The sequence below is a fragment of the Equus asinus genome, chromosome 23 (assembly GCF_041296235.1).
Source record: "Equus asinus isolate D_3611 breed Donkey chromosome 23, EquAss-T2T_v2, whole genome shotgun sequence".
NCBI lineage: Eukaryota > Metazoa > Chordata > Mammalia > Perissodactyla > Equidae > Equus > Equus asinus.
In genome coordinates, this window is record NC_091812.1 from 19,231,271 (window position 1) to 19,283,622 (window position 52,352).

The window sequence follows — 52,352 nt, forward strand, 5'->3', positions numbered from 1 at the left end:
GCATAGCTTAATGAGTGGTGTGTAGTCCACGCCTGTGATCCGAACCTGTGAATCCCGGACCACCAAAGTGGAGCATGTGAACTTAACCATTACACCGCTGGGCCAGCCACTCACTGGTTCTTTCTTTAACCAGCCCACGCATCTAAGCTCCTCGTCTTTGCTGTCCCACCCCTCAAAATTCTTCTAGGTATCATTCATTGAAAAAATGTTCTTTTTTTTGGTTATATTTTATTTTTGCAATCTGTACTTTTTTCTTAGAGTGAAGAAGACTTTTGCAAAAACCAGAACACATCTGGAAATGACAACTTGCTGAGGAGCAGAGCTGTGCAGAACAGAGAGCATAGAAAGGACAAACAGGTAGGGGAGGAGGGAGGAGTGAATCTGTTACCATGGGAACCGCTGTGCAACAAGCACCTGAGAGCTATGGGGACAGAAACCATAGTGCTCGGCTGGCACTCGGAGGAATGAATTAAATGGTCATTAGAGTGTGTAAGGCAGAGTCATGAATAAAACCCACAGTCGCAAACAAAGATTTTTGTGTTTATATACCTGACCTCAGAGTTCTCTGATGGGGAGAGTACCAAGGCTTCCCCTGACACCTCACTATTACCAATCTCACACTCCATCCTAAGGTCCAAGGCACTGTCTTAAACAAAGGCATCTCAATTTTAAGGTAAATAAGGCAGACGAGGAAGGTTCTAAGACATGGTTCTAAAACTGTGTTCATCATGCCCTAGGGTTCCTCAGTGACACCTAAGTTTACAGAGCAGGCTGAGGTGCTCTGTATTGTTGACAGGGGTGAACATTAAATGTTATTGCTAAGTGAAAGAAGCCATCTGAAATGACTACACACCATATGATTCCAACCATATGACATTCTGGAAAAGGCAAAACTATGGAGACCATAAAAATACCAGTGGTTACCAAGAGGGGAGGGAGGGATGAATAGGCAGAGCACAGAGGATTTTTAGGGCAGTGAAACTACTCTGTGTGACACTATAATGGTGGATACATGACATTATACATTTGTCCAAACCCATAGAATGTACGACACCAAGAGTGAACCCTAATGTAAACTATGGACTTTGAGAGATAATGACGTTAACGTAGGTTCATCAGTTGCAACAGATGTGCCACTCTAGTGGGAGACATTGATGATGGGGGGGCAATGCGTGTGTGGGGACAGCAGATATATGGGAAATCTCTATTTTCCACTCAATTTTGCTGTGAACCTGAAACTGCTCTATAAAACAAAGATTTTTGTTGTTGTTTAATATTGTTTCACAAAAAATTAAAAACAAATATTAAATACTTTACTATCATAAACAGAAGCATGAAGGCTGAGGAGTAGCTACTGGATTTGGCAACAGTGGTCCTTGTGTGACCTTGGCAGAAGCCGTGTCGGTGGAAGCCTGATCACAGGGGACTGGGGGAGCAGGATGTGACAGAACGGGTCATGAAGAGTAAAGGCAACTCTTTCAGGTGGTCTGGCTGTGACGGGAAGGAGGGGGCAGATGTCCATGACTGTGGGGTCAAGAAGGTGTTGTTGTTGTTGTTTTGTCTTAAAGATGAGACTGCTGGGAAAAAAGAAGGAAAGAAAACAACACTAATGTTAGACATTCCATGGATAGTAGGTAACTTGGCAATTTCACTGTAAGACAATAATAATTATGATCATTTAAATAAAAAATTTACCAAACTTTGACTATTGGCCAAGCTAAGTGTTCAGGGGAAAATGAATAAGTCTTGTCTCCAGCCCTTACCTTAGCAGCTGCAGCTTGGACTCAGCTGGTCTCTCTTGCAATTGTCCCCTCGCCTTCCTAGTCCCCAAGGCCCAGGGAGAAAATGAAGGCCATCTAAGTCATAAGTGTAGTGGAGTTTGGCATTGAAGGACTATGTCATCTTTGAGGATCCTTTTGGCTCAGAAACATGCTAATGACATTGCTGTGATTTTTGTTGAAGTGAAGAGAATCAAAGACCTCATGGAATATGACAGAAAACTAAAGCTGAGATTTAGCATGATACCTCCTGGAGCATGTTCAAAACTGCTCCACATGTGCACACTTCCTCCCAACCTCCCCTCACCATTGCTTACAATAGCTGGACCTATGGGAGACATTATTGCAGAATGGAGGGAAGTGGGAAATCCTCTGGCCATCCCGAGATTAGGATGGATCATGGATATTTAAGAGCTCAAACAGTATCTAGAAAGATTGTCCATGAAAGATGGCCCAGGTATCCACTTCACTCAGTTAATTAGAGCAAGGGCTAGCTGAGTAAGGGAAATATTAAATTGGCATGAGACAGATTAACAGGAGGAAGTCAATCAAAGTTTAATAACATGCATACATGGGAGAAACCCAGGAAAACAGAGTAACCATCTTCAGGTGAATCCTCAGCTAAAGATAAAAGACAATGTTGGGGGTGGAAGAGTCAGGGACTTCAACGGGAAGGAAGGCAATTCACAGGTAGGTAAAAAAGAAGCAAATGTTTGGAAAACAAGTGTCTATTTGGCCACACAGAAACAGAAAAACACAGAGAGAGCCCAACAAATAGGCTTTTCTAGGTTCCTCCCTGTGTACCACCTAGTTCATGTTATGCTAAGGCAATAGGTGCTTCCTGAGACAGGTTTTTTATCTGAATTCTTTCAGGCAGTTAAGGGGGAGGTAATAAGAAAAACTTACTGAGTCTTTTGTTTCTTAAAAATAGTCAGCTAAAATAATTCTCTTGTTGAAGAGACGCATTTTGGGGTGGCAAATATCGTTTGCTTTCATCTCAGTCCTTTGGAAACCGGGGCTGGCAGAGTATAAAGAGAGATGTACGCAGCTCTGGTGTTAACTTCATTTTGCAATTGCCTGAAAACAGAGTGACAGTTGCATGATTACAGTAGAGGCAAGAGCGAAAAACTGAGATATGAGCCTGTTCTTAAAGAAAAGGAGATAATACCAACGGCTCCTTTGGAAGTAAAGGAAGAGATGTGTTATCTGGTTTTTTTGTGATGAGGGGAAAAAATGTCTGTGCAGTAGATAGTAGGAGCCATCTTCTTGCCTAATGATTTAAAAGGGCCTTTTAAAAATTCTTTGCCAAAATTCTGAGCAAAAGAGATCAGGGCCCATTATGCCCAGGATTCTCATTGTTGCATCTCTGCTCCACTGTTTTATTTCCAGGATGAAGCGCAGGTCACCATTGAGCCGGATTCTCCAAGAAACAAAGAAGATGAAAAGGACAATCAAGAGATGGATCCAAAAGGGTACAGGTTTCAACCAGAGAAATAACCACACCTACCTCCTAAACAGAGTGGTTGTTTTATTCTCATCTAAATTTTAATATTTATTATGATTTATCAGAGATGGTCACCACCACCAATCTCCCCTCCCCATTACCCACCCAGCACCATTTTCAGAAAATTAATGGAGCTCTAGGATAATTAGCATGGTAAATTCAAACTACTGATGTCTGTAGAAAGAGGAGGAAAATAATGCCTTTACCCTCTAGGTCCTTTTGACTGCCCTATGTATTAAATTGACATGAGACAGAATAACAGGAGAAAATCAAACAGAGCTTATAACATGAATACATGGGAGAAACCCAGAAAAACTGGGTAACTCAGCCAAAATGGCTGAAGCTGCCACCCTAAATAGCAGCTAAAGACAAAGGAGGGTGTTGGGCTTAATGGTTTGGGACTTCAAAGGAGAGGAAGGCAATTCACAGGGAAATGGAAAAGCAAATGTTTGGTAAATGGAACTTTGTTAAGAATGGGCTTAGCAAGGCCCTTCACAGTCTACTGATACCCAGAGTTATCTATGGTGACAGTCTGTCCTGGGGACAGGTCTTTTATCTTAAATTTCTTTTAGGCAGTTAGGGGGCAAGTCAAAATTTCTTTCAGAGTGTTTTGTTCTTCAAAATAATCAAGCCAAAAAGATACATTTGGGAGTGGCCAATTCTGATCCCCTACCTGGAACCCAATATCCAGACAGTCTTCTAATTAAAGGTGTAAATTACTGACTAATTGCTCCAGTCCATACTAAGTAGTTAATTCATCTTCTCAATGTCAATCAACAAGCAATTGATTTCTCAAAGCCCAAACCATTTCAAATCCCAAGAAACTTGCTCTTACCTTGTAGTGCCCTGAAGGTATTCCAGGTCTTTATCATCCATTAGGTGGGAGAGGCACATTATTGTCTTTAGTTTTTGGAGGAGGAAAATGAAACTCAGAGAAGTGACTTACCAAGGTTAGTCAGCTAGAGTGGAACAAAGCTAACTTACAACTTCAGCTTCTGATTCCTAGTCCAAGATTGTCTGGTACTCTATCATAACACCAAAGTATTTGCCAATATTCTAAATTCCTATTTAAATTTGATTTAATTCCTAAGTCTCTGAGGAACTTTGCTTTTTACGTATCAGAAGATATCTCTGGAGTTGGTCAGAATTAGGATTGAAATCCCTTATCACGTATACACCATCAAGAATATTTACCACATCAGAAAGCTGAGCTTAGTTTCATCCATTAGTTTACTTTCTGAGTCTCTGATGCTGGGGGCTGAGAGATTCTCTTGGGTGTCCAGAGGCACTCAGGTTTCACCAATGTGAACGAGATGGACACAACCCCCAGGGGATTGGGAGGTGTTCAGCCTAGAAAACCAAATGGCCAAGCGTCTATTTCTGGCTACTTTATTTTATTCAGTGTCAGCTTGCTGTAATGTACACACATTCTCTGCAATTAAGAAATCCGATACACCCACCCTAAAGCAGGTGGACGCGCCCTATTAAATGCTGCCCTTCACCATTGCTACTTCTTAACACTATGTCCACGACTGAGGATAATGCATCACCAGCCTTTCCTAAATTAGATCATGAAAAACTTAGTCTTTATACACTATGTTCCTTCAATATCTTCTAGAATAGTGTTTTTAATTCTCAGTACACATATTCACATGTGATAATGACAAAAGTTTCATGAAGTGTACTTTCTGTCACTCTGTGTGATAAACTCTGAGATGTCCTCTTCTCCCTTTTAATGAAGGTTATCATGCCCTGTGTAACTTCCCAACCCTCTAATGGGTCCCAACCTACAGCTGTCAAATACTGTTCCAGAAAAGCAATGTACACTCCCATTGCAATTATCCAGTAATTCGACAAATGCCTGTCAAGCATCCTCAGTGTCCCAGGTGCTGGTGCTGTAGGGCTCACAGACATCCATTTTCCAGGAAGTTGTAGTCAGTCAAGGCTCCATAAGAAAACACAATCAGAGAAGACAGTAGGAAGGAAGTGCAGAGGATGCCTCTGCCTGAGCAGATGCAAAAAGGCTTTGTAGAAGCAAAGGATTGAGCTGCGCCCTGAAACCTGAAGGGAGCTAAGAACTGGACATGTGGGCATGACTGTGGGAAGGAGGGGACTAGAGGTATTAACCAAGGGGAGGGGTGGTCCCAGCTAGAGCCAGGGTCCTGTGGGGTCCTGGAGATTGAGAATCTTCTATATGGGATGAGAAGTGGTTGTTTAAAAATGCTGTCCAGTGGCATGGAAGTTGCAATGGTTAAATGTGCAAGTAAATTCCCTCCACCCAGCCTCAAGCAGGAGAAGGAGAGGCCTCTGTTAGATGTGTCATTGAGGAAAGAGGCACCTGCAGGAAAGCCAGGTCTCAGAGCAGGTGTGGAGGGGACCAGGAGCATCCCAGGAAAAGTAAAGGACAATCGTTGTAGGTACAGCCCTGTGGCCTCTCCGCACTCGCTCACTGGTGGACACCTTCCTCCTCAGAAGAAATTATCAGATACAAACATTGTTCCCATACTACCTGGACAAGTCGGTGACCCAGATGGGCCCTCTGTCTCTCTGTTCTTCCAATGATCCGGTTTCCACTTGCCAGAGAACCTGTTCATGCTACCGGAGGTTGAGCCTGAGGGGGAGGGACTTTCCTCTTGGTGTCGGTGCTTCCAGCTTGGTGTGGCTTCCCCTTTGGGAGACCCAATAGCCACATTTTGCTCCAAGAATCTCTCGATGGAGGTCAGTGGTGCCAACACCACAGCACAATGATAAGCGTTATTTCTTTAAGTTGTCTCACAAAGTCAGCTGCCTGAACCTTGAGCTTAAGGTTGCCCCAACCTTGGGTTTGAGTCCCAAGGTTTGCTTATTGGAGCCTGGCTTTGGGGTTCAGGTCCCTGTCCAGAGGTGGCCTGGCTCAGGGAAGTGAGAGTCCCCATGTGGTTGGAAGGATTGTGCGACCTGGCCACCCCAGAAGAACCGATGCTCAGCTCTGGCCAACGGGAGCAATCCCTGCTGACTAGTCATTGGGCAGTGAGGGCTTGAAGGCCATTTCAGTTTGTCACTGCTGGGGCTTGAAGCCCGTTTGAGGGCCCTTTGGTGTTTTGTGTTGTGTCAGTGACAGAAGGAGCTGGTATCTGGACTCACAGAGTTTGAGTCTTATCTTCTAACTGTGACAAGGCGGGGTTAGTCCCTGCAGTCTGAGTCTTAACTGCTGAGCCATCTGGAACAAATTGGGTGGGCATGCCCAGCCTAGGATCCTGTGTCCCTCTCTGTTTCCTCAACAGACGGGCTTCCGGGCCTCTCGGATCTCTCTTGTCTCTGTTTCCTTACCAGCCTTCCTTGGGGAAGCTCAATGTCCCCCATTCTTCTTTCCCTTGCACTTCGTTCTGGAGATGTTCCACCGGCCTCTCCTCTCCCAGATCGGACCTTCCTGGGGTCCTTAGTCTCCTTAATGGTCCTCCTTCAAGAGGGCACCTTTGCTTTTGCTGGTGGAAGAAATGAGGCTCAGAACTTGAGAAGACATCTGAGGTGAGTCGCGGAACTCATACACGACCGGGCCAAGGTACTTGCCCTCCCAGCACTTGGTCCGGTTTTTGTCTTACTGGGTATTGGATCTGTCAGGGTTTTTTGTTGTTTTTCTCTTTGCGCTAACCTTTTCAAAAAGGACTGGCTAAAAATGATGGGCTGTATGTAAAATGATTACATCTCTTTTGCCTAATTATATTTTAAATTATACTTCGGGAATTGTGAACACATATAAATCCACTCTTCAGGCAATGTTAATTAACCATGCTAAGAGAGACCTCACCTTAAATTGGCCAAACTGAGACAAGTTCAGTTTACCCAAACTGGTGTATTTGCATTCAGAATTGGAGACAAAGCTGGCTATAAAAAATTAAAAACCAATGGGAAGCCTATTTTATTTTATTTTATTTTTTTGGTGAGGAAGATTGTTCCTGAGCCAACATCTGTGCCACTCTTCCTCTATTTCATATGTGGGATGCGGCAAAAGCATGGCTTGAGGAGCAGCGTGTAGGTTCACACCCAGGATCCACACCCTTGAACCACGGGCCACCAAAGCAGAGTGCATGAACTTCACCACTACACCACTGGGCCAGAGATGCTTATTTTGATTTTTGAGGCTTCTAAACATGTTCCAAATCCTGTACTGCCTCTTTAAGAAAAAAACACTACATAAACAAACGTGCTAGGGAAAGGACACCCAATCTGCTGCTCCTCCCTCCTCTCTTGCTGGGCTCCCCCACTTCAGCTTCTCCAAAATTCCACATCTTAAACTAAGCAAGTGAAAATAGTTAGACCTTTAAAATATTTTAAAATTGTAATGGCCATTTTGGGGAGACTTGCTTCCAGAAAAGTCCACCTTAAAAGCGAGGATTCCAAACCTCTCACAATAGCATGCATTCTTTGATTAATACACAGATGCTGCTAAAAGATAAAATGACTTTAAAACCAGCTATAAAAAGAGGATCCTTAGAGCAAAAAGAAAAGAAAAATCTTTAAGACAAATCTTTAGCCATCTGAAGGGGTCACAATTTGGATCCAGCATTCTTTTAAGTTTTGTGCCTGAGACATGGCTGAAATTTTTAAAATCTCTGTTTTTGATCATCCACAAGTCTGTGTGTGTCTCCAGATGGTGTCATTTCTAAAGGAGCTCTATTTAATTGACTGAAAATAAGTGCTTATATAAATTATTTCTAAATGTGACAAAAACTATCCCAGATTTCTCTCAAGTTGACTAAAATGATCTTTGGTAAATAAAAACTTGTTGAAGTTTGTTGGTTTAATTAAAGTAGACGTATCCTCAGAGTTATCAACATATGATGTAATGTAAACACACAGCCTTTAAGAGTCAAACAAACTCATGTTGTCTCTGTTACAGAATTTGTCAACAAAACTAACTTAAAATAATAGCTAATTTTGTCTGATAATTCATAAAGTTTTTATAGGCAATCTAAGCAATCTTTGTAAGCAGGTAAACTAAACAGATGTAAAAAGGTAAAAGTTTTGGAGAGAACTATTAACAATAATCATATGATCTAACATATGTACTTCAACAACTTAAAGTGATGGCAAACTGCTCTGGTGTCACATAAAGTCTTTGTGAATAATCTGGACATGATTCTTAAAACAAATGGCTTAAATGTAAGTGAGGTAAGACTTTATGGATAAACTTTTAACAATAATTGTATTTTATAATGTATGTTTTTAGAATAACTTTCAAAATCTTCCTAGTAAGTTAAAACTTTGAAGTTTTACTCAATTAAATTAAATGATAAAAATTCATTAAATGGGAAGATACTTTCTAAGTAAGATAAAATAGACAAAGGTTAATCTACTTCTGGCTTCTTATTACAAAAAAACTAAAAGATGCTCAAGTCTATTAGTAAACATGTCCTATATTTTATTAAAAGATTATACTATGAAGGAACATGGTTCTAAAAATTATAAAAAGTATTTATAAATATGCCAAGCTACAGAATACTAATGTAAATGTATGTAATTACTTACTTTTTTATGTAATTATTTTATTTTTTTTATTGAGTTAATGATAGGTTACACTCTTGTGAAATTTCAGTTGTACGTTAATCTTTGTCAGTTGTGTTTTAGGTGCACCACTTCACCCTTTGTGCCCACCCCCCACCCCAGCTTTCCCATGGTAGCCACTAATCTGTTCTCTTTGTCCACATTTTTAAATTCCTCATATGAGTGGAGTTATACAGAGATTACCCTTCTCTAACTGGCTTATTTCACTTAACATAATTCCCTCAAGGTCCATCCATGTTATTGCAAATGGAATGATTTTGTTCTGTTTTGCAGCTGAGTAGTATTCCATTGTATATATATACCACATCTTCTTTATCCATTCATTTGTTGATGGGCACTTAGGTTGCTTCCATGTCTTGGCTATTGTAAATACTGCTGCAATGAACATTGGGGTGCATAGGAATTGCTGACTTCAAGCTCTTTGGATAGATAGCCAGTAGTGGAATGGCTGGATCATATGGTAGTTCTATTGTTAATCTTTTGAGGAATCGCCATACTGTTTTCCATAGTGGCTGCACCAGTTTGCATTCCCACCAGCAGTGTATGAGGGTTCCTTTTTCTCCACAACCTCTCCAACTTTTCTTACTTTTTGTTTTGGTTATTTTTGCCATGCTAATGAGTGTAAGGTGATATCTTAGTGTAGTTTTGATTTGCATTTCCCTGATGATCAGTAATGATGAACATCTCTTCATGTGCCTATTGGCCATCTGTATATCTTCTTTGGAGAAATGTCTGTTCACGTCTCCAGCCCATTTTTTGATTGGGTTGTTTGATTTTTTGTTGTTGAGTTGTGAAAGTTCTTCATATATTATGGATATTAAGCCTTTGTCAGATATATGACTTGCAAATATTTTTTCCCAGTTAGTGGGTTTTTTTTTCTTTCAATCCTGTTTTCATTTGCCTTTAAGAAGCTCTTTAGTCTGATGAAGTCCCATTTGTTTATTCTTTCTATTGTTTCCCTTCTCTGAGAAAACATGGTGTCTGAAAAGATCCTTTTAATACTGATGTCAAAGAGCGTAATGCCTATGTTTTCTTCTAGAAGCCTTATGGTTTCAGGTCTCACCTTTAGGTCTTTGATCCATTTTGAGTTTATTTTGTGAATGGCGAAAAAGAATGGTCAATTTTCATTCTTTTACTTGTGGCATTCCAGTTTTCGCAGCACCATTTGTTGAAAAGACTTTCTTTTCTCCTTTGTATGCTCTCAGCTCCTTTGTTGAAGATAAGCTGTCCGTAGATGTGTGGTTTTGTTTCTGGGCTTTCAATTCTGTTCCATTGATCTGTGCACCTGTTTTTGTACCAGTACAATACTGTTTTGATTACTGTAGCTTTGTAGTACGTTTTGAAGTCAGAGATTGTGATGCCTCCCGTTTGGTTCTTTTTTCTCAGGATTCCTTTAGTAATTCGGGGTCCTTTGTTGCCCCATATAAATTTTAGGATTCTTTGTTCTAATTCTGTAAAGAATGTCATTGGGATTCTTATTTGGATAGCGTTGAATCTGTAGATTGCTTTAGGTAGAACGGACATTTTAACTATGTTTATTCTTCCAATCCATTTACGTGGAATGTCTTTCCGTCTCCTTATGTCATCATCTAATTCTCTCAGAAAGGCCTTGTAATTTTCATTATATAGGTCCTTCACTTCCTTAGTTAAATTTACCCTGAGTTATTTTATTCTTTTTGTTGCAATTGTGAATGGTATTGTGTTCTTGAGTTCTTTATCTATTAGTTTGTTATTAGAATATAGAAATGAAACTGATTTATGCAAATTGATTTTATACCCTGAAACTTTGCTGTAGTTGTTGATTACTTCTAAGAGTTTTCCAATGGATTCTTTGGGGTTTTCTATATATAAGATCATGTCATCTGCAAACAGCGAGAGTTTCACTTCTTCCCTCCCTATTTGGATTCCTTTTCTTCCTTTTTCTTGCCTGATTGCTCTGGCCAGGACCTCCAGAACTATGTTAAATAAGAGTGGTGATAGAGTGCATCCATTTCTCATTCCTGTTTTCAGGAGTATGGTACTCAGTTTTTGCCCATTGAATATGATGTTGGCTGTGGGTTTGTCATATATGGCCTTTATTATGTTGAGGTAGTTCCCTTCTATGCCCATTTTTTTCAGAGTTTTTTTTATCATAAATGGCTGTTGGATCATGTCAAATGCTTTCTCTGCATCTATTGAGATGATCATGTGGTTTTTTATTCCTCAGTTTGTTGATGTGGTGTATCACGTTGATTGATTTGTGGATGTTGAACCATCCCTGTGTCCCTGGTATGAATCCCACTTGATCATGATGTATGATCCTTTTGATGAATTGCTGAATTATGGTTGCCAAAATTTTGTTTAGAATTTTTGCATCTATGTTGATCAGTGATATTGGCCTGTAGTTCTCTTTTTTCGTGGTGTTCTTGTCAGGCTTTGGTATCAGCGTGATGTTGGCCTCATAGAATGTGTTAGGAAGTATTCCATCCTCCCTAATTTGTTGGAATAGCTTGAAAAGGATAGGTATTAAATCCTCTCTGAAAGTTTGGTAGAATTCCCAAGGGAAGCCATCTGGTCCTGGGGTTTTATTCTTTGGGATGTTTTTGATTGCTGTTTCAGTCTCTTTCCTTGTGATTGGTCTATTCAAATTGTCTGCTTCTCCTTGAGTGACCTTTGGGAGATTGTAGGAGTCCAAGAATTTATCCATTTCTTCTAGGTTATCCATTCTGTTAGCATACAGTTTTTTGTAGTATTCTCTTATAATCCGTTGTATTTCTGCAGAGTCTGTTGTTATTTCTCCTCTTTCATTTCTGATTTTGTTTATTTGAGCTTTCTCCCTGTTTTTCTTTGTAAGTCTGGCTAGAGGCTTGTCAATTTTATTTATCTTCTCAAAGAACTAGCTCTTTGTTTCATTGATCCTTTCTACCACCTTTCTCATTTCAATAGTATTTATTTCTGCTCTGATTTTTATTATTTCTCTCCTTCTGCTGACTTTGGGCTTTGTTTGTTCTTCTTTCTCCAGTTCAGTTAGGTGTAGTTTAAGATTGCTTATTTGGTATTTTTCTTGTTTGTTAAGATGTGCCTGTATTGCAATGAACTTTCCTCTTAATGCATCTTTTGCTGTATCCCATATGAGTTGGTATGGCATGTTATCATTTTCATTTGTTTCCAGGTATTTTTTGAGTTCTTCTTTAATTTCTTCAATGATCCATTGCTTGTTCAGTAGTGTATTGTTTGCTCTCCACATCTTTGTGCCTTTCTCAGCTTTTTTCTTGTAATTAATTTCTAGCCTTATAGCATTATGATCGGAGAAGATGCTTGTTATTATTTCAATTTTTTTAAATTTGTAGAGGCTTGCCTTGTTTCCCAACATATGGTCTATCCTTGAGAATGTTCCATGTGCACTTGAGAAGAATGTATATTCTGCTGTTTTAGGATGAAGTGTTCTATATATATCTACTAAGTCCAATTGTTTTAGTTTTTCGTTTAGCTCCACTATTTCCTTGTTGGTTTTCTGTCTGGATGATCTGTCCATTGATGTGAGTGGGGTGTCGAGGTCCCCTACCATTATTATGTTGTTTTTAACATCTTCCTTTAGGTCTGTTAATAGTTGCTTTATGAACCTTGGTGCTCCTATGTTGGGTGCATAGACATTTATAAGCATTATTTCTTCTTGATGAAGTGTTCCTTTGATCATTATATATTGTCGCTCTGTGTCTCTCTTTACCTGTCTTATTTTGAAATCCGCTTTGTCTGATATAAGAATTGCAACACCTGTTTTTTTTTCCCTTGCTTTTAACTTGAAGTATTGCCCTCCACCCCTTCACTCTGAGCCTGTGTTTGTCCTTGGGACTGAGGTGTGTTTCCTGGAGTCAACAAATTGTTGGATCTTGTTCTTTAATCCATTTTGCCACTTTGTGTATTTTTATTGGAGAATTCAATCCGTTTACATTGAGAATGATTATTGATTCATGTGGACTTAATGCTGTCAATCTGTTGCTTGTTATCAGGCTTTCCTGCTTTTCTCTTCCTATGTGCTTTAGCCTAACCATTTGATACTGCAATTTCTTATGCTGGGTTTCCTAGATTTTTCCTTATTTATGTTTTGTGGCTCTGTTCTGTTTTTTAGTTTAGTGGCTACCCTGAAGTTTGTATTTAGAATCTCATGTATAATATAGTCTATTCTCTGGTGGTCTCTTACTTAGTTGGCCTAAACTGATTTAGTCCCTTTGCTGTTCCCCTCCTAAATTATTTTTTTCATTTCTTATTCCAACTCATGTTATGAGTTTGTAGTTAGAGTTATAAGATCGTCTTTGCTTTGGTAGTTTCCTTACCTTTATCCTAATGCTATAGTTGAATATTTGCTATCCTATTCTGGTTCTATTTATCTGTCTCCCTACTCTGTGGTTTGTGACCATTTCCTCCCTTTTTTCTTTTTTCAGGTATGAGAGCCTTCTTGAGGATTTCTTGTAGTGGAGGACTTTTGGTTACAAATTCCCTTAACTTTTGTTTGTCTGGAAAATATTTAATTTCTCCCTCATATCTGAAGGATATTCTTGCTGGATAGAGTATTCTTGGCTGAAGATTTTTATCTTTTAAAGTTTTGAATATGTCACTCCATTCTCTCCTAGCTTGTAAGGTTTCTGTAGAGAAATCCGCTGAAACTCTGATAGGATTTCCTTTGTAGGTTATTTTCTTCTGTCTTGCTGCCCTGAGTATTCTTTCCTTGTCTTTCATTTTTGCCATTTGTACTACTATATGCCTTGCAGTAGGTCTTTTTACATTGACATATCTAGGAGATCTGAAAACTTCCTCTACACATATTTCTCCCTCAATCCCTAGATTTGGGAAGTTCTCTTCTATGATTTCATTAAGCACACTTTCTGCTCCATTATCCTTTTCCACATTCTCGGGAATTCCTATGATCCTTAAATTCTTTCTCCTCATTGAATCTTCTGTCTCTCTAATACTTTCCTCATTCCTTTTAATCCTTAGTTCTCTTTCTTCCTCTGTCTGGAGCCATTCAGCCTGTCTGTATTCGATTATGCTAATTTTCTCTTCTATGGTGTCTACCTGGGCATTCAGGGAATCCGTACTCTGTTTTATCTGGTCTATTGTGTTATTCCTCTCTAGTAATTTTGTTTGATTCTTCTTTATAATTTCAATCTCTTTTGTGAAGTAACTCCAGAATTCGTTGGCTTGTTTATCTTTCTCTCTACCTCACTGAGTTTTTTGATTATAGCTGCTCTGAACTCATTTCTTACTTAGTTTACCTATTTCCAAGTCCTCAGGACTTAATTCTGTGTTTATATTGTTTTCCTTCTGGTCCGGGGCTTTTATAAATTGCTGGATGGTAGAGGAGTGGTTTTATCCGTATGGTGGTAGAATTCGGTTGCAGTTACAGCTTGTCACCACTAGATTGGGGTTGAGAAGCACACATTCTGAGCTCTCTACCTTCAGACAAGATGGCGGCACCCAGCACTGTTTGCTGGGTGGAGGGGCGGTTTTTCTCACACACCAATCTGGATTCGGATCAGTTCTGTTCTCTGGTCACCCAGGGCCCTGGGTTTATGGGGTCCCCGCACACAGAAGCTTTCCACTGTCAGCGGGTTTCCACTGCACCTGCGATGGGAGTCCTGGACAATCCCCTGATCATGCGGCTCCTCCCCCCCTCCTTCCCGCACCTGTGGCAGCAATCCCAGACTCTAGGGGAGGGAGTGAACTTCTCTCCTACCCAGCTCCAGCTCCTCTGAGGCTGGCAGCAGGGGCTCCGTCCTCAGTCTTTTGATACTGTAGGTCTCTGAGTCCTGGCATTAGGCTTATTAGCTGAAATTTAGTTTTTTTTCCAGTCTTTTGTTGTAGTTTGGAGGGGAGAGAGTCCAGGGTCAGCTGACCCCGCCATTTTGCTCCACCTACTCTGTAATTACTTACTTTTTAGTTTTCACAAACAAAATCAAGGTCTGTAAGAGCTAAAATTCTAATTAATATATGTGATTAACGCTACTACAAGTTGGGCCTGGCCCCATGGCTGAGTGATTAAAGCTGCCCGCTCTCCGCTTCGGTGGCCCAGGTTCTCAGGTTTGGATCCTGGGCACAGACCCAGTCCACTCACCAGCCACACTGTGGAGGTGTCGCACATACAAAAAGTGGAGGAAGATTGGCACAGATGTAGCACAGGGTGAATCTTACCAGCAAAACACAGTTACCTAAGTTAATAAGGGAAACATGTTTGTATTCAAGGAAAGTAAAAGGTATGTTTTCAGAAGGAAGACATAAAGACTAGAGATATTTTTACTTGTTTCATCAAAAAGATAAGTTTGTCTTACAGTACTAGGATAAAAAGGAGGAAGACATGGAACAAATTCTAAACCTAAGAAGCAAGTGACACAAGGTTTGTGAAAGTAAAACTCCAAGACAAGAGTTTTATACATAGTTAAGTTGAGTAAGATTAAAATTAATTCAATTAAATAAATGAGGTTCTATATCAAAGGTAAGTTAAGAAATTAAAAATTTGGCTTTCTCTATCTTAAAAGGATAATCTTAAAGTTTGGCCCACTCTTGATAAATAGATTATGAAAGGTTTTTTTCCTTTACTTTTGAGTGAGTCTACTTACAACACAGACAATCTATGTTTGGTTAAAATAATTTGTTATGCTCAAGGAAGCTGAAGTCTCTCTATTAGGGTTTTCTTTTTAGACTATTTCCTCTCTCTGTTTGCCTGTGACACTTTATGTTGATTAAATGATAACTAAACATTATTTCCTATTGGACCAAGTGTTTTAAAACTTTTTGGTATTTTTTGACAAATTTCTCAAAGGTTCAAACCCTAAGTAAAGTTTTTCTTTTGAGGGGTTTCCAGTGGGGCCCTGAGGACTTCTTAAAGAATTTATTCTCTTTATTTTGTGAGGAAGGTTGGCCCTGAGCTATCCTCTTGTTGCCAATCTTCCTTTTTCTGCTTGAGGAAGATTGTTGCTGAACTAGCATCTGTGCCAATGTTCCCCTATTTTATGCAGGATGCCACCACAGCATGGCTTGATGGGCAGTGCTTGGTCCAAGCCCAGGAACTGAACCTGTGAACCCCAGGCCACCAAAGTGGAGCATGCAAATTTAACCACGATGCACTGGTCCAGCCCCTGTTCTCTCTTTCTATAAAGAGGGCAATATTAGTTAGGCTTATTTGTTGTATTCAATTACATACAAATTTTCAAATAAATAATAATAAACCTTCTTAGGTTATATCAGGTGGGTAAATGTTACTGATATAAGTGGTTCTTGATACCTGTTTCACATCTCAAAGTGCTCCAGATAGCCGTAGGAAACTCCAAAAACTGACAATAGGGCCTGATACCAGTTCTGTGCAGTTAGTGGAGGTAGCCTTCAGGTGCTCAACACCTGAGATATGACAGAAGAAGTGAAAGATGACCAAGAGATGTAGAGGCAAGCAACTCTGCTCTCAGTGATGCTCCAGTCTGCTTGAGGTGACCAAAGGGAGAAGAAGACGACGCCATGGGTGGGTGACCCCAGCCCCCACTGTGGGATAAGAAGGCCACCAATGAAGCTGAGGCGTACTCAGTGTGAAACTTTAGACAGGAAGGGCATTGAGATTGTCCAAACCAACCTGAGAGAGGGAAGGGATAGGACAAGACCAAGCCATGGCAACTTCCCTTGACTACAGATGAGATGTGATGGGGCCTTGGGGCTCCCCAATTGGCTCCAAGCCACCAGATCCTCATGTTTGGGTAACCTTAGCAGTGGGAGGAGAGCACGTTGAATTTTTGCTCCATACTGGGGCCACATTCCTGTTGTTAAATACCCAAAAAAGGAAACCTTTCAAAAAAGAAAATTTGATAGACAAAGAGTATCAGTAGAGGAGAGACCAGAAGGTTTATGGAGCCCTTGACCTGTGAAATAGGATCAAAAACATTAAGATGTTCTTTTCTATATATACCAGAATGCCCTTTTCCTCTCCTTGGGACTGACATATTATCAAAATTGGGGCCTCAATAAACTGGGAACAAGACAAAATAGAAATCCAAGTTACCAACAATTGGGAATTCAAGCTCATGGCCTTGTTACAAAATACACCAGTACCTGAAAAGGCTGAAATTTCCCAAACATTCTAAGCCAAGTCAACTCGGAGGTATGGACACAAGGACAAAGGGGACAGGCAGTCACTGCCGTACCTGTAAAGGTGGACTTAAAGCAGATAAACCACTGGCCTCTGGCATAGTCATGCCCCCTAAAGTCAGAAGCCATAAGAAAAATCCTTTCTGTAATTGACAAACTTTTAAATCAAGAAATAATCAGGCCACGTAGATCCCCATGCAACACTCCCATTTTACCCATTAAAAAGCCAGGAAAAGGTAATCAAAGATTTGTTCAAGACCTTAGGGTGGTCAAGGAAACAGTCCAAGAGCCACATCCTGTAGGACCTCATCCTTACACCTGCTGGCTAATTTCGCTGGGACAGCATGTTTCAGACAGTGCGAAATTTAAAAGATGCTTTATTTTACATCCCATTAGACCCTGAGTCCCAAGAGATTTTTGCCTTTGAATGGGAGAACCCACACTCCCACCAGAATCAACAATACTGCTGGGTTGTCTTAGCCCAAGGATTTAAAAATCCCTTTACAATTTTTGAGGAAATCCTGGGCAAAGATTAAGGGAATTAAAATTAAAACAAAGCACTGTCTTACAGTATGTGGATGGCATCCTAGCAGCCAGTCCTTCTAAGAAAATCTCTGATGAGATCACGGTGACCATGTTGAACTTATTAGCCAATAAGAGATATGAAGTGTCTAAGGGAAAAACACCGATATATGAAAAGACTGTAAAGAATTTGGGGTTTATTATTTCAAAACAGCAGCGCAGCCTTCCTCAAGAGAGGAAAATGGTAATATATCAACTTTTCCACCAAGAACACCTTGGCAGCTATGAGGATCTTGAGATGGCTGAGTTCTGCCACATGCAGATCCCTAATTTGGGGTTGATTGCTAAGCCTCTCTATGACAAATTACAGGAGCCGGAAATGGACCCTTGTGAATGGGATGAGCTATGTTACCAAGCTTTCAGTAAGCTTAGAAACTTACTAATAGAAGCACCTGCACTGGCCTTACCAGACCTGAGCAAAGCATTTGACTTGTACATTCATGAAAGACAAGGATTAACTCTGGGAGCATTAACCCAAATATTGGGACCTTTAAAGAGAGTGTTAGCCTGTTTCTCAAAGCAGCTAGACACTGTGGCAAAAAGATGGCCCCCATGCCTGAGAGCTATAACTGCCACCTCCCTGTTAATCAAGGATATGAACAACTTAGAGCCATGCCTGGTGACCCACAAACTTACCTTAGACCATTACCTTAGACCAGTGGGAAAAATTCTGCTCCTCTTCCAGCCCCTATGACAACACTCATTCTCAGGAGGAAGTAATTACAGAAGATGCACCTTTGACCCATGCCCTCAAGAATGAGGAGCAGGATGAAAGTAGAGGAGGAATTCTGTCACCAGCCATCGACTCCAACCCACTTATCTTGTCCTGCCTAAACTCTAAACTTTCGTGTTTGACCTAATTCTCTTGTCTTAAAAGGTGCAGGCATTCTTCTCTCCAACAACTTTGGGGTGTTGAGCATATGCACTTTCAGCTATGCGTGAGAAAGTTCTAAATGACAACTGCCCTGGACCCACCCGCTCTGAACCGGACCAGACTGACAAGAATGACACCTACGGAAACAGGTGGGGATTTGTACTAAAGTCATCTGCCCTCATTAACATCCCAAACTCTCCTCTGGGAGGGACAAGGCAACCACTTTTAGATCAGATGATGTATGTAAATGCATGATTTTTAACCACACATGTGCAAGCTTCTGCCCACCTCTACATGCGATGATAAAACTTCCCCTTTGAATATTCATTCCCTACCCCAAATAAAGGGACCCACCTCTCTGTGCTCAGGGAGCCATGGCTTTGTGAATTGTTTCCTTTGGGCTCCATTTTCTTTCCTGCAAGCCACAAACAAAATTTCTGCTTTGTGTGACAACTACTTCCGGTGTAGACTTATTATCTCGCCAAGACATATTTAGTCTGGAAACATACCCACCATAAACAAACCTCATACTAATAACAAAACTGTGGACAGAAGCAAAGACGTGCCAACAATTCTAGAACTTTCTGAGAAAGCTATATTACAACATACTGGTTAGTAGCTCTCAGATCCACAAAATCCTACTTTACATTTCAAGCACCCATTGAAGTCTGTCAGCTTCCCACTAAAAAGTATGGTGAGTGAGGACAGGGAACCACCAGCTTCCTCAAACTTTGTGGAACCAGAAGGGATGACAGTTCATTGAATTTTTATTTTTATTTAAATCAACATTTAATGGCAGTTGCTTAAAAGCTAATGGAGGCCCTCATAGCCCAGTGAGAAACACTCTGGTCCTATGATTCATTTTAGGCTTTTGGTTAGTTCTCCATCTCCCCTGCTCCATTTCCAGGAGCACGTTTTCTCATCTCAGTAACCCCTCAAGGGCTGGCACATTCAATTCAGCAAATCCCATCCATTCGGCAAAGGCAGATCCAAGCCACGGCTGCTTTTAGTCTAAAATGAAAAGAGTTTCCTGTTTCTATATTGTAGGACACACACTCATGAGTTTGGTCATTTGCAAGCTTGATGTACAAAGCCCCATCCAGTCTTAGCTGCCAGTTTATTTCATGATTTTGGTGTTGACTTCTGCCTGCCTTTTTGCTTTTGTCTTTTTACAGGTATATGGAAAGGAAGTATGGTACGGTTCGGGATTTTTATCAAAAACACAAAACCACCCTTCGGTACATCTTCTGGGGCATCTTATTAGCAGGTAAATAACAAAGGGGATGGAATCGAGTGTCTCTTTTCAAGGATTCCCCAAATATTAGCTTTGTGTGGAAAGAAAATAAGTCTCCTCTCTCCCCTGGACCTCATGGAATCATCCAGAGAGGGAGAGAAGTCAATCAGGAAGCCCCTGGGTGGGGTCTCAGTGTGGGACACCTGTGCAGAGCAGTTCCCTGTCCAGTTTTCGTACCAGCAGCTGACTTTTTAGGTCCCCTACTCATGAGACCTTTGTGACTGTGGTGTGGATTTGAGGGCTGGTTCATCACATCCAGGTAAGTGGAAAATATGGTGATAATCACAAGGGAGAAACCTAACTGCAGGGGAAATATAGGCAATTGATACTCTATGCAAACATAACACGAGGATGAGCCTGGGATCAGGTAGCCCACTCTTCTTGCCTGAAGGCAGGACTGTACTGTCCTCACAGATGAGCAGGTCTCCAGTTTTGCTCAATCCCAAGCAAAGGGCTCTGCAGCCCATTTTAAAGAGCACTCCTGTCTCTAAGATGGGACCCTCCCACCCAAGTCCAGAGACATTAACCCAAGACCCCTGCTCCTCAAGATCAGTGGGTCTGCTGGTGCTCACACTGCAGGAACAGGGAACAGCCATAAATTTTCTGTGTCCCAGGCCAGATGATATCTCAGTCTTTGCATGCCATATGGTGAAACCCACATAACTCTGCCTTATGGGACAAAAGCACACAGACAGTGTAGATGTGTTCCCATGAGACTTTATTTCTAGAAGACAGATACAAACATACAAATAAAGCTGTACTTGCCACCTACAAAGCACGTGGCAGCCAGCTTTAACCTCAGAGCATCTTTGCTGACCTTTAACAGGAAACCTTGTTGTTCTTATCCTACAACCTCCTCTTAAAAAGCAGCCCCCTTGGTAATTGCCCCACCCCTTCCCCTTTCCTGTAGAGATCCCGGGACACTTAGAGATTGTTGGTGGGCCTGTTTTCCTCCTCAAGTTTAGGCCACATCGGAGCTGCAAACCAACAGAATCAATACCTTTAGTCAGTGGTGGCTTCAACTCCTGGCCTTTCTCTGACGGAAGCTCACCTGCCAAGTCTGAATGCCAGAAAAAAGTGGTTAGTACTGAGTGAGAGGCCCAGTGATGAAGCATCAGGATTTGAGAATTCAGAAGGTTCTATGAGAGAAAAAGACCTAGCACGCTGTCCTCCTAGCGTTTATGGTGACATTGTTAGGGACTTGCTAGAAAAACAACAGAAGCCCCCAAGATCCTCTACTTATAATCAGAGGAGCCCAGAGCCTTATCACTAGTTCTCCCGCGTTCAATGGTCCCTTGACTGAACCCCTCCTTGGCGGAGCCGATTGGTGCTGTGGCTGGTCTCCAGCTGGTGCTGATGGTCCCCATCTGTGTCTGCTTCCTGGCAGGTTACCTGGCTATGGTGATCGCCGCATGTGCCCTCAACTTTCACCGAGCCCTTCCTCTCTTCATGATCACCGTGGCTGCCATCTTCTTTGTGGTCTGGGATCACTTTATGGCCAAATACGAGGCTCAGATCAAAGAGCTCCTGTCTCCTGGCAGAAGGCTTCTGGACAGACATTGGTCCTGGCTGAAGTGGTAAATGCAGTCGGTTCTCTTACTGCCGTTGAGAGGGAGCTTAGTCTTTTCAAACACTCTTCCAAAACTGTGTTCTGAAATTGCTTCCTCATTTATGGGATATTGAAGCTAGAGACAACTGAGGGAATAATCTGTTAACATGCCTTCCTTTTACAAATAGGAAATCAAAGCCTCAATAAGGCAATGACTCATTCGAGATGTGTTCAAATGTCCCTACAAACTGCCTTAATTTCAAGTGCCACTAAATGATAAGATGTTGTCCAAAGGATGGGATGGTTCTCCTTTGCGGAGGTGGCCCTCTGCTCTAGGCATGAAGCTGGCCTCCTTTGGAGGAAGGGTCTGTGAATTACTAAAGCCAACCCTCTCCTACAGCAGCCCGTGTCCTGAGGGTGACCACTCAGGGCTTTTCAGCAGCCTCTCTCTGTGGGACCTCCTCTCCCCCTTGTTGGCCCTGCTGGGTGGGACCCAGGACCCATTCTCCCCAGCATGGCCCACCTGGGATCTACCAGGAACCTTCACCCATCCTTGGCCTAATAAACCAGGGTTGTGCAATCCCAACACAGCACCCTTTCTGGTTCTGCCATCCAAGCCATGTGTCAGCCTTGTCATGCCCACTAGATTCCCTAGGGAGTTGAATCCACTCTAAATTCTGACTTGACTCTCTGGGGCTCAGGATAGGTCCCCCAACTGCAGAGAATGCATTTCAAATTCTCTCTTAAAGGGAAGAAGGTTACATCTCACCTATCTTCTAAAGTGGAGGTCAGGACTCCCTGTAGATCTCTCAAAGAAATCATCAGACTTCTCTCCAAACATCCTTTCTTCTCTCTGATCCTTTTACATGCCCTTGAAGGGCCCAAGGGTTGTTGAATGAAGAGGACACATTGTTTAATGTTTTTGCTATTTGCCTTTGTAGCCACAACAAAAGAGGGTCTGTTGCAATTTCTAGAAGCATAACGTCTGGTGCCAGAGTGTGTTACTCTTAATATTTTTTGTTTGTTAGTTTAAGCCTGATTAAGGTTTTCAAGTTAGCACTTGAATGCAACAAATGTTGCCACAAATACAACAAATGATGCCCCCTTTCTGGTTCTCTCAGGGTGATTTGGAGCTCTCTGATCCTGGGAGTTGTTTTATGGCTGATCTTTGACACCGCCAAATTGGGCCAACAGCAGCTGGTGTCCTTTGGTGGGCTCATAATGCTCGTTATCCTGATGTTTCTATTTTCCAAGCACCCAACCAAAGTAAGTACCAAATTGATGTTATTTGATTTTTTTCCTCCTTTTTTCTCATGTGTGAATTCCTCAAAATAATGAGTGCAAGAGAATTTAACTGTTATTCCATATTTTTCTTACCATGCTATGATATTTTAGGTGACTAGGGTGCCCTTCTTCCTGATCTTTCATAGAATTATCACTTTCTCACTGTTCATTCTCAGTAATTTTCCAGTTACACAATAAGTGAGATTTTCTGTGTTGTCAAGTCCAACTTCTACTCGTGTCCCCTTCTCTCCTCATCAAACACACATTCAAAAAAAACTCATCCATTTTCATCCAGATTTCCCCAGGCCAGTAAATAATCTAATATTCTACCATGGGATTCTGCAGTGCATCAAATTTCCATTTGCAATTTTGCCTATTTTACTCCAAAAATTTGTCCTTAAACAGTTTTGTTCACATTAAATTCCCTTCTCATCCTTGTTCTGTCAGTCAGTCACCCAATACATGGGCAGAAATTCTGAGACATCAGTTGTTCACAAGTGACTCATAATGGCAAATCCTGGAAGATTTTACTGGCTGAAAGGTTCACCCCTCCAAAAATAAGCATTAGTCAGAGACCAAGTCACCTAATGTGATCCAAATTCTTCCCCCTGGGAACATCTCTGCTGTTTTCTTTGCCTCCAATCCCCTAGTTTGTTGCAGGCTGCTCATCTCTGCACCAAAATTGAAAGCAGGTGATTGTCTAAGACTCTGTTATCCCTGGGTCTGCGTTTGAGCTAATTGGTTCCTTTTACAGCAAAAGAAAGCCCCTCAACAGGGTAGAATTTCTTTCACTTAATTCACTTACAGTTTGTCAGATCAACAAACCTAGGATGCACAGAAAAGTCATGTTCTGCCTCTCCATCTTCCAGAAAGGGAAATAATTATATGTATCGAATATTTACACCATGACCATCAAGGCTAGATCCTCGCTCCTTATGGCCCTACTAAGACTACTCTTTGGGTCTGAGTTGTTTTCTCATGACATAAATGTTACAGGCTTGAAAGTCAGGCTTAGAAAGAGGGAATACCACCCTGAGATTTCTGGGTATGAGTCTATCAAGGGACTCTCTACTCATGACAGATTGGGCCTCCCAGAGAAGGTGGGTCACAGGCCACATGTGAGAAGCTTCTGAGGAAATAGTGAGGCTCTGGGCATTTATGCTGAGGTCAGCATTCATGTTCTAATAAGATACGTCCCTCTCCATCTTTCTGCATAGGTTCACTGGAGGCCTGTCTTTGGGGGAATTGGGTTACAGTTTCTTCTTGGGCTCATAATACTAAGGACTGGCCCTGGATTTATGGTTTTTCAGTGGTTGGGCAAACAAGTTCAGGTAAGTTGGGTTCAAAAGAACATTTTACTTTTATAGTGCTTTTAACATTTGAATATGATCCTCGAGATATGTCAGACATAGGTTTATTTATCTCGTGAGTTGACCCAAACTGTAATTTCATAGCATGAGTTAGACAAATAATTTTATGTGGAAAATGTTAATCTGTCCAGTTCATTGATATTATTGTTGCCCCTCACCCATACCATCCACTACATCTCTCCCCTATCCTGGTTGCCCCCTTCATCCTGCCCAAGGGGTGTCACAATTCTAAGATGGTTCCACAAACAGTGAGACAGGCTTTCTTTTCAGCTAGTGGTCAGCAGTGCCACCCATGTGCCATCTATTGCTTCTGGAGCAAATTACCACAAGCAGCTTTTTCTTCAGCACCCTAGAGTCAGATTGAATGTTGGAAATGCCAGGAAATCTGTGCCAAGTTGTAGTTCAAAAATACACTTCCATGCCACCCACTGCGGGGAGAAAAGCTCAGAAAATTAACTCTCCAACTCTATCCAACAAGTGTGCTGGGTCCTCACCCTCTGCAGAGCCTGGTGGGTCCTGGGGACAGTAACCACCACTTTAGGGGTTATAATGATCTTCTCTTGCCATTTCTTTATCTCAGACCTTCTTGGAACACACTGATGTTGGTACTTCCTTTGTCTTTGGTGAGAACTACACAGACCACTACTTGGCATTTAAGGTAAAGCCAAACACTTTTCTATGGAGTCATGTCCTTTTCAGTAACTTCTCAGTCTTTGTAGATGTTCGGATAGAACCCAACTACCAGAAACCAGAAGTATAGCTGCTGGGCACGTCATAGGTGCACAGCACACCACTGTCCTTTCTCATTGCAATTTTATCTGAAGTCAGTGGCTTGTAAATGTTTGCTTTGTTCCTGTAGCATTATGGGAAACATCTAGAGGGCTCACAAATATTCTAACACTTTTGCAGCGCATGTAGCATTGTCTGAGATACTTATGAAAAATCGTATGAGGCAACAGTATCTGAGATTTCAGGGAAAAGATCATTAGCTACCTGGCCATGACTAGACGTAACACCACTAATGGCTTCCAGGTCCAGGATCGGTGACAGGTCTGTGCTCAGGAAACCTTTAGTCCCAGGCCAACCAGGACAGCTGGTGGCACACATCAGCCTCTGTCCTTCCAGAACCATCCTCATGCTGAACTGTTCCCAATTTCTTTCAGCACAGCCTTTGCCTAGGGAGCCCTGGGGGCTGGGCCTTCTCCCAGCCAAAGAGGGATGTTATTTTACAGTGGAAAGGCAACCTGGCCCCATGCCTGGGCCTCATCAATTACCTCCTGGGGCTCCCACAAGCCCCGGGAAGTCACTGTCCTCTGGGAAGTCCATTCAGATGCCTGTCGATGAGTCAGAAAGATGCATTTGGCTTTTTCTTCATCTTTACTTTTTTTGGTGTATTATTGTTCCTATAATTCTAAACTGTTTTCTCACCTAGGGACTTCCAATTTACCTCCAAATTACCCCAGTTTCAGTTAGGCCAACTGTTATGCTGGATATTTTTTTGAAACTGCTGATTTGATGCTTTGGTGCTGAGATAACTAAGCCATCTCTGAAAGGTCAAGTGTTTACATATTGAGATAGAATTATGCTCATATCATGATCTGAATCCAGAATTAGAAAAAATAAAGTCACAAAGAAGGCGTGACTTGCTGCCCAGACTGCACCAGTGTCTCACACCTCCCTCCCGCCCCCCCAGGGCAATAGCCTCCATCCTCTCTGCCAGCAAAGAAGGTGCACATTTGAGAGATGAGCCCCTTTGACTCCCTGATGCTTTCAGAAAGGCTCTGCCAAGAAAAGAACATTAAATTCAAGAAAAGCACATAAGTGCATGGGCTCTGAATGATGGTGCAGAATGTCTTTTAACATATGGTATTAATAGATTTTCCTAAATTGGATCCTGTACAAATCATCCTCAGTCATTCTGAGCCTCTGGTGGCAGCTTGTCCCTGGCCATTTAGCTGGGGAGCAGAGGGGAAGGGGTGTGGATGGGTAGCACTGGGGAGGGACTGAGACTGAAGCTCTGTGTGCCATCTGGAGGGGAGACACGGCTCCCTGTAGACACACAAGCTGCATTGAAAGCACCCAAGGAGCATCAGGAAAATAGGATCTAGGAAAGGAAAACCTTTGTGAACACAGAAGTAAGCTAATTTCCAAAGTTTAACCGTCCTTAGTGATTTAGAAGTCTATAAGATAATTATCATTCTAAAAGCTGAAAGAGTGGATGCTTCCTCTATAGGAGGCACTGGGTGTGAGGACCTACTATGCTCTATCTGATCTGTGCAGCCACTTTGAATAAAGATCTGAGGTTGCTTGCACCTAATCTTGACCCAGGTTACTCTGCTAATAAGTGGTGAAGCTCATGTCTGTTTAATATCAGAACAAGAACATCTGCCACTGGCTTCAGTTTGTTGAGCCTAATTATTAAAAATTCCCCCAAAACTTCATTCCTTCTCTGAGATAATAAAGTAGGAAAATATCTTTATAGCAGATGGGGGGAAAATGTTATTTCTGATGAAATATACTTCTCCAAGCTTATCCAAGAAAATTAGAATAGGAGACTGTAGATGCAGCAGCTGCCTAATAAAAGTGTTATTTAGTTCAAGAGGTGTTCCCAGTATTTTTATGATGTTTCAGAGGGGGAAAAGCAGGTAGAAAGAAGGAGACAGATCTAAAACCTACTAATACTCCTGAGGACAACATTAGCTCATGATTGCTTTCATCTCCCCCTCCAGTTCCTGCCAACGGTGTTTTTGTTGGCGCTGTCATGTCCATGCTCTACTACATTGGACTGATGCAGTGGATCATTAGAAAGCTACGGGACCAGAAGGGATGGGTGACAGGTGTAGAGCTTATTATTTCAGGGACAAAGTCCTAAATACCTTTTATTTGGGGTTTTCCAAAGTGCCTTATCTTCATACCATGATCCACCCTCCTTTCCAAATTTATTTGATTCACACCTTAAAATCCTACGTGTGTCCCTAGAGGGAGGTTTATCTCAGGGACTTCTGACAGGGCCTGAACTTGCAACCCACTGATATCTTCATGAAACCTTAGCAATTACTTCTTTAGCCAAAGAATTGACTCCCACAGGTCCCACACCTGCCAGGGAGAACAGCACTGTCCTTCACCTTCGGACTACCCTGTGCCTTATGCAGAGTCATGGCTTATCTGCAGGAGGTTCTAAAAGAGGGCACTCTGGTCTGGAAGCTGCTAGGGAATCAGAGCAAGAAGGGGAAGCTGCTTTTCGCTCCTCAAGGAGTTTTATAAGCACACAAATTTAAAAAAAATGTCTAAGAGTTAATTTCATTCCTGTTGACCCAGCAACTGTCAGTCCTAAAGTCACATGTTAGACCAGAAATCTATGAAATGTGCAAGTTAGTTTGAATGCACACAAGAGCGAGGAAGTGCACACAGGGTTTGGGAACAGCCCAGCCCTCCTTTGATCCCTGTCAATAAATAAAATGGAGAGAGAGAGAACCAGAATACTGGAAGAATTCAGAATTTCAGCAAGAGCCCCAGGGCTCACAATTTTCCATTTGTCAATTTAAACATTCAGAATTACTGTGCTCATGGCTAAGGAGAAAGAATGCTACAGGAAGTCCCCATCCTGAGATGGGCACCACAGTCTGTGGTTGGAAGTGCCACTACAAAAGTGGGACCATAAACCGTGCTTGATTGAGTGTTAAGTAGAAAAGTCCAAACATCAACTACACAGCACTACTTGTTAGCTGGGTGGTTTTATACAAAACAGCTAAACTGTTCTGTGCCTCAGTTTCCTCTTCTGTCAAATGGGCATAATTATAGGACCTCCCTCAAAGGGTTATTATGTGGATTAAAGCATTACTCAGATCAAGGGCTCAAAACTGCCTGGAATGGAGGAGTGACATCAGCGTCATGGCAGAGTGAGCTTGCCTGGGACTCTCTCCCCTCCAACATACGACAAAAAGAAGCAACCATATTCCAACAAAAACTACCCTAATAGCACAGGAATCCTCAAAGACTCACAGCAGCTAAACGACAGAGGGCGGAAAGGCTGGAGCCCCCCTCGGAGGAGCTGGAACGGGGTAAGAGAGAACTTCGCTCCCTCCCCCAAAGACTGGGATCCTTGCTGTGGGAGGATCCTCAAGGGAAGGAGTGGGGGAGGGGCCGCACATCCACAGGATCACCCAGGACTCCCTATGGCACCTGCAGCCTAGAGGGGAGCCCTCTAATGGGGCAAAAGCTTTTGCGTGGTTGGACCTCATCAAGCCAAGACCCCAGGAGACCAGATAGTGAGAGCTGATTGTGAAACCAGGGTCTGCGCCCATGAGAAAGTACCCTCCTCCCCCAACCCACGCTATGCCATGCCATCTGGGCTGAAGGAAGAGGGTTGGAATAAGCCTCTCTTGACCCCCATCTAGTGGTGACAGCCTGTAACTGCAACCAAATAATAGTAGTATGCAAAAAAATCATTCTAGCATCAAACAATTCATAAAAACTCCAGACAAGAAGGAAAACAAGAAAAACACAGAATTATGTCCTGAGGACTTGGAAATAAGTAAAGTAAACAACAATGAAGTCAGAATAGCTATCATCAAAAAACTCAGTGAGGTGGACGAAAATATAGAGAAGCAAGTCTGCAAGTTCTGGAGTTACTTCACAAAAGAGATTGAAATTATAAAGAAGAATAAATCAGAGATACCAGAGATGAAAAATACAATGGATCAGATAAAACTGAATGCAGATTCCCTAAAGGCCTGTGTGGACAGCATAGAGGAGCAAATTAGCATAAGCAAATATAGATTTGTTGAATAGCTCCAGAAAGAGGAAAAGAGAGAATTAAGACTACAAAGAAATGAAGAAAGTCTCCAAGAAATAGCTGACTCAATGAGTAAATGCAACATAGGATTTATAGGTATACCCGAAGGTGAAGAAAAGGAGAATGGAGCAGAAAGCATGCTCAAAGAAATAGTAGCAGAGAACAACCCAAATCTAGGGAATGAGAGAGGAATGTGTGTGGAGGAAGTTTTCAGATCTCTTAGATTTGTCAATGTAAAAAGACCTACTGCAAGGCATGTAGTAGTAAAAATGGCAAAAATGAATGACAAAGAAAGAATTCTCAGTGCAAGAATGTAGAAGAAAATAACCTACAAAGGAACCCCTATCACACTTTAAGATTTCTCTGCAGAGACCTTACAAGCTAGGAGAGATTGGAATGACATTTTGAAAACCTTAAAAGATAAAAATCTTCAGCCAAGAATACTCTATCCAGCAAAAATATCCTTCAGATATGAGGGAGAAATTAAATCTTTCCCAGACAAACCAAAGCTATGGGACTTCATAGCCATGAGACCACCCCTACAAGAAATCCTCAAGAAGGCCCTCATACCAGAAAAAGGAAAAAAAGGGAGAAAGAGGTCACAAAACACAGAGTAAGGAGACAGATCGAATCAGAATAGGACAGCAAATATTCAACTAAGCATTAGGATAAAGGGAAGGAAAACACCAAAGCAAAGACAATCTTGTCATTTTAACCACAAACTCACAACACAAGTTGGAATAAGAGATGAAAATAATAACTTAGGAGGGGAGGAGGACAGGGACTGAATCAGTGCAGACTAAAGAAATAAGAGGCCATCAGAAAATGAACTATGTTATGCATGAGATTCTGAATACAAACTTCAGGGTAACCACTAAACTAAAAAACAGAACAGAGACACAAAAAATAAATAAGGAAAAATCTAAGAAACCCAGCATAAGAAAGTGCAGAAGTCAATGGGTAGGCCAAAACACACAGGATGAGAAACAAAGGAAATGCAGGAAAACTGGAAAACAAGTGACAGAATGACAGAATTAAGCCCTCATGCATCAATATTCACCCTCAATGTAAACAGATTGAACTCTCAAATAAAAAGACACAGAGTCACAAGATGGATTAAAGAACAAGATCCAATAATTTGTTACCTCCAGGAAACACACCTCAGCTCCAAGGACAAACACATGCTCAGAGTAAAAGGGTGGAAGACGATACTTTAAGCTAATGGCAAACAAAAGAAAGCAGATGTCACGATACTTATATCAGACAAAGTAGATTTCAAGATAAGGCAGGTAAAGAGAGACATAGATGGTCAATATATAATGATCAAAGGGACATTACATCAAGAAGAAATAACGCTTATAAATACCTATGCACCCAACACAGGAGCACCAAAGTTCATAAAGCAACTATTAACAAACCTAAAGGAGATATCAAAAATAACACAATAATAGTAGGGGAACTCAAAACCCCACTCACATCAGTGGACAGATCATCCAGACAGGAAATCAAAAAGGAAACAGTGGAATTAAATGAAAAGCTAAAACAGCTGGACTTAATAGACGTATATAGAACACTCCATCCAAAAATAGCAGAATACACATTCTTCTCAAGTGCACAATGAACATTCTTAAGGATGGAGCATATGTTGGGAAACAAGGAAAACCTCTTTAAATTAAAAAAATTGAAATAATAACATGCATCTTCTCCAATCATACTGCTACAAAGCTAGAAATTATTTATAAGAAACAAGCTGAGAAAGGGACAAAGATGTGGAGACTAAAGAATACACTATTGAACAAGCAATGGATCATTGAAGAAATTAAAGAAGAAATCAAAAAATATCTGGAGACAAATGAAAATAAAAACATGCCATACCAACTCATATGGGATGTAGCTAACCCTGTACTAAGAGGGAAATTCATTGCAATACAGGCACATCTTAACAAACAAGAAAAATCCCAAATAAGCAATCTCAAACTACACCTGACTGAATTAGAGAAAGAAGAATAAACAAAGCCTAAAGTCAGCAGAAGGAGAGAAATAATAAAAATCAGGGCAGAAATAAATGCTATTGAAACAAAAAAGGCAGTAGAAAGGATCAATGAAACAAAGAGCTAGTTCTTTGAGAAGATAAATAAAATTGACAAACACCTAGCCAGACTTACAAATAAAAAATGAGAGAAATCTCAAATAAAATCAGAAATGAAAGAGGAGAAATAACAACAGACTCCACAGAAATGCAACGGATTATGAGAGAATACTACAAAAAACTATATGCCAACAAAATAGCTAACCTAGAGGAAATGGATAAATTCCTAGACTTTTACAATCTCACAAAGCTAAGTCAAGAAGAAGCAGACAGTCTGAACAGACTAATCACAAGGAAAGAGATTGAAACAACAATCAAAAGCATCCCAAAGAATAAAACCCCAGGACCAGATGGCTTTCCTGGGGAATTCTACCAAACTTTCAGAGAGGATTTAACACCTATCCTTTTCAAGCTGTTCCAAAAAATTGGGGAGGATGGAACATTTCCTAACACATTCTATGAGGCCAACATCACACTGATACCAAAGCCTTACCAGGACAGCACGAAAAAGGAGAACTATAGGCCAACATTTCTCGTGAACACAGATGCAAAAATCCTCAAGAAAATTTTGCAACCTGAATACAGCAATACATCATAAGGATCATACATCATGATCAAGTGGGATTCATACTAGGGACACAGGGAGGCTTCAACATCTGCAAATCAATCAACACGATACACCACATCAACAAACAGGAATAAAAACCACATGATCATCTTAATAGATGCAGAGAAAGCATTTGACAAGATCCAACAACCATTTATGATAAAAAACTCTGAAGAAAATGAGGATAGAAGGAAATTACCTCAACATAATAAAGGCCATATATGACAAACTCACAGCCAACATCATACTCAATGGGCAAAAACTGAGCGCCATCTCCCTGAAAACAGGAACGAGACGAGGATGCCCTCTATCACCACTCTTATTCAACATAGTACTGGAGGTTTTTGTCAGAGCAATTAGGCAAGAAAAAGTAATCAAAGGAATCCAAACAGGGAAGGAAGAAGTGAAACTCTCCCTGTTTGACGACAACATGATCTTATATTTAGAAAACCCCTAAGAATCCATTGGAAAACTTTTAGAAGTAATCAACAACCACAGCAAAGTTTCAGGGTATAAAATCAACTTACATAAATCAGTAGCATTTCTATACACTAATACTGAACTAACAGAAAAAGAACTCAAGAACACAATACCATTCATAATCGCAACAAAAAGAATAAAATACCTTGGGGTGAATTTAACTAAGGAAGTGAAAGACCTATACAACAAAAACTACAAGACTTTCCTGAAAGAAATGGATGATGACATAAAGAAATGGAAAGACATTCCATGCTCATGGACTGGAAGAATAAACATAGTTAAAATGTCCATTCTACCTAAAGCAATCTACAGATTCAACGCTATCCAAATCAGAATCCCAATGACATTGTTTACAGAAATAGAACAAAGAATCCTAAAATTCACATGGGGCAACAAAAGACCTCGAATTGCTAAAGCAATCCTGAGAAAAAAGAACAAAATGGGAGGCATCATAATCTCTCACTTCAAAACGTACTACAAAGTGACGGTAATCAAAACAGCATGGTACTGGTACAAAACAGGTGCACAGATCAATGGAACAGAATTGAAAGCCCAGAAATAAAACCACACAACTATGGACAGCTAATCTTTGACAAAGGAGCTGAGGGCATACAATAGAGAAAAGAAATTCTTTTAAACAAATGGTGCTGGGAAAACTGGAAAGCCACATGTAAAAGAATGAAAATTGACCATTCTTTTTCACCATTCACAAAATAAACTCAAAATGGATCAAAAACCTAAAGGTAAGATCTGAAACCATAAGGCTTCTAGAACAAAATGTAGGCAGTACACTCTTTGACATCAGTATTAAAAGGATATTTTCAGACACCGTGTCTTCTCAGACAAGGGAAACAACAGAAAGAATGAACAAATGGGACTTCATCAGACTAAAGAGCTTCTTAAAGGCAAATGAAAACAGGACTGAAGCACAAAAACAACACACTAACTGGGAAAAAATATTTGCAAGTCATATATCCGACAAAGGCTTAATATCCATAATATATAAAGAACTCACACAGCTCAACAACAAAAAATCAAAAAACCCGATCAAAAAATGGGCAGGAAACATGAGCAGATATTTCTCCAAAGAACATATACAGATGGCCAATAGGCACATGAAAAGATGTCCATCATCACTGATCATCAGGGAAATGCAAATCAAAACTACACTAAGATATCACCTTACACCCATTAGAATGGCAAAAATAACCAAAACAAAAAGTAACAAATGTTGGAGAGATTGTGGAGAAAAAGGAACCCTCATACACTGCTGATGGGAATGCAAACTGGTGCACCAACTATGGAAAACATTATGGAGATTTGTCAAAAAATTAAAAAATAGAAATACCATATTGCCCAGCCATCCCACTACTGGGTATCTATCCAAAGAGCTTGAAGTCAGCAATTCCAAAAGTCCCATGCACCCCTATGTTCATTGCAGCATTATTTACAATAGCCAAGTCGTGGAAGCAACCTAAGTGCACATCAACTGATGATTGGATAAAGAAGATATTGTGTGTGTATATATATATATATATATATATATATATACACAATGGAATACTACTCATCCATAAAAAAGAATACAATCATCCCATTCACAACAACATGGATGGACTTTGAGGGCATTATGTTAAGTGAAATAAGCAAGATACAGAAGGACAATCTCAGCATGACTTCACTCATATGGGGAATTTAAACATGTAGACAAAGAGAACAGATTAGTGGCTACCAGGGGAAAGAGGGGGTGGGGAGTGGGCACAAAGGGTGAAGTGGTGCACCTACAACACGACAGACAAACAATAATGTACAACTGAAATTTCACAAGATTGTAAACTATCATAAACTCAATGAAAATTAACTTAAAAAAAAAACTGCCTGGAATGCAGTAAAGCCTGCCATGACTGTCAGCAATTATTATAACTTATGACTTGTCCACATGTTTCAATAGAAATTCATTGGTATGATGTTGAAAGTATGTACAATGACTCACACTTACCCCTCCAAAAGGAGGGTGTGATTGGCCTGCTCTAAGGACTAGGTAAGATGTACACTTGTTAGTACAATTGCTGGCCTGCTAACAGTTGTTGAAGGCCTCAGCGTTTTCCTCCAAAGGTTTTATCCCTACTCTGAAGTTTTGTGTATATAAATAGCTCTTCACTGACTTTGTCCCTTGTCCCCTTCTAGATTGGATGGCTCATGCTGGTTACTATGGGATCATCTCCTATTGAATCTGTAGTCGCAGCCGGCAGTATATTCATTGGATATGTAAGTTGTAATATCACAAAACAAAACAAAAAAGAAAACCTCTGAAATGGACACTCTTTCCAGAAAGTGGAATAAAAATATATGATGGTTTTATTTGTTTTAGTGTAGAGGGAGGAGTGTCAAAATAAGGACCCCTCAACAATGACAAAGTCCAGGTTCCAGGGAGAGACAAAGAGAGAGAGAGATCCCTTCCAAGAGTCTCAGTGCATGAAAGCAGAATTGGGGTTCTGGAATTCTGATGGAGAGGATGAAAGATTGAGTCATTTTGTCAAAGCATCGGACTTATGCATAGATTCTCAACCAATCTTGTCTGAACTTACATAATTGTTGAGGCCTCTGGTCCACCCTTCAGAGGCGAGCAGCTCATTCACTCACATGGAGTTCACCACTATCTTGAGCCTGCAAACCCGTAGCAGGCAGCCTCACCTGCTGTAGTGTAAGGCTGGGGCGATGAAAGAGACCAGGAAAGGCTCCCACCGACAACAGTGCAGCTGTATAGATACCTGAGTTCATTCCCAACTTGACTGAACTGGCCAACAGTCTGTCTTTGCTGAGCCTGAAGAACAATGCTGACGAGCAAAAGCATTTTCACTCCCTGATCCATCCCATGGTTAGATGCTCTTTTGCCTGAAGTCCATTTAAGCAAAGAAATGTGATACAAAAGGAGTATCTCTCAAAACAGCGGCATTCCTAAGGGGCAGATGAGTGAGAGATAGCAATAATCATCCTCATCACTGCACATGGAGCTTCAGGCAGAATGGAGTCACATACCAAGGAAACCAAGTGTGAGTGCTGGCTACCCAAGGAAATTGGATTTGAAGCAAAAATAGTCCCCCAGAAAAACACATGGCCCCAGATCCCAAGCTTACGACTGCTCCAGGCAGCTGAACCTTCTTCTCAGCCAGCCCAGCTTGCTAACCTGGAGCACAGACTTCAGAGCAGGGACCATGCTTCCTTCCCTAGGAGTTCAAATTATTATAATTACAGTCATAAGATCTCTCTGGACTAATTAGGGCACCATCTTGAGTTGATTACTCCTACCTGTAGGGTAACAGGGCTCACATACTGAAGTTTTATTAAGTACGTAAATTGAAGCTCAACACATTCACTCTTACAGAACAATTAGAAATAATAGGGGAAATTGTAAAATTGCACACATGCTCAATTTGATACCTAATATGCTAAAAGTTCAGCTACTGTTTATGAAGAGTCCGAGGCTGCAGGCCACCTGCCCTCCTTGAAGGGACTCGAGCCTTTACAACTACACTCTACCTGATTCCTTTCCACCCAAGGGCAAGAAGGGGTCTCTAATTCTCAATTAGGAAAAGGCCTCTGGGCACCTGTCCTTGTTTGTTTTTATGCTTTTTATGTTTTATGTCCTTGTTTGTGTCTATTTCCCTGTGGTGTCAGCAAAGAGGTTTAAGGTCTGTCGAGATGAAGCTGGAAGACGGGAAGCCACAGAGGCTTGGGAATCGCCCGTTCTCAAGGCCAGGCCACTGGGCAGAGTTACTTGGCCAACGGTGTTCCAACCTTGGAAAAGTGTCCCCAGCCAGCAGAGTCCAGTCCCAGGCTAAGTGGGGGCCTTGTGTGAATCGGCCTTGAAAATGCTGCAAACATTATGCATGATTCTGTACGCACACTCACCTAGATTTCAAATGACCCAGACAGCTAGGGTGTAGGCTTTCAAACTCCAGCATGCATCAGAACCACCTGGAAGGCTGTTAAAACAGGATTGCTGGCCCCACCCCCAGAGTTTCTGATTCAGTAAGTCTGAGAATTTGCATGTCTAAGGAGTTCCCACGTGATGCTGATGGAGCTGGTCTGAGGTCTTCTCTTAGAAATATTGCTTTAAGGATGGAATTTTGAGTAGATTGGCATACCCTCCTAAGACTTAAAAGGGAACACTTAATCTGCTCACTTTCTGTTTTCAGACGGAGTCTCCCCTGCTGGTCCGACCGTATATACGACACGCCACCAAGTCTGAATTCCATGCAATCGTGACCACTGGGGTCGCTACCATGGCTGGAAATGTCTTAGGCATATACATTTCTTTTGGAGTAAGAATATTTGGTGATCAATTTATGGAAAATACAACCTCTTCTTTATTTGCTATTGTCATTTCTTTTGTTTCTTTACCAGTTCTGCTAGATAAGGAGGCCAAAAGAGTGTCCTTTTCACTCTATGGCTGGTCACAGTTCCTTTGGCATTTGAATGGAGTCCCCAAAGGAGCTGCCACCTAAATGTGAATCATATCCAAACATAGAATGAAATCATATTATGAGGTTACTTTGGCTGAAAATATAAATATATAAAGGAAAAAAACCCTGCTATACTGGTAAAGGCAATCTAAACGAGAGGTCAGCAAAGAATGACCCATAGGCCAATTCTAGATCACTCCTCTTCTCTTGTAACTGAGTTTATACTGGAAACCAGCTACTCCTAGTTGTTTCTCTATGGCAGCTTTCATGCTACAGAGTTGAGTAGTTGTGGCCCCAAAAACCCAAAAATATTTACTCTCTGGCTCTTTACTGAAAACGTTTTCTAACTCTTGGCCTAGAGCAGTGCTTCTCAAGCCTTACTGCACATTAGAATCACCTGGGAGCCTTTAAAACCCGAATACCCAGGCCCATCCCCCAGAGTAATTAAACCAGAATCTCTTGGGGTGAGACCCAGACATCAGTATTTTTTTAAAGCTCCTCAGTTTCCAATGTACAGCCCGTTGAGAGCTGGTGGTCTCTAGCATAGGGATGGAGAGCCTTATGGTAACTGGTGCATGTGCCGTAAGCACAGAGCCAACAAGTCACACATAGATGCAATCCCTATGGGAGAAATGGGATCAACAGCAGCCCTGTGACCCAGGCGACTGGGCGTTCTTACAATATAGGCGTTTCACTCCAGCACTTCATCGGGGCCTCGGAAGTTGATGAGCAGGAAGAGGGAAGAGAAAAAGGGTGAAGGAGACCTCAGGAATAGCACTGTCACTGGATCCCCAGATGATCCACTCTGCCACCACTGTGGGAACACCACCTGCAGAAATGTGCTGGGTGGCATGGGAGTGGGGAGGGGGTGCTGATTCTGGAATTCTGAAAAGAAAGGGAAGAGAATCCAGAAACAAGGGTGTGGGGAGGGGAGGGGAAAGAGTTTAAGTAGACCTGCGGTGAGGAGAGCAGAGATGCTCACAGATCACAGGGACTCTGCGTAAATGAGTGTTACAATGTAAAGGCACAAACTTTCAGAAGAGCACAAGGAAGACAGAGAGGGTTGTATCCATGCCTGCAGCCCCAGACATCCCCATCTAAATCAATGATGTGATGAAATATGGGCTCTCAGGACTGTTTGAACATTCCAAAGGACAACAGAGAGGTGGAGGGATCTGTGAAAGCTCCTACAGCACAGGATCCTCTTCTGAAATGATCTGACTTTGGTTTTTGTGCTTTTCCCCCAGGATGTGGTCAATTCACGCAAATTCCTCCCTCCTCCCTCTGAGTCTCATGGTGATGCCAACTTGGCTCCCTGAGCTCCTCCAAGCCTCCAAAGAAACACTGTTTTCTGGCATAGACACAGTTCCTGCCCTTCTCTTCCCTAGTGAGGCTTTTGGGCCATTCTTTCTGAACACAATAGAAAAACTAAACCTAAGTTGGCCTTCTTTCTCCTAAAATCACAGATTTCACCCACCCACTTATTAGCTGCTTCACTTATGTCAGCGCCCGCGTCATTGGCTGTGGCTAAACTCTTTTGGCCTGAGACAGAAACACCTAAAACAACCATCAAGGATGCCATGAAAATGGAAATGGGGTAAGTGAGATACATTCACCTCATTAATGACCGGGGGATGGGGGATGGGTCCTCATTCAAAGAACAGCAAAAATATTTACGAAGAGAGCATAGTGAATCATGTTATTAAAGTGAATTTAATTTCCCAATGACTATTAGACTTCACTCCAAAAAATCTTGTTTCAAAACTTGAAAACCTTTTTTTTCCCACTAAAGTATAGTTGACATAGAATATTAGTTTCAGGAGTACAACATAGTGATTCAACATTTATATACATTATGAAATGTTGGCCATGGTAAGTCTAGTAACCATCTGTAACCATGCAAATTTATTACTATATTATTGACTATATTCCTTATGCTGTACATTACATCCTCATGACTTATTTATAAGTAGAAGCTTGTGCCTCTTAATCCCCTTCACCTGTTTCACCCACCTCCCTTCCCTCCAGTGACTACCACTTTGTTCTCTATATCTATGAGTTTTTTGTTTTGTTATGTTTATTCATTTGTTTTTTAGATTCCACATATAAATGAAATCATTAGTATTTGTCTTTGTCTGACTTATTTCATTTAGCTTAATACCCTCTAGGTCCATCCATGTTGTCACAAATAGCAAGATTTCATTTTTTATGGCAGAATAATATTCTGTGGTATATATATACACCAAATCTTCTTTATCCATTCATCTATGGATGGGCACTTAGGTTGATTTACATATCTTGGCTATTGTAAATAATGCTATAATGAAAATGGCAGTGCATATATCTTTTTGAATTAGTGTTTTCATTTTCTTTGAATAAACACTTGGAAGTAGAATTGCTGAATTGTACAGTAGTTATATTTTTAGTTTATTTTTGATTTTTTAATTTTTCCTTTTTCTCCCAAAGCCCCCCCTTACATAGTTGTGTGTATTTTTGGTTGTGGGTCCTTCCAGCTGTGGCACGTGGGATGCCACCTCAGCATGGTCCGATGAGTAGAGCCATGTCCACGCCCAGGAGTTGAACTGGCGAAACGCTGGGCTGACAAAGCAGAGCTTGTGAAGTTAACCACTCAGCCATAGGGCCATCCCTTATTTCTAATTTTTTGAGGCATCTCCATACTGTTTTCCATGGTTGATGCACCAATTTACATTCCCAACAACAGTGTACAAGAGTTCCCTTTACTTCACATCCTCGCCAACACTTATTTCTTGTCTTTTGATATTAGCCCTTATGACAAGTGTGAGGTGATAACTCATTGTAGTTTTGATTTGCATTTCTCTGATGATTAGTGATGCTGAGCGTCTTTCATGTGTCTGTTGACCATCTGTATGTCTTCTTTGGAAAAATGTCTATTCAGTTCCTCTGCCCATTTTCTAATTGGATTTCTTGTTTGTGTCCTATTGAGTTGTATGAGTTCTTTATATATTTTGGATGTTAACCCCAAATTGGATATATCCTTTGCAAATATCTTCTCCCATTCAGTAGGTTGCCTTTTCAGTTTGTTGATGGCTTCCTTCATTGTGCAAAAGCTTTTTAGCCTGATTTAACTCCATTTGTTTATTTTTGCCTTTATTGCCTTTGCCTAAGGAAACAGATCCCTAAAAATATTGCTAAGACCAATGTCTAAGAGGTGACTGCCTAAGTTTTCTTCTAGAAGTTTTATGGTTTCTGATCTTACATTCAAGTCTTTAATACGTTTTGAATCTATTTTTGCATATGGTGTAAGAAAGTGGCCTCATTTCTTTCTTTTGCATGTAGCTATCTAGTTTTCTCTGCACCATTCGTCAAAGAGATTGTCTTTTCGCCACTGTGTATTCTTGCCTCCTTTGTCATAGATTAATTGACCATATAAGCAAGGGTTTGTTTCTGTGCCCTCTATTCTGTTCCATTGATCTTTGTGTCTGTTTTTGTGCCAGTACCATTCTGTTTTGATTACTGTAGATTTGTGGTATAGTTTGAAATCAGAGAGTGTGATGCCTCCAGCTTTGTTCTTCTTTCTCAAGATTGCTTTGGCTGAAAACCTTTCTAAACACCTGAATGTCAGTACATTTCCTTGACTTCAATGTAGATATTTTATTTGAAATATAATGTAATGTTCATTTAGCCACGATTTAAGACTGTTGCAAAAACACAGGATGACCATTTCTAGAAGTGTCTCATATAACAGAGAAAGCAGGTGTGATATAGGTATCCTTAACCCCTCTTCAGTTAATTTTCTTTTGCCCTGTGCAAAACAAAGACAAAAGGGTGGAAAAGACTATGGGATTTAGGATGTTCAAAAGTATTTCATTAAATAACAAAATCCATCAAATAGCATGGTTCTGAGATTCACCCCTTGTTTGTATGGAGGTAAAGTTATAACAGTGAATGAAAAAGCAAGTTTTCAAAGAATATGTATATATAGAATATGTGTGATTCCTCTTATAATGTTAGCAAATGTATGAACTTACATAACATGTTATTTAGGGATGCAGACATATAGGGAAATTGAAAATAAAGGGAATTATGAGCAACTTTTAGGGAGTCAGTTACCTCTGAGAATAAGGAGGATGAGATTAAGGAAGGGCACTGAGGGGGAGGGAGACTCGAAGGTGAAGGTGACCTTCCATTTCTTAGGTGATGGATGTTCAGACCTTCCTTTAATTATTAGTTCTTATACCATGAATATTTTGCAAATATTCTCTGGTAGCTACATTTAGTTAAATATAATTTTTAAATCCTATAGTATTTTTATCTTTTCCCAATTTTTTAAATTGTAAATGACCCCAATTAAAAGAGTAGTATAGCAGACACCCATGCACCCATCACCCATCACTCAGTAATTATAAATCCCGTCATGATTTCATGGAGTCCAGGCAAGTATTTTGACCAAGGCATGGGCCTGAGAGTTTGTCTCTCCATCTGTATGAGCTCTGATTACCCTATATCTACACCTGTGATGTCCATCCGCTGACAACTCCTTATTAATTCTCTCATTGCTATTTTTTGATAAAGTGATTCGAGGAATCTCCTAGAAGCCGCATCACGTGGAGCATCCTCATCCATGTCCCTGGTGGCAAACGTCGCTGTGAATCTGATTGCCTTGGTGGCCCTGTTGTCTTTTGTGAACGCAGTGCTGTCCTGGTTTGGAAGCATGTTTGACTACCCACAGCTGAGTTTTGAGGTATGTCCTATCATGTTTTTCCTCCATTTTGTTTCTGCCCGTCTTTGTTTAAAAATAAACTAGGTTTGTGAATTGCCTTCTCTAACTGCCCCTAGTGTGCTCATACAGAAGCACAAACCTATCTTCCCACAGCTCATTCTCCATCTCCTGTCACCCTCATTTCCCCATCATATAGTCGTTGTCTCCATCTGGAGAATCCAGGTTATTTCAAATGACCCAATTCCTGCCTTGACTCCTAATGGATATAGATGGGCAAGGGCATGTGAAGGGATTTCTATGCCTACAGGACATACAGAGGGGGTGGGAACAATCTTGTCATGAGGGTGAGGCAGAAAAACGGGAGCAAATCACTACTCTAATATCTATTTTTGGTTTTTGTAGATGGTATGCTCCTACATCTTCATGCCCCTTTCCTTCATCATGGGAGTGGAATGGCAAGACAGCTTTATGGTTTCCAAACTCATAGGTTATAAGACATTCTTCACTGAATTTGTGGCCTATGAGCGCCTCTCGATTTTGGTGGATTTAAGGAAAGAGGCCGGACCCAAATTTGTGAATGGTGTGCAGCAATATATGTTGGTGAGTAAATATTTTGATTTTTCAGTGCACTTCTTTATCACATACATACACTCATCAAATAGTTACAGGTGCCTCTGTGTGTCAAGCCAGGCACTTGGAATAAATCAAAGAACAAAACAGACCCAAGTCCCAGAATTCATGGAGCTCATAATGAACATAGCACCTCATAATTTTCAGTTGTGTTGAATTAATCATTGTGTGTGTGTGTGCTTGTGTATAAGCACAACTAATACTTACCACTGCGATCATTTACTGCTGAGCCCATGGATCCAGTCACGGAGTTATATGAACTGGGACTGGAATCAATCCATCAACAATTATCAAATGCCTTCTGTGTGCAATGCACCTAGGAACTGAGGCCACAGCATTGAACAAGTGATGAGGCCTCTGCCCTCGTGGGGCTCAGAATCTAATGATCAGTAAGCTCTCTTCCTTTCAGCTTAAGGAATTCTATGAACTCTGAGAAACTACCTAAATGCAACCTAGAGCCTGGACATCCTAACGAAGTAGTGAGACACAATCGCTGCTCTCCACGAAGATGAGGGAAGAGAAGAAGCTCAGGGTCTGTGGTCTGAACCTTGAGACAAGCACCCTAGAACTATGTCAGGACTTCAAGTCAATAGCCAGCAAGGAGATGCTCATGTCCCCTTGGCCTTGGATGGGATAAGGGAGCTCAGGTGAGGCTCTTCCTAGGGCCATATTTGCAGCTGAGTCTCCAACTTCTATTTTCCTAAAGAACAGAATTGTCACAAACGGAAACTCCCAGAGAAATGGTGAACATTTCTGACTGCCAGCAGTACTCCTGGAAACAATCCATTTGGAATTAATGTCTTAGGCACATATTGGGCTTTAAAAGGAAAGGGGAGGGAAAGCATGCTGTGCAAGCTTCTAACTGAGATGGGCCACCTCTGAACAATCCCCACTCTCCAGCCTCCCACAGACCAAACATGCACATTTACTCCCATGTGTTACACTAAATAACAGTACACCCCAGGAGAGTGCTGATTTGTATGTTCTAATCAGGGCATTTGACCCACACATCTGATGTGCACAGTGGGTCTGTAGGTCTCCTGTTTCTCAAATGTTCATTCTTCAGCTGACCACACAGAGGGGCTTGGCTAAAAGTCCTCAGTGTCTGGATGCCACCACAAAGCAGCTTGCTTCCCTGCCAAAAGTAAACCATAGGATCAATTAAGTGAAATGTTTTTCATCCCCAACTGCCAGTTGCCAGGAGAAAGTAGTTTTGTTAATGAGCAAAGCAGGCTCACAGGTCTGGCAGTGCTGAGCAGGTTTGTGAGCAGGTTAGTAAGAGGATAGAGCCAGGCCAGGAGAGCTGATTCTGGTTGGGGGTGAGCCCGACCGGGGCAAGATCAACAAAATGGGGATGAGTCCCTGTAGTTTGTGTTTACCAACCAACAATTGGTGGGGGTGGCCCTGTAGTCTCCTGGAAAAGGCACCACATGACCGAAGTGTAAGATCTGGGTCTGTGATGCAAAAACCCCACGTTATCCATTAATTTATGCCCACTGCTGACCTCCATCTGAGGTAAGAGGTCAGAATGTGTATGTCGCACTTTATTACTCCATTTTCTCTTTATTAAAGATGATACTTTGCATGTTTGTTTGTTTATATGCAATCCATTTCATGGTACAGAATTCAAAAAGTACAAAAAGGTGTAGAGGGAAAAGTGAGTCATCCTGCCTATTTCTCTGGCACTAGCTCCTCTCCCTGTGCCATATTATATTCACTGTTCTTGGCCTTGCTCTTTGCACTTAATAACATATCTCAAATGCCTTTCCATACTGGTGCCTGTGACACTGTATTCTATGTGTGAGCACACCATAATTTATTTTAGCCAGTCCCTTGTTGATGAACACCCTTATCAATTACTTGCTTTTGGAAGTAGTGCTACAATGACCATCCCTGTACATATGGCATCTTTGCTCATGTGAAGGAGAGCTGTAGGATGCACTATTAATCTCCTAGTGCAGTTCTTTCCATCACATAGTCTTGCACATTTCTGGGCAAAGACAAAGTGGAATCATCCCAGCCTCCTTTCCCTCTACTTATAAAACCCTACGTGGCCCCATCTGTGTGCCCCCTCTGCAGCTCCCCAGAAAGGAGAAAGAGGACTCTCGAGCACTTCACGCCCTCTCCCTCCCCATGGTCTCCTAATAAGTTGCCTGTTTTTGAAGCCAATTGAACTAAATGAAAAGCACTAGACAGAGCAGGGGACGAGGATGAGCTTTTCCAGAAACAGTGGACTGCTCAAATACTTGAAACATGTTTCCCTTGCCTGCTATATGCACACTGATTGAAAACATCAACAAAGGAGTTGTCAGAAACCAGGAAAAGAAGAGGGGCTTTCTCAGCAAAAACTTACCATGACCACTTGAGTCTTGAATGTGAGCTTTAAAAAATCCAGTTAGTGAAAGGAAAAAAAAGGCACCATCAGTTTTGAATGTAACATGGACCTGATTTGTTCTTTGAACTAAATCATGGAATTTTCAGAATTTGGGGGAAAATAGTTATTGCCTCAATTGTGCGGGTGCCTTTGCCAGACAGTGAAGTGCCCTGGCTCTTCCAAGCCTCCATTGTCAGTCCCTCACCCTGAGAAAGAGCCATCTGGCCTGAGCAGCACCTCTTGCCTTCAGAAGAGAAAGGAGGGCCATGCCCACACTTGGACAAATTCACCTTCCATCCTCTCATGGCCCTGTGAGAGGACAGTCCATTCTCCCACTTCCAAGGGGCACCTAATGTTCCTATGGGCTGCTCAGAGCTGAGAAGCAAAGAAAGGCAAGCACACCCCACGGTCAGATGGAGGGGACTCCTGTGATAGCTGTGAGCTGCCTTTCTACTGATATGATTCCTTTTACAGTATATCCTTTTTACTGCAGTACAATTTACATGCAAAAGAGGCCCATTTTTGGTCTGCATGTGAGTTTTGACAAACGTGTCCCCTGTGTAACGACAACCACAATCAAGATGTAGAACATTTCCACCACAACTAGAAAATCTTCCTCATGGCCAGCTGAGCTGACAGCCCCCACCTCCACCCCAAAGCTGTTCCAGGCAGCTACTGATCTTTCTTTCACAATAGACTACTTTAGCTTCTTCTAGAATTTCATATGAATGGGCTCACTTAGCGTTCATGTTGTTACATTATTTTCCTTTTTATTTCAGAGTAGTATTCTATTTTATGGACATCTACAATTTGTTTATTCATTTGCCTGTTGAACATTTGAGTCAATTCCAACGTGGGACTATTAGGAATAGAGCTGCCGTAAATATTCATGTACAGTCTTCTTGTGGGCATAGGTCTTTATTTCTCCTGGGAAAATTCATTAGGAGTGGACTGCTGGGTCATGCAGGCAGTGGATGTTAACTTCAAAAGAAGCTGTCAAGTATGTGTGTATTTTACAAACAGGCTGTCAGGTTACATTCTCACAAACAATGTACAAGAGCTCTAGTTGCTCCACATCCTCACCAACACTTAGCATTGTCCATGTTTTTAGCCATTTTAGAGGATGTGTAGTGGTATCTCGTTGTTTTAACCTGCATTTCCCTGGTGATTAACACTATTGAACATCTACTCACGTGCTTATTCGCCATTTGCATTTCCTTTGTGAAATCTCTGTATTCGTTTATTAGACACTTGTCTTCTTATTACTGAGTTACAACAGTTCTTTATACATTCTGAATAAGATCTTTGTCAAATAAATGTCAATATTTTCTGGGACCAATTTTGTGTCTTCAGCAGCTGGTCTTGTGCCTGGCACATTGTAGCAGGTGGCCAGGTCACACTGAATATTAAAACTTGTCATTAAGCAGAAAGTAGCATTTGTAGAGGCCAAGGTTATCAATTCCAAGCCCTTTGTAGAGAGTCTCTGAATCCACACAGCCCCTTTCTCTCCATCCAAATTCAAGGGGAAATGGAAAAAAGAGTCTAGGAAGCAACAGGTGTTTGACACCGTGCACTGTACACTTATTTGTCACTATTGATTCTGTCATCAGAATGGGAAGCCCAGTTAGGATGTCAGATTTACTAACTTGGTCACACCATGTCTGCATCTGTGTGTTTATGCTTATTTACAGATTCGTTCTGAGACAATTGCCACTTATGCTCTCTGCGGCTTTGCCAATTTTACTTCCCTAGTAATAGCAATCAAGACTCTCGGTAAGTAAAAATAATATTCTTCAACAACAGATGTGCTGTAAACATGCTTCAGATCTCCATGTTGCTCTGTAGCGTTATTCATGTCAGGAAAAGAAGGCCCAGTAAGAACAGTAAATCCTTTGGGGTCTATTTGTTATCCCTGCTCTGCAATGTAGTTCCCCGTGTAGACCCAAGCTAACATCGGGAAGAATCTGCCCAAATGCAGAGGTGCTTCTCCAGCCAGGGGTGACACATGGCTTTCACTTCATGTGCCAATTCCAGTAGACTTATAATGGCCACCTGGAGAAGGATTCTGAGGTCCAATTGAAATTAAGTGGGAAAATGCTGTGATTAGTGAGTGATGTCTGCTGTGAGCACAAACGTGGATGGTGACAGATGAGTTGCAGATGTTTGGGATCCTTCCTTGCAATGCATTTGACTTGCTGTGCCTTCAACATGCTGTGTTCACCCTTGAATGAACCTTTGGACTTGTTTCTTCTGTAGAGAATGGAAGCCTCTGGGCCTTTTGGTGTGGACAAACTGCTTTTCCTCCCACACCAGGGAACTTCTCCAGATGTGGAACTCATCACTAAGCTCTTGAATCTTGAATTGCTGAGCTAAGTTTAAAAAAAGAAAAGTCAGCTGCTCTGAGACTCTAGCCCCAGAACAATTCTCAGAGGTTGGGAATTTGGAATTCTAATCAATAAGCTTCAACATTAACCTCTCATATCTGCTTCCATGTTTCCCAGCAATTATGCTGATTTTCAGAAGGGATGACGTTTCTGCAGTGGCAGTGAGAGCTCTGATTGCAGGAATCATCTCTTCCTTCATGATGGGCTGCATCGCAGGTACTACTACCACTGTGTCCTGTGTCCCTGTGCCCACAGCTCTCAGGGGGCGGTGCCTGCAACTTTATATGAAGCATATGCTGTGCAGAGAGCTGAGAGGCAGAGACGTGTTAAGCATATCGTGAAGTGAAATGTGTGCAGCATGGTGGAGAAGCTATGAATAGAAGGAGACTTCAGTGACCTTGTGAATTAATAAAATCCGTCATGCTCTGTTCCACTTCTAGGCATCCTCTCCAGCACACCTGTAGACATCAACTGCCATCACATTTTAGAGAACGCCTTCGTCTCCAGCTTACCTCAAAACACAACCGACGTGGTGTCGTGTTGCCAGAGCCTACTGAGCAGGTATTGTATTCTTGATCATAACCTCTTTATATCCATTATTAATTTAAAAATTAGACCTAAAGACCCCTTCCACTTATTTTTAAACTTCATAACTCTTACTTTATTTAAATATAAGAACCTCTGTGGCAATTCTAACTACCTTTCATTTTGATGTTTCTCGGCTAAGACTAGGGCCCGTAGCCATCTAGTGTCGCTCAAGCATTTCACATGTCCCTGCTGTGTTGGACACTTGGTGTGAATTAGCTCACTTGCACCTTGCAGATGTGGTGTAAGTTAGGCACTGTTGCCTTTTTACGCGTTATATAAAATCAGGGCTTGGGGAGGCTATGTCACTGACCCAAGCAAAATGTGTGCAAGCACAGTCAAGTTAGAAAGACCCAAGAAAATCGGGGTCTTTCTGCTCACAGAGCCCATGCACTTAACTAGTACTTGAGTACTAGTTACTAGGTTCTGCCTCCCTTTCAAGGGGATCAACCAATGCAGGCTCTCCTGACAACATGGTGATGATGACAGGCCATGGTGCATGAGGGGCTGCCAGTGCCCCATGCCAGCAACCCCCCCGTACAGTTTTTATTTGCAAAATCAATATCCCCACCCCATCTGCCCTTCTTAATGTGCAAGTGTTTTATAAGGATTAGTTCTATCCTTTCTTTGTTTATTCTGGAGGAAATAGGTGGAGTCCTTGAGGCCAAACAGGATTTGAGAGTCAAAACTATTTCTTTGGTGTCTCTGTCCTTAACCCACTGTAACCTGAGTGTGAGGGGGGAAGTCAGCTCCCTGTCCTATTCTATTTTTAATGTGTTATCTTCTGCTCATCTACTGTTTCCATCTTCACTTTCCATCTCTGAATGTCTTTAGATTTGAAGTATGTCTCTTGTAGGCAGGTTTGTTTTTTAATCCATTCAGCAATGGAACTTTTAATCCATTTACATTTTAGGTAATAAGATATGTTCTTATTGCCATTTTGTTAATTGTTTTCTAGAAGTTTGGGTAATTCTTCTCTGTTCCTTTCTTCTCTTGCCATTTTCCATTGTGAGTTGATGAGTTTCTTTACTGTTATGTTTGGATTCCTTTCTCTTTATTTTGTGTATCTATTAGAGTTTTGATCATTGGTTGCCACAAGGTTCATATATAACACCCTTAACTTCTTATTGTAGAAAGAGTATAACATTCTTAATTCTTATGTTAATGTAACATGTTAATAAAATATCCCTCTAATTCAAGAAAGTTGTTATTTCTGATGTTTTGTTTTTATAGACAATAAAGCAATTAATTTGTTGAGCTGTTAAGTTATTGCTCTTAGGTTTTTTTCTCCCCTAAATTTAGTACCAGAAACGAAGAAGGAAGTAACAGGTAGACTGTTTATCCACAGTTAAATTCTCTACCTTAAGTTCTCTTGTTTCAGCTAATGCACTTTAAAATAACAATGGAACCTCTAGAAATGTCAGGCACCCAGAGACTCTAACTTATTCTGTGGCCAAGTTAATTGCTAACTTCATCATACTTTTAGATAAGAAATATTTCTTTTCTTTTTTGTTTTGGTCCCTTGAAAGCCCTTTTTTATTATAGGTCAATATTTGGGTCCCTGTGTTTCTCCAGAGTGTGGCCACTGTGATAGGAACATGTGATGGGACTAGATCAATTCCTACAAACCCCTTAAGTGAAGATACTCATATACATGACAAAATGCATTGGCTTGGCCTCTGCCACCTCCTGTCATGCTCCCAACAAACTTTTTGGACATGTATTGCACAGGGTTGCAGGTCCATTGCTGGTTTTACAAGAAGAATGACAAGGCTGGTGTTTTCCCAAAATGTCTGTGTAGAGAAAGATGCAACAAATCAGTCTCCTTTGAACAAGTTCATAGTATTACAGTGTTGGAAAAGGTCTCATGGGTAATCTGGTCTCCCTTCCTGCTCAAAATAGAATCTCTACAATTTTACATTAACTAAATGTTGGCACCCACACATTGTCTACTGTGTGGACTTCATTCATTTATTTTTTTTCTCTTACTGCTTCATTTACAATTGATTATCAAGACTTTCTTTGCAAACTTCTAGTGAAAAAGTAGTTTTAAATACTAAGGGGCTATTTCCTCTAACAAGTCTTACTTCTTTCATAGATTAAAAATGTGGGAGTGGGGGCTGGCCCCATGCCCAAGTGGTAAAGTTCACATGCTCTGCTTCAGTGGTCCAGGATTTCACTGGTTCAGATCCTGGGTGTGGACATGGCACTGCTCATCAGGCCATGTTGAGACAGCATCCCACATGCCACAACTAGAAGGACCCACAACTAAAAAAGTATATACAACTATATACTGGGGGATTTCAAGAGAAAAAGCAGAAGAAAAAAAAAGAAGATTGGCGACAGTTGTTAGCTCAGGTGCCAATCTTTATAAAATAAATAAATATACAACTATGTACTGGGGGTGTGGGGGGCTTTGGGGAGGAAAAAAAATGAAATCTTTAAATAAATAAATAATAAATAAATAAAAATCTGGGAGTGAGTGTTTGTCTGCTTATGTGTATGCATGCAAGGAAGAATTTCCATGTCAAACGTGATCACTTATTTCCCAAGATTCTCAGGTGACCACTTCTCATCCCTCCAAGATGATGATTGAGAATTCATTGTGCCTTTCGTGAAGAAGCATATCTTCTTTTTTTTGTTCTTTGGAACTAGATTTTATAATTGATCAATGTTTTGGGTCTGGGTTCTTCAGAGTAGGTACTGTGGAATACAACTGAAATTTATCTCATCTTAATTTGTCCCAAATCATCATTAAACATCAACATAATGGAGCTACCCTTGAACTTTCTTATTCTTCAGGTGATAAGCAGGCCATCCCATGTTAGTGACCATCAACCTGGGAAACAGAGCTGTTTCCCGTCTCTTTCTCTTCAAGAGCATTCGATGGGTAGGCTTCTCCAGGAAGTCAGCAACTCCATGGGAAGCTTCCAAAGACGCACATAACAGCCTCAGTGACATCACTTAATCAGTACACATTGAGATCTAAACTAAATTTTATTAATTGCTCCAAATCAATATGACTCACACACGGGAAAATTAGAAAAGATGTAGCTCACAATGTATGATACGAATGACCCTGACAATTAGTCAGTTATCTGTGTTGGCATCTTACCATTCTCTTCTAATACCTCCTTCCTCCCTTCCTCCCTTCCTCCCTTCCTTCCTTCCTCCCTTGCTTTTCATTTCCTCCCTTCTCTCTCTTAGAGTCAGGCTGGCAGAGTTGGCTCTCTAGTCACACCCGCCTTCAGACTCCAGCTGTGCCACTTCCAGGTAGGGTAACCATGGATGCAGTAACTCTCAGAGTCCTGCTTTCCATGTCTCTACAGTGAGAGAAAATGATCCGTCCCTTGTAGGACTGGTGTGAAGACTAAATGAGATGAGGTGTGTAAAGTGCACACACAGCTGCTCAGTAAATGGCCGTTCCTTCTGCTTCCTCTCTCATCTCTCCCAATTTCGTCACTTCTTGCCATTCTACCCCATTTCTGAGGCTTTTGCTTTATTTTCCTCTCTCTTTCCTCTGTTCCACACCTGGAGTGACACCAGGAAGTATTGCCTGGTTTCTGTGATGGCGCTCAAGTTAATAAGCCTTTGAGCCTTGGTGCAGAGGAAACTAGATTCAGAGGGAGGTAGATCTAGGTCTAGATATAGGTGATAGCGATAGGGATCAGTAGACATGGGGATAGCGAGAAGTGAGTGTCCATCCTGCCATGCTGAGTGGCAGTTTTTTTCCTAGTTTGGAGAGAAAAATCTTCCCTTCTTATCCTGTAGACTGACTGACTGACGTACTCTCCCTGAGGGATCTGCTAAGAGCTCAGTTAGCCTTGGCAGAGCAATGCTAGTCAGGGGAGTGTCACAAAAGTGGTCTGCGTGACTCCTGACATGAGGGAGTCCTTCCCTGAAGGCCTTTTTAAACTGAGAAGTCCACTTAACCCAAGAGAGAAGGCAGCAGAGAGCTAAGCAACAAGTCTTTTGACAACATTAGTCCTCACTAATCATGAGGGAAATGTAAGTCAAAACCACAATGAGATCTCACCTCGCACCTATCTGAATGGCTATTATCAAAAAGCAAGAGACAACAAGTGCTCACGAGGATGTGAAGAAAAGGGAACCCTTGTGCTGTGTTGGTTGGAATGTAAACTGCTGCAGCCACTATGGAAAACAGTTTGGAGGTTCCTCAAAAAATTAAAAACAGAAATACCATTGATCGAGCTGTCTTACTTCGGGAATATATATATGGATATCTGAGCCCCCATGCTAACTGAAGCATTATTTATAATAGCCAACTCATGGAAATAACCTAAGTGTCCGTTGATGGATGAAGGGATAAAGAAAGAGTGCATATATAATGCAATGAAATATTATTCAGCTATAAAGAAAATGAAATCCTGTCATTTGCAACAACCTGGAGGAGGCTTGAGGGCATTATGCTGGGGGAAATAAGTCACACAGAGTAAGACAGATACTGCATGATCTCACTTATTTGTGGAATCTAAAAAAATCTAACTCATAGAATCAGAATAGATTGGTGGTTGCCAGGACTGAGGGTAGGGTGAGAGGTTGGGGGATAGGTGAAGGTGGTCAAAGGGTACAAGATGTAAATTAGCAATTAATTGCCCCAGTCCATACAAAGTAGTTAATTCATCTTCTCAGTGTCAATCAACGGGCAAGTGATTTCTCCAAGCCCAGTCCATTTTAAATCCCGACAAACTTGCTCTTCCCTTGTAGTACCCTGAAGGTATTCCAGGTTCTAATCATTCATTAGGTGGGAGAGGCAAAGTATCGTCCTTATTTTGGACCAGGAAAATGAAGCTCAGAGAAGTGGCTTACCCAAGGTTAGTCAGCTAGAGTGGAACAAAGCTAACTTACAACATCAGCTTCTGAATCCTAGTCCAAGATTCTCTGGTACTCTATCATAACACCAAAGTATTTGCCAATATTCTAAATTCCTATTTAAATTTGATTTAATTCCTAAGTCTCTGAGGAACTTTGCTTTTATGTATCAGAAGATATCTCTGGAGTTGGTCAGAATTAGGATTGAACTCTCTTATCACATATACACCACCAATAATATTTACCACGTCAGAAACCTGAGCTTAGTTTCATCCTTCACTTTACTTTCTGAATCTCTGACGCTGGGGGCTGAGAGATTCTCTTGGGTGGCCAGAGGCACTCAGGTTTCACCAATGTCAAGGAGATGGAAACAACGCCCAGGGGATTGGAAGGTGTTCAGCCGAGAAAACCAAGTGGCCAAGCATCTATTTCTGGCTACTTTATTTTATGCAGTGTCAGCTTGCTGTAATGGGCTACACACGTTCCCTGCAATTAAGAAATCTGACACACCCACCCTAAAGC

The 52,352-nt window shown here is 41.3% G+C and overlaps 1 protein-coding gene across 1 annotated transcript; it reads left to right on the forward strand.

Moving 5' to 3' along the window:
* The first annotated feature begins 18,448 nt into the window (after positions 1 to 18,448).
* Positions 18,449 to 48,284, forward strand: LOC106825818 (solute carrier family 28 member 3-like). Its single transcript, XM_070496089.1, has 15 exons — positions 18,449 to 18,537; positions 19,564 to 19,655; positions 21,070 to 21,259; positions 22,353 to 22,497; positions 23,733 to 23,846; positions 24,466 to 24,568; positions 26,615 to 26,715; positions 34,044 to 34,124; positions 36,056 to 36,181; positions 37,789 to 37,919; positions 40,877 to 41,045; positions 41,427 to 41,624; positions 45,720 to 45,801; positions 46,530 to 46,628; positions 46,853 to 48,284. The coding sequence occupies exons 1-15, from the start codon at positions 18,449 to 18,451 to the stop codon at positions 47,122 to 47,124; spliced, it is 1,992 nt and encodes a 663-aa protein (XP_070352190.1). The 3' UTR covers positions 47,125 to 48,284.
* The last annotated feature ends 4,068 nt before the right edge of the window (positions 48,285 to 52,352 follow it).

What these genes read in the sequence shown, in the direction of transcription:
- LOC106825818 (XM_070496089.1), top strand. Translation starts at nt 18,449, where the DNA reads ATGCGTGAGAAAGTTCTAAATGACAACTGCCCTGGACCCACCCGCTCT. An exon ending in CATTGGTCCTGGCTGAAGTG is followed by an intron (nt 21,260 to 22,352) that starts GTAAATGCAGTC and finishes TGGTTCTCTCAG; the next exon opens with GGTGATTTGGAGCTCTCTGA. An exon ending in GCCATGAAAATGGAAATGGG is followed by an intron (nt 37,920 to 40,876) that starts GTAAGTGAGATA and finishes TTTTTGATAAAG; the next exon opens with TGATTCGAGGAATCTCCTAG.